This window comes from Xenopus laevis, chromosome 8L (assembly GCF_017654675.1).
Source record: "Xenopus laevis strain J_2021 chromosome 8L, Xenopus_laevis_v10.1, whole genome shotgun sequence".
Lineage (NCBI taxonomy): Eukaryota > Metazoa > Chordata > Amphibia > Anura > Pipidae > Xenopus > Xenopus laevis.
Window position 1 is genome coordinate 119,573,800 of NC_054385.1, and position 72,089 is coordinate 119,645,888.

The 72,089-nt window shown below is 40.2% G+C and overlaps 1 protein-coding gene across 2 annotated transcripts; it reads right to left on the bottom strand.

Moving 5' to 3' along the window:
- Nucleotides 1-1,419: 1,419 nt before the first annotated feature.
- On the bottom strand, nucleotides 1,420-36,840 carry hjv.L (hemojuvelin BMP co-receptor L homeolog). 2 transcript variants are annotated; one of them, XM_018231387.2, is made up of 4 exons: nucleotides 36,370-36,840; nucleotides 5,762-5,895; nucleotides 4,435-4,943; nucleotides 1,420-3,408 (listed from the first exon to the last, which is right to left on the bottom strand). In XM_018231387.2, the coding sequence occupies exons 2-4, from the start codon at nucleotides 5,838-5,840 to the stop codon at nucleotides 2,788-2,790; spliced, it is 1,209 nt and encodes a 402-aa protein (XP_018086876.1). In that variant the 5' UTR covers nucleotides 5,841-5,895; nucleotides 36,370-36,840; the 3' UTR covers nucleotides 1,420-2,787. The 2 variants fall into 2 exon arrangements, with proteins under 2 accessions (XP_018086876.1, XP_041429434.1); XM_041573500.1 differs by lacking the exon at nucleotides 36,370-36,840 and adding an exon at nucleotides 21,581-22,444.
- Nucleotides 36,841-72,089: the final 35,249 nt, after the last annotated feature.

Here is a 72,089-nt window from a genome sequence, read left to right on the forward strand (position 1 = left end):
GTTCCATAGATTCTATTTTAACCAAATGCTCCAAATTTTTACAGCTGTTTGTATTGGGTTTATTGCAAGGTTATCACAATTTTTTTTAGTAGACTTAAGATATGAAGATCCAAATTATGGAAAGATTCATTATCTGTAAAACCCCAGGTCCCGAGCATTCTGCATAACAAGTCCCATACCTGTTCCTCTTTTCCTGCATGGGGTAATATTTCTAACTCATCTTCACAATGGAAGAGCCCCCCCCTGTTGACATATACAAACACATCTCACAAAAAAATTAAACACATTTTTTTTTTAATAAAACATTCTACTTCAATATATTAAATATTTCTGTCCAGGCAACCAATACTTATCTACAGTGGTTTAACCCCATTCAAACACATCAGAAATCTGCTACAATTGTCAGTCGTTTGTGTCTAATAACTGTCGCCACCTGGTGGTGAGAGTGCAGTCTTACTGGACCACAATATGTGGGATTTAAGGGTTCTCTCTCGTGCTGAATTTTGGGATTCTTTGAATTCAGATAAGTGCAATGGGCTGCAGAATGGGCAGGTGGGAAGAATATGCTCTTCAGTGTTTAAAGGGAAAGTATTCTATTTATTTATGACAGCAAATGACTAATTATATTCTGCATGTATTATTATACATTTGGTTTGTGTGAGCTTTGACTGCCATAGTGCTTGCCTCAGTTTAAAGGACATGTTAACTGGTGAAACAAATAATTGCTGTTGTTACTGAAAATAATGCTGCAAAGTTGGAGTCCAGAATAAATTTTTCCCCCTCCGCGGCTTCAGATGGAGTTTCTTTTGCCTTCTTCTGGATGAACTAGCAGTTCTGGCAGGTTTAATTTAAACATAAAAGGTTGAACTTGATAGACGTGTCTTTTTTCCAACCCTTGTTACTATGTTAATATGTTACTATGTGATGTGGCATTGCTATGAATGCTCGTCTGCACATTTTTACCAGGTAAATAATTTTTTTTATCCCAGTTTTACAAGATATTAGCAGTTTGTATGCTGCTGATGAATTTGAAATGACAGCTCCACCTGCTGTTCCTTTCGTCTGACTGCCTACACTCCGTAGAAACTTAAGTCAATAAGGAAAGTCTTGTTCTTAAAGGAACAGTAACACAAAAAATGTAAGTGTTTTACAGCAATGAAAATATCATGTACTGTTGCCCTGCACTGGTAAAACTGATGTGTTTGCTTCAGAAACACTACTATAGTTCATATAAACAAGCTGCTGTGGAGCAATGGCGGAAATTGAAAAACGGCTATATGGCACAGGTTAACTAATGGATAACAGATAACACCATTAGACAGACAGAGCTTATCTGCTGTGTAACCTGAGCTTTTTTCTCCTTTGAATGGCTGCCCCCATTGCTACACAGCAGCTTATTTATATAAACAATAGTAGTGTTTCTGAAGCAAACACACCAGTTTTACCAGTGCAGGGCAGCACTGCATTATATTTTCATTACTTTAAAACACTTTTATTTTTTGACGTTACTGTTCCTTTAAAGCAGACCAGAGATACATCAGATGACTCTTTTCTACTCATTAAATTCATTTTTTGTTCAGAGCAACATCACAAGACTTTCCTTTTTTCACTAACTTAATTTTCTGTCCAGACAGCTGATATGAACAATAGGTGGCGCTGTTGTATCAGATTCATTATAACAGCAGTGAAAAACTGCCAACATATTGAAAGCTAGAAAATGATTAATGTAAATGTTATGGGAGTTTACATTTAATTTAACCATACCAAACAGACAGCAACAAGTATCTGCGTAATGTTGATATGCAGCTCCTTGAAATCTATAGAGACTGACCCACCAACGTCAAGGTTAGTGGTCTAGATACTCAGGGGGCAAAGGGCACCATGGTAATACCCTTTGTGCCTTAGTTATATGGGACTTGTTTCCATGCTACAAAAAACTCCCTATAGTTGTCCCTGAAATGGATAATTCCATTTACAGCTCTCTGGGTGGTGGCCACTCCTTCAATGATGTCACTACAGGCCTCTATTCCACACCCCTTTCTTGCTTCTTGGTAGAGCCTTATAGAACAATGGGAGGGCTGTGGGAGGTGATAAAGAAAGTTGTTGCCAGACAATGGCTGCTTAGGCAAAACAAAAACAGCAGGCCACGCCGCTAACATCATAATAGAAGCCTGAGAAATCAAAACAAAATATTAATATTCATAAACCCACTTCTTAATATCTCAATTTGGCAAATACAAAGAGGCAATTGAAAATTATGTTGTGGTTCCTCTTAAATTTAGAAAATGGTTGAACTTAAACTGTCCTTATATGCTACATTTTCCTGCTAAGCAAACATTCTAAATATAAAATATAAATATATATATATATACTTTCAAATTTAAGAAGGTGCATTCTAAAATAGTTTTTCAAGAGAGGGGAGTATAGTCTGTGCCTTTTACTCCCCCTACTGGTAAACGTAATATATACATAGGTGTGTGTTTGTATGTGATACAGTTCGCTAATGGATTCTGCCACTGTGATTTGGCTCAAGGGCATAGAATATTCACATGATTATCCAGTGAAGATCAAGAGATATTATCATTAAACGTTTGGGATTTGCTGGCAGAGGCCTGATATTTGACTCCTGTACCATGAGAAGTATAATTTTATGTACAATAGGTTTGTTTCAAACCAGAACTTGCACCAAAACTGTTGTTAAAATGATGAAGCTTCTGCTGAACATTGGGTCCACTATCTTCACATATGTGTCTTGGCCTTTGTTTGCCCCATCCAACGCCCAAATAGCTACAGGTTTCCCACCGTGGCAGCCAGAGAAAGCAGAATTAATAAGGCAACTGGTACATGCAGACTCGTTGCTGCTGCTGTGGAAAATATATGCAATGTTCCTGGTTCAGGGAGAAAGTCTTTTGCGTCCTCCAAGGCATAGTAGGCTGCATTTGTCATGTTAGTATCTCCAGATATGGCCACATCAAAAACACAAGACTGGAAATAAGCATCTTCAACTGGGAGTTTCCCTCTGCACAAGGATTTGGCCTTGTCCCTGCTGATAGAACTTGTCCTACCAAGATCCTTAGTCCTAGATATGAACTGGCTTGCTGGGCATCCTCCCAGGCATAGCTGCAAATCCTGCTCCTCTTGGAAGGCCAATGAGATGTCCTCAGGCATGCGCAGGGAGAATGAGAGCTGCTTGGCCAGCTGGCGAACCCGTATGGTTGTGCCAATATAAGGGGCCTCAATCTCTATTAAGCTCCCAGGCTCCCTGTCGTAGATTTTAAGGTTGCTTCCTCCCCCTCGTCTACCTCCGTTTACAGAACCATCATCAAAGGCTGCTGGGAGGTTATCCACTTCAGCCTGGTAAACCTTCTGATCGATGCACTGCTTCATATTTTTGAAGATGATGGTGATCTACAAAAACAAAACAATAATGGAAAAATTGAGCAAACAACAATAGCATAGTAAAAACCAGGTTTGTGTGTAAAAAGGCTTGTCCTGCTTGTAAAGGGTGGACTTTTGGTTTCTGATGGTGGCTTCACTCAGGAGGTCCAGCTGTAAAACTCCTGTTGACAAGGAGATAGAGCCAAGCTGCTGGAAGGGAATATAGGTTAACTGACTGGGTAGACCACACAATCCTCTAGAAAAGGGGTCCCCAACCTTTTTTACCAAGCATTAAACAAGTTCCTGGGGTGCTACATGAGGGTTGTGATTGGCTATTTGGTAGTCCCTATGTGGACAGGCAGCCTACTTGAGGTTTTGTTTGGTAGGACAACTGTTTTTTATTGAGCCAAAACTTGCCTCCAAATCAGGAATTCAAAAATAAGCATTGAGGCCATTGGGAGCAACATTCAAGAGGTTGGGGAGAAACATGTTGCCCATGAGCCACTGCTTTAGGATTTCTCTTGTTGGGTCCATTATCAATCTGAATACATCAATGGGTAGTGCCCAAAAGAGCTTTTGGTGGCCATTTAGGGAATGTAAAAATATTAATCCTGTTATAAGGACAATAATATGACAACTAAAAAGATCTGATATGGTGCCCATGTTCCATCATGGTTATACCTCTGACAATTGGATTGGTTACAGAAAATCCTTGCTTGGTTGTGAGAGTATTTGTCTATATATTTGTTTTTAATATTTATCAGGCATTTCCACCCTTCTATAGATCTCTGTCATTTGCTCTCCTGTCACTCATTTTTGTGATTCAATCGATTCAATTTGAGATGCAATTCATTTCAGAAAAACTTATCTCACTGTTTATCACATATTTATATCATAAAACTCTATGGGAAAACACTGGAACTGACTTTTGAGAAAAGTTTTTTCCTCCTTGAATTGAATCTATTCCATGAGTTTTCCTGTGATAAACCATAAGATAACTTTTTCTCACTGAATTGAATCTGGCCCATTGTTGGAAAAATTTGCATTGTCTTTTACCTTAGTGGTAACTGTGGCGTTGGACATGGTGGAGAGTGGTGAACTGGTGGCTTGGACAAACAGATATTCATTGTCCAACAGAGGCCATGACCCATTGACTCGACACGTCTGAAAGTCACCGCTAAAAGTGCGTACATGAGGGTCTCCAAACACACCACAGTGGAGATACTTTGGAATCTTGCCATTCTTCTCACGGAAAGTTCTCTCATAATCACAGGCCTCCTGTTTCCTTGGCCCTTCGGGGAGCGGCTGTGGGGGTTGAGGTCTGGGGGATGCCGTAGGTCCCTCTTTGGAACAGTTGTGCTGAATCATGAGATCTTCAATGATGTGCACTGCCGAGTGGTAGATCAGGTCTCCGCGGCAGGTTCGAGCGGTTTTGCGGGTACATTGGGAATAGGCACGCAGGGCACTGCATTTCTGGATCTCTGCATTTCTGCCAGAACCCCTCAAGTTCAACGTGGCAGACACATACTCTGAATTGCATTTGACGATCTTACACTGGGCATTTACTACAAGGAAAGACAAAGGCATTATTATGTTTAAAAATGTAGGTACAGTGGGAACAATTCACACACACACACATTTGCTTTGAAGAACGGCAGAAAACGGCAGAAAACGCAAGCAAGTTAAAGAAAGGTAAAAAATATTCCCTTTAGTGTAAAGCTGGCTATACACAAGCAGATATTGGCTGCTGGCTTATCTTGTTGGCTAGTGATGATCAAATTTATTCGCCAGCCATGGATTTGCGTCACAAATTCTGAATTTAGGACAAAAAAGTTGCCATAATAAAAAACACCCATTGACTTTAAAGCATTTGGAAAAAAAAATGCCTAGTGAGTTTATGCATTAGGACAAAAAAAGTTGTCATAAGAAAAAAGCCCATTGACCTGTAAGAACAATTGTTGCTCGCGTAAAAAAAGTCACACATAAAAACGCCTGTTGACTTCAATGCGCTTCGCAAATTTTTCGCTGTTTCGAAAATTTTTTCAAAGTTTTACGAATTTTTCAGTGAAGCGAAATGGGATAGATTTGCTCATCACCATTGTTGTCCCATGTATGGGGCAAACATAATAATCCCAACTGATATTTGGCTGGAAAAGACCTTTGGACAAGAACCATATTGGAACATTGTGTGTGGCTCTCTCCCAACAAGTCTGCATAGGCACCCCATGTGATCTGATTATTAACCCAGGGCGAAAGATCAGATCCCTATTATCTGGCCCATCTTCTGGGTCCCCAAACGCAAACCAGTGGATACTAAATAGTGTGCATGGTTAGCTTAAAAGTTGTGTATATTGTGTTTGTTGACATAGTTGGTCCTCATTACCTTGCTCGCAGAAGATAAGCAGAAGAACCGTCTTGAGAAGGACGCTGTCTGAACATTTTGGAAGATGGAGTTTACCCATTCCAATCTATCACAATCCCACTTTGCTTTCACCTTCTCATCGACTCATTCTCTGCCTGTGAAATGAACAGTAAATCTGTAAGGAATTGGCTTTATATAAAAACAGGAGATACAGCATCTTCTTCTGTATTTGATATGGATATTAGAATTCAAGTGAGAGTTTTGAAATCATACTAGGTAGCTTGATGATTAGCTTTCTTTTTCTAGTTCAGTGGTCAGTCCTTCAGCTTGAAGACATCAACATTCCTATCCCAGATTAGCACCCCACTGCTAATGTCTTAAGGTTGGTACCTAGTGTTGGCTAGATTGCCAATCATGGTCCTATCTGATGTGGCATGCTCTGGGTAGGAGTCCACAGGATTGGGCTGACCTGCCGGGACACCGGGAAGAAATCCTGTGCCCTGCCTCCTACTCCCAGCCACCATCTCTCCCCACTCTGCTGGCATGGCCATCTTTCATTTTTAAGAGTGAGGTAAGTATCAGAGGTAGTGGGATCAGTTTTGGCTGGGAGTTGAGCAGGAGTAGTGAGTACTGGTTGCTGGGTGGTGGACCCTTGAGTCGGGTATCCGGTGGGCCCCAGGTACCCAGGTCAGTATACATTGGGAGTACATTAGTGTCCATCTCTTTACTAGGAGCACTGCAACTGTATGAGAGAACCTCCCAGACAAGAACAATTCCCATCAGCCCATTTTTATTTAAACTACAGGTCTATATGCTATCTTTTACATTCAGTCTTATTGAGCTGAAGTTGGCCCTCAATGTCAGCTTCTCTGGTGGGCCTTAAAATGACTAGTCCAACACGACCTCGGGATGACAATATATTTGTTCAAAAGGTATCAAAAGAATTATTTTTGGGGTATGAGTCATTCTGAAAGCCAATTGCTGGCCATTTGCCTCTATAGGTAGGAAGCAACCTGACTATCAACATTATTATATTGTGAATTGTGCAAATAAGTTAAAAGATGTACTGCCAAAAATCCTTCAACCCCTAAAAAGTGTAATTCCCAGGAAAGCATCTCCTACTTTTGTGCAATGTCAGTACCCCATTAAATTACAAGGGATGATAAAAATGAAGGGTTCATGCAGTAAAATGATCTTGGCGCTTTCTGCATGGATCAAATTTTGAGCAAAAGTACTAGATGTAATTACAGATTTAGGAGCTCGCTGAATTATGGAAATGACACATTCTTACTTGGCCGGCCTGAGCCATCGCTTCTTGAGTCTCAAGTGGTATTTAAATGAGTGGGCAGTTGTCCAGCATTTGGTGAGTCATCCTGTGCCTGTGCCAGCAGTTATAATCCTGCAGCTGGCAGGCCTGCTAAGTGCCGCTTATGAGAATTCCCACAGTCCTGAGAAAGTGTTGAATCTGGCACTGGGAAGGGGGTAAGTTGAGACGGTAGCGCCAGGTGAGGTCACTGCGCTTTCCCAAAAAAATAACTGCAAATTATCACCCCCATGTCCCCAGATTCTATTATCCAGTGGCAGCACTGTTTGAAGGAGGAGGAAAGTCTTCTTGCACTTGGGGGTGCCAAATGTTAGGCACCCCAAGTGAATGTATTAATTTATAAAAATTGTAGAAAAGTATCTCCAAATTTGCACTCGGTATTGAGTCTATAATTGGTCAAATATTACTTTAATTAAAAAAAGTCCAGCAAAAACCGAAAAAAAGTCCAGCAAAATGTTTTTTTGTTTTTTTTCTTGGGACATTTACTAACCAACTCAATCAAGCAATTAACATGTTCAAACTACTCATTTACAATCTATGAAATTCACATGAATTGATTATGAATTCCTAATACTGATTAACAGTCTTAACATCTCAACCTAACATGAACTAATGCACTTTATTAACATTGACCAATTTTTAAGTTTAATAGTTGTATTTTTTCATTAATATTTGTGTTTTTGCATATGTGTGAATTAAAGATGATCAATTTGTATTGTTGTATGTGGTTTTAATCTTGAATCAGGTGCCTTGAGAATAATTAGAGTAATACTTGACCAATTATAGACTCAATACCGAGTGCAAATTTGGAGATACTTTTCTACAATTTTTATAGCTTTAAACTTTTATCTCTTGCACCACCTCAATATTTGAGGTTGAGTAAGTCTAATTAATGAATTAGAGAGTGCGGTACCAAACATTATATTTATCATGAATGTATTTATTTACCTGAAACCCCAGGCTGGTGCTCCTATGAGCAGAAAACTGCACTGACATGGGATTATACCAGTGAGCACCACAGATCGATCCTCTTCCATCTTCCTCTTTCTTAACGCAGCTGCACATGTGCCAGTAGAGTGAAAAGCCGAACTTTAACTAAAAAAATCGACTATTTTGTTCTACTGCGCATGCGTCTGCCCCGGGAAATATGAAGAAAGAGGAAGCTGGAAGAGGATCGCTCCGTGGTGCTCATTGGTATAATCCTGTGCCGGTGCAGTTTTCTGATGATAGGAGCACTGGCCCAAGGAAAGTACAATCACTTGGGGGTACCTAATATTTGGCACCACCAATTGCAAGACGACTTTCCTTCTCCTTTAAGGAGGCCCACATTTTTGTGTTTTTTAAATTATTTGCTTCTGTAGCTCATGGGAGTTTACTTCTATATGTTTGCTAGGGCCTAGTAAACAGACAGTTTGTAGGGTGGGGCAGGGGCATATTTACCATACAGACACTCCAGGGTCTGTGCCTAGGACGGCAGCTTTAAGGGCAGGGCCGGGCCAAGGTATTTTGGCACCCTAGGCGCGGGCTTCAATCAGTGCCCCCCTCCCTGACTAGGGTTGCCAGCTGACCTGGCTGGTAAAAACGATGCTTGAGCCCAACGTTATTAATATGTAAAAAGATAAAATAAAAAGGAAGTATTTTTTTCCAGAAAAGGTGGCAACCCTATCCCTAACCCATATCTCACAGGGGCTCTGTTTAATTTCATGTGGCATGGCTGCAAAATCTCAGTGGGACAATAATAAGAAGACATGCGTAAAGTAAAAGAAATATTTAAAATAATTGCTCTCACCCAGTTGCCTGCCTCTTGTCTGCATGTTTTCCCATTGCTGTTTATTGTTTATATTGATGCTGTATCGGGTGTTAGCCCTGCCCGCAAGTGTGATGTCATACCCTCAGCAGCAATGGAAGAAGGTATCATGGAGTTGAACACGGGTTGCTTAGAATTAGCCATTCTACAACTTTCTAAACATTAACTTAAAGGGATCCTGTCATCGGAAAACATGTTTTTTTCAAAACACATCAGTTAATAGTGCTGCTCCAGCAGAATTCTGCACTGAAATCCATTTCTCAAAAGAGCAAACAGAGTTTTTTATATTCAATTTTGAAATCTGACATGGGGCTAGACATTTTGTCAATTTCCCAGCTGCCCCTGGTCATGTGACTTGTGCCTGCACTTTAGGAGAGAAATGCTTTCTGGCAGGCTGCTGTTTTTCCTTCTCAATGTAACTGAATGTGTCTCAGTGGGACATGGGTTTTTACTATTGAGTGCTGTTCTTAGATCTACCAGGCAGCTGTTATCTTGTGTTAGAGAGCTGCTATCTGGTTACCTTCCCATTGTTTTTTGTTTGGCTGCTGGGGGGGGGAAGGGAGGGGGGGTGATATCACTCTAACTTGCAGTACAGCAGTAAAGAGTGATTGAAGTTTATCAGAGCACAAGTCACATGACTTGGGGCAGCTGGGAAATTGACAATATGTCTAGCCCCATGTCAGATTTCAAAATTGAATATAAAAAAAATCTGTTTGCTCTTTTGAGAAATGGATTTCAGCGCAGAATTCTGCTGGAGTAGCACTATTAACTGATGTGTTTTGAAAAAAACATGTTTTCCGATGACAGGATCCCTTTAAGTTTCTTTTGAGAAATGGATTTCAGTGCAGAATTCTGCTGGATCAGCACTATTGACTGATTAATTTTCATCCCTTTAAAGGTGAACAATCCCTTTTAGAATCTTTAGTAGTGATGGGCGAATCTGACCCGTTTCGCTCTGCATCGAAGTCCATGGGCGACATTTTTTTTGATGCGCGACAATTTTTTTGGCCCATTGGAGTCTATAGCCGTAATTTTCACGGTGAAAATTGGCGAAAAACGTCACTCATCACTAATTCTTTAGGTGTAGTGTAATGTATCATTGTTTCCATGTCAACTCTATAGCAAGGCAGGGACATGTGTGAATGTTTGTGTTCAGAATTAAATTTAAAATAGGCCCTGGCATTTCCTGTACTCTGAGGTCCAAACAGCCCCTTAGAGGCCCAATAATTAGTGACTGTCTATGGCATATTACATGTTACCCCTCTGATATTTGCCAGAATTTACCAATTGCCAGTTCAGACCTGTGAATGACTAACCTTGCTCCATAATATGCTCCTGTAATATATATATATATATATATGTTCCAAAGGTTTAAAAGCACTCCAACGCAGAGATGTATCAGACCCAGGTGCTATTCCTTGGCATTTGTACAAAGGTACTCGAGAGTAGAAATATCCCAGTGTGCATTTCTGCTCTCGAGTATATAGTATCTAAATAAATATATATATATATATCCATATCATAAAAGTCACAAAGTTTGCACCAGGTCTAGTAACCCATAGCAACTCATCACATTTGCTTTTTAAATAGACTAGCGTAGAATGCTACCTGTTGATTGGTTGCCATAGGATACTAGACCTGGTGCAAACTTTGTGACTTTTATGACATTCCATCCCCCAAGAGAGTAAAAGCACGGTGGCTCAGTTACAGTGTGTCGTGCTATCACTGCGTGTTGCTTTCCCTGTAGAATAAATGCTCTGCGGTTGAATTACACGGCGCTGCAAGTCCCATGTGCCAGTTTCCGTGTATATTAAAAGTTGTATCAGTTTCCCTGTAGCCGGCCTGCTCCGTGCTTCGGTTACTGAGTGAAATGCAAGCTCTGTGTGTCAGTTTAGCTGCTTATTAAACACCCTGTATCGGTTTCCCTGACGATGAAATGCTGCGGGAGTCAGGTTCTGTGCTATTCAATCTGTAAATCACATTTCCTGTAAGGGAAGAGACCTTGTAGTCCCAAAGTGGGGCAACTTCACGCTGTGTCGGAGTGTTTTACTATCTCTGTAGCATGAGATGTCCTCGCCTCGTGGGCTCCTTGCACACATTAAGCGGGTTATTTATCAAAATCTGAATTATTCCGATTTTTTAAATAATTTTTTTTGACCAAACTAGAATCCATGATTTGACTTTATTTAGTATTAAAAAAGCTTAATTTAATTGGTTTGGGTAAAAACTTGGTAAAACCGAATGAAAACCTGAATCGCTCAATTTTTCTGTCTTTTTCCCAAAAAAGCCAGAATTTTTTGGATTTCTGCCCAAAAAGATTGGATTTTTGAGCTAATTCCAGCGCAGAAACTTCAAAATAGGATAGAATACTCTGCCATTGATTTATACACAATCTCGGCTTTTCGTATTTCGAGCTGTTTGCTGCATTGGGTTTTAAGAATTCAAGTTTTATAAAATTTAGTTTTGCCCCAAAAAGCCAGACAGAAGTTTAGTGTTTAAAGGGCACCTCGTAATTTCTTTTTTTGACATGGGGAGCTTTGCTGTTTCCCAATGCCAGCCAGGGTCGGATTTACCTAGTGAGTGCCCCTAGGCCCACTGCTGTTCGTCGCCCCTCTCCCCGGGCCTAGGTGGCCTTTCCACAAATTCGCCCTGATGCCAGCAGCCATAAACCATAACATACAGGGCTCTCCATCCCCCATGTAATCTCTTATATGGCATAGGTTGTTGGCCATGGGAAGGGACTCAGCAACCCTATGCTAGAATCCTAAAGAAGGTTGGGTCACCGCAGGTATAATCTGTATATAATACATAAGGGCCATGAATGTCCTGTAAATTATATCCTTATAATACACAAAAGCCGTGAATATCTTGTATTCTTATATCTTATATCCTTATAAACGGTGAGTTCTGATGTCATCAGTTATAAACGGTGAGTTCTGATGTCATTTCTGTCACATGACTCACTGAAACTTGTGTATTATAATAAATACAGTACCCCCAGTTGCAAAATTTGAGGATATTATAAGTTACCTCGGAGTTCCATGACCTGTATAAAAACATTCGGCCTTCGGCCTCGTGTTTTTATATGGTCATGAATCTCCTCGGTAACTTATAATATCCTTATAATTTACAAGAGGGGGTATGTGTATTATTAGAGGGAGGCAAGTCACCTCGGAGTTTCATGAGTTTGGCCTTGTGTTTTATATGGTCATGGAACTCCTTGGCAACTTATAATATCCTTATATTTTACAAGCGGGGGTACTTTGTTCACTATATATATATATATATTGGGTTGAGGGCAGGTCTAAATATATGAAGAACCTCCCAGCCCCATTTCTTTCCAAGGATGGTCAAATGAGGATCAAGGAATTGTTGACCCATGTAGTTGCATCAGTATCATGTAGTTGGGGTCATGTCTGGTCAGGTCTACGTATCTCAAATGAGTTTCCTCACCAAGTTTGCAGGGTAAAACTGTTCAGGCCAATGGTTGTGTGATGAGGGTAGACAGGTAGACGTGGGGTGTGGGTTCTTCTACACTGAGATATACAGTACAAAGCACAACTGTACATCTCCTATGATTTGCAAGTCTTCCGGCCATCTGCCTGCCACCCTCTAGGTTCGGAGCTTTAGCAGCAGTACAGTTTGGCTTGTTATGTTGAGGAATGCGTTGCTAATGCTACTCAGCTGTTAGAGCTGCCTGGAGCACATGCTTCATATACCCCCCCCGGGCACAAAAAGTGGAGCACTACTAGTAGCCTGTGTTACTGTATCCATTGCCTTATAGGTGTCCTTTACATTAACTTTCAGTATGTTATGGAATAACTTATTCTAAGCAACTATTCAATAGACCTTAGTCTTTTGTTAATTTTTATACTTATTTTGAATTATTGGCCTTCTCATTCTCTTTCCAGCTCATAAATGGGGGTCACTGACCCCATTTAAGAACAAATGCTCTGTAAGACTGCAAATGCAGTGTTATGGCTATTTTTTTTATTATTCATGTTTGTATTCAGGCCTCTCCTATTCATATTTTGGTTTTTTCAATTCAGTGCATGGTTGCTAGGGTAGATTGGACCCTAGCAACCAGATTGCTGAAATTGCAAACTGGAGAGCTGCTGAATAAAATAATAATAACTCAAAAAAAAAAGTCAAAAAACACATATAATAAAAAATGAAAACCAATTGCAAATTTTCTCAGAATATCACTCTCTACATCATACTGAAAGTTAATTTAAAGAGGAACGACCTCTTTAAAGGAAGCCAGAAGGGGGTGTAGCTGACCAATCAAGAGGCAATGATGTCAATGATGGCTAGCCAATAAACATCGCTATCCATGGTAAATATCTCCCAACTTCTACAAAAACGTTGTTATCATAGACATTCCCTGTACTAAGCACAAATAAGTTGTTGCATCCTCCGTCACTCAATACACTAACATTATGATAATATTTGAGATAAATTTTGCATCCAGACCAACCTTTTACCTGATTCACTGAGTAATAGTCACCGGTACAGATCACAACTGAAAGTGGGGGACTGTAAAGGGCCTTACAATAGGGTGAAAAAAGAGTATAGTAGAGCAAGAGGGCAATAATAGGACAAAATGGGAACAACAAAATATTTCCCAATAAAACAGCCTGTCCCCTATAACCTGATTCATCAACAAAACTGGGTGGACTGTAATGGGCCTCACAACAGGCACATATAAGTAGTAGTACAGATATGGGACCAGTTATCCAGAATGCTCGGGACTGGGGGTTTTCCCGATAACAGATCTTTCCGTAATTTGGATCTTCATACCTTAAATCTACTAGAAAATCATATAAACATTAAATAAACCCAATAGGATGATTTTGCTTCCAATAAGGATTAATTATATCTTAGTTGGGATCAAGTACAAGATACTGTTTTATTATTACAGAGAAAAAGGAAATCATTTTTAAAAAAGAAGATCATTTGGATAAAATGGAGTCTACGGGAGACAGCTTTTCCATAATTCGGAGATTTCTGAATAACGGGTTTCCGGATAACGGATCCTCTACCTGTAGCTGTAAATGGGAAGATTGGGCTAAAAGGAGGTAGAGGAGACTATATAGGGACAACAATATCTTCCCCAACACTATCACATAATAGAGCTGTATAAATTAAAAATAACCCATTAGTCAGGGGATAATGAGGACCCTAACTGAAGGTAAACAATATAAAACCTTAGTTTCAGGCTCCACCCCATGTTTTTCCTACATGGTAACTCCCATTAAAATCTAAATATATATATAATGGTAGAAACCTAAATGTATGCGCCGAAGAGAAGAAGGGATGCCTCAAGTACCCAATAAGCTAATCCAATGGAAACTCAGAAGGTAATTACTACTATGGTAGGGTATATTTCTCCTTTATTTCCAATGGCTCTAAGCGCGGCCTGGGTGCATCTGTTAACGTCCCAGCTGACAAAAGCTTGCGGTGACATCACAGCACCCGAGTTTATTGGGAAATTGTATAATAAGCAGTTCCCACACGTAGCCCTTCTGCTGGGCATGCTTTGGGGCCCCGGCCTCCTATGCATATTTCCGCTGAGCCAACCATAAAATTGTTTGAATGTTTTCCACTGCCATTGCCATGTCCATCTCTCGGAGAAAAAAGCTGGGAGATTTATGTGGGGATGCAGATGTTTTATCACAAGCAGAGGCGGCCGCCAAATTGCGCGGCGTGTTCTTCCCCAGAAAAACATCTGCGTTTTGCACAGTTCCCCCTCAAAAAAAAATAACCCATATATCTTTTTTCACCTGCACTGGGGACGAGGATGTTAAACCGGCGCTTTTACTGAGTTGTGTTGACCCTGAGCTTATATAAACCATTTGTCTCCGTAATTTTCCATACATCAAAGAACAATTGGAAAAGCACACTTGGGAAAGGTTCGTGTACTCAACGTCCAAGCAATGGGGGCACCCCTCTCCTTCCACCTGCTGTATTCAGAGAGATCCTGCAGCTGTGCTTGGGAGTGCCTTGGACGGCCAAACTACTAGCAGTCAGGCTAATTGCTCTCCAAAGGGATGGGAAGAATTTCCTCCCAGATGTTGGTGGGGAGACAATTCTACAGATGCATTTAATGGAGAGAAGCACAGTCCCCCCTTTATGCTGGGGCTGCTGATACAAAGACCTTGCATTGCTTTACAAACACAAGATATTAACCCTGGAGTGAAATGATGCAGCGCCCTAAGGACCCTTTTCCGCCCCTACGTGCAGTCGGAGGGCTCGAGAGAATGAACATTAGAAGGAACGGCTTATCCCAAACAATAACATCAGGGTTATTTATGACTCTAGGAGTACACTCAGTAAAGGAGTGGTAATGTTTTCTAATCATCTTATTGCAACTGCCTAGAGCAAGTATTTTCTAAGTCCTGTTAGTGCAGGGGCCCCAATTTGAAAGGGGGGAAGCTATGTTTATGTATATATCTATATATATCTATATATATATATATATATATATATATATATATATATATATATATACTGTATATATACTGTATATATATATATATTTTATACCAATCAAGGAGATTAGGTGATAAGCACCCATAGTATTGTGACTTGTGCACCTATGCCTTTTATACAATTAATATTCTTCAACTGCATGTGGATCACAAAAAAAAAAAAATGAAGCCCATGTTATTCTATGGTGCTGTATACACATGAGACTCTAGTGGTGTATAGGGATGACTGCCCTGCTGCCCTATGACTTGCCTGCGTTGGCAATATATTATTGGAACATGGATACCCTTAAGTTTATTTACGTTCTGCTGTTGACTATTTTCGTTGCACCAAGAGGGTGTTGTGTTTCTTCTCTAAGATGTTCTTCCTCGCTGTTTTAATAATTGGGAAAACATTTTTGCTCTCACAGACTCCCTCTCCAATGTGAAAAACATGCAGCCGTATTTACATTTAGGCCTATTCTCAGTTGTCTGGGGACTAAACAGAGAAGGAGAGAGCGTGGGTAAAAGCACATCCTGACACATGATGGAAAACTGCATTTATATAAATATCTATACAACTTCTTTCATGTATATGTGTCATTTATAGATGATACCACACAATTTCCTCCCATAATTCCGCTAGGAATTGCCAGCACCTATTCTGTTTGCACGCTATGACAACATTTAGTATACTGTAAGTAACATGGATGGATTGGTCTGTGTCTCTGCCTTGAGTCAATTAATTATAGGGAATAACATATCTCCGATTTTAAAATATATTAGAAGTCCCTGAGGATTTCCATTGCCATATAAAGGCTGCAGGGAACTCTGAGTATCACTCATTTATTATAAGAGGTAATGTACCCCCTACTGTAAATAATAAGGATATTAGAAGTCACTGAGTGGTTCTGTGACCATATAAAGGCACAAGGCTGCAGGCTGAGTTATACAGGGAACTCTGAGTATCACTCATGTATTATAAGGGATAATGTACCCTCTACTGTAAATTATAAGGATATTAGAAAGCAATGAGGAGTTCTGTGACCATATAAAGGCACAAGGCTGCAGGCTGAGTTATAAAGGAAGCTCTAAATATCATTCATGTATTATAAGGGATTAGGTAACCCCTACTATAAAATATAAGGATATCAGAAGTCACTGAGGCGTTCTGTGACCATATAAAGGCACAAGGCTGCAGGCTGAGTTATACAGGGAACTCTAAATTATGAATCATGTCTAATAAGGGATAATGTACCCCCTACTTTAAATGACAAGGATATTAAAAGTCACTGAGGGGTTCTGTAACCATATTAAGGCACAAGGCTGCAGTTTGAGTTATACAGGGAACTCTGAGTATCACTCATGTATTATAAGGGATAATGTACCCCCCTACTGTACAGGGCCGCCATCAGAAACCACAGGGCCCCATACGAAAAAATTTCCTGGGCCCCCTGGGCTGTGCCAACCACAAGCCCCACCTACAGGTCCGCCCTCCCCACCCCACAGGTCCACCCCCCACGACACACTAAAAAAAAAAATTGGTGTCTATGGTTCCCACATTGAAAAAAACATTTGTGGTCAGGTCCCCTCATTAAAAAAAAACATTTGTGGTCAGGGCCCCCCATTAAAAAATATTGGTGGCTAGGACCCCACATGGTGAAAAAAATTGGTGGCCAGGACCCCCCAGAAGTTTAAAAAAAATTTGGTGCCCAGGGCCCCACCACACAACAGGGACCACAAAGGGTTACCTTTAGGGGGGCCCTGCCATGTTGCACATACTTCATTAGTGTGGCCCACCTGCTGTCAGTGAGCTGCCAAATACAGAAGGGAGGAGGGGAGCAAAGGTGGCTGCATCTTCTTCCAGTGACAGCATTTTCTTCCCTTATTGGTCACAGAATTTCAAGTCCTGGTAAAGCTGCATGGGGATTGGATGAGCTGGAGGAGAAGTTCAAACCTCAACTATCCAATCCCTGAGCAGTTCAACCGGGACTTAAACTCATTGACCAATAAGGGGAAGTAATGGACAGAAGATACCTCCCCTTGTGCTCCCGCCCTGCCTTCCTGAAGTCAGCAGCTCTCAGAAAGCAGGGGGGGCCCGGCTAATCAAGAAAGTGCGGCGTGGCCGGGGCCCCCTTACCCTCGGGGCCCCCTACAACTCTCCCCCCGTACCCCCCTGATGGCTGCCCTGCTCATGTATTATAAGGGATAATGTACCCCCTACTCTAAATGATAAGGATATTAGAAATCACTGAGGGGTTCTGTGACCATATATTCCTTTTGATATTCCCACTGACAGTCACCCCTGCTGTCACCACTACTGCCATACCACAGTCGCACCTCTGTACACAAACGTATAATGTGTCACCTGTTGTAAATTAAGTCAACTTCCAAAAACACCAAACAGTCAAGGTAGTGTTCATGATCCCTTATTCATATAGTGCTGATCAATTTATATTGGACTACAGCTGGAGAGTGCAGCACTGAGTGCATAAGGCAAAGAAAGGTTGATGATAATGGAGAGTGTAATCTCTTTGCACGTGTCAGTGCTGACAGACTATAACCAGCTCAGCAATTTCGGAGATACCAAAGTAGCAGCATATGTTTATACACTGGAAATGAAATGACTTCAATAAACACCTGCATGATTACAACTGGAGTTTAACTATAGGTTTTCCTTATGTTTTCCAAAATAGTAACTTGTGCATTGTAAAGGATTCTGTAGCACTGAATCAAATGAGGATATTAGAAAACACATTGGAGTTCCGTTCCCTGTATAAAAGCACTTGGCCTGCTGTCTTGTGCCTTTATATGGTCACGGAAGTCCTTGGTGACCGCTAATATCCTTATATTTTACAGTTGGGGGTTACATACATGAAATATATATCTTTGTGCTGCAGCAGGGCTCAGCGGGACACACATAAATGTTCCAGAAATGAAGCAACATGCTGAGCTGTCAGAGACAAACAACTGGATCTCCAGGTGCACGCAGGCAACATAATGAATGTGTTCATTAACCTTCCAGTCACTGTTTAGCTGGGAAATGTTTCGAGTTTGTATGTAACATACTGAACTATGTAACAGATACATTATAAGGAAACACAATTATCTATAGCAACAGTATGTTTCAAATCTTTTTCTAGGACGTTCAACTCATATATACTGTATGTGTATTATATATATATATATATATATATATATATATATATATATATATATATATATATATGTATATATGGTCACAGAACAACCCCTCAGTGACTTCTAATATCCTTATAATTTACAGTATGTTATTAACTATATGTTTTGTAAATTATAAATGTATAATTTGTTAGAAATTACATAAATCTAAATAATCTGTTGTATTATTAAATGATGGCTGAATGCAACTGACATACAGTACATCCATTATTCTATATATGGTTTTTTTTTCTTGTATATTTTTAAAATGAAAAAGGGAATTTAAAAAGGGTAATTTACATAATACATTTAAACATTTGGCCATAATTATAAGTAACAAACAAATGTGATTAATGGTCCAAATGATTTTTCAATATGCTTGATTGGAGAGCGTCACATAGAAAATAATGAAATATTCTCTTTTTCGGCAGGTATGAAGCAATCCCTTTGCCCTGGTTGATCTTGATATCAATGACCCAGACTCTCACGCAGGTTTAGATTGGCTAATTTCTATCATTAATAATCTCCTCTCTTCAATATCAGTTCTAATGGAAGAACATAAATAAAACCAATAAATCATCATTCTCATCACCAACACTAGCTTGGCATTAATAAATCTGATTATCCACTGAGCGCACTAACTCATCCTGTTTAAGATCTGCCTGATCAAAGCAATTCACTGCTGTGATGTCACAGTTTTACAATGCAAGTGGGTAAGCCTTGATGACATCATCATGATAAAGATGGCAGTGATGGCAGCCAGGTTAGGTGTCCCTCTGAGCGAACCACTGCAATTATTTTCTTCAACCCAGGACCAGGACAAGAGTGTGGCAGAGAGAGCATTTAAAGGGGGCCCCTTAAAGGGGAACTATTGTGAAAATGAAATTTTAATATAAGCTCATTCATACTGAAATAAGAACCTTCAATTACAAACAATTAAAAATTCTGCATTGTTTCAGAAATAATCAAGTTTATCTTCACTATTCCTCTCTCAGCATCTGTTTCTCTTCATTCACTCTTCGTGCAGCAGTTGGGTGTCAGATAGTCAGTGACAGTTAGATCCAATATACAGGCATATGATAAAACAAAAAAGATAACAGTGGTATGTCTTTCATTTCCCAGGAACTGGGGTGTTTTCTGAACAAAGATTTTTAGGGAATCAGTATTCAGGTGTATGAAATGAAATCAAATATGAAAAACTGGCTGTGCAAAAATGTGGGTACCCTTGTAATTTTGCTAATTTGAATGCATGTAACTGCCTTGAACTTCACAGTCAGGTGTGTCCAATCATGAGAAAAGGTATTTAAGGTGGCCGATTGCAAGTTGTGCTTTTGTTTGACTCTCCTCTGAAGAGCGACAGCATGGGATCCACAAAGCAACTCTCAAAAGATTTGAAAACAAAGATTGTTCAGTATCATGGTTTAGGGGAAGGCTACAAACAGTTATCTCAGAGGTTTAAACTGTCAGTTTCAACTGTAAGGAATGTAATCAGGAAATGGAAGGCCACAGGCACAGTTGCTGTAAAACCCAGGTCTGGCAGGCCAAGAAAAATACAGGAGCGGCATATGTGGAGGATTGTGGGAATGGTTACAGACAACCCAAAGATCATCTCCAAAGACCTACAAGAACATCTTGCTGCAGATGGTGTATCTGTACATCGTTCTACAATTCAGCGTAATTTGCACAAAGAACGTCTGTATGGCAGGGTGATGAGAAAGAAGCCCTTTCTGCACTCATGCCACAGAGTCACTTGTTGTATGCAAAAGCTCATTTAGACAAACCACAGTCATTTTGGAACAAAGTGCTTTGGGCTGATGAGACAAAAATGTATTTATTTGGTCATAACAAAAAGCACTTTGCATGGCAGAAGAAGAATACAGCATTCCATGAAAAACACCTGCTACCTACTGTCACATTTGGTTTGTGGAGGTTTCATCATGCTGTGGGGCTGTGTGGTTAGTTCAGGGACTGGGGCCCTTATTAAAGTCGAGGGTCGGATGAATTCAACCAAATATCAACAAATTCTTCAGGATAATGTTCAAGCATCAGTCACAAAGTTGAAGTTACGCAACAAGACAATGACCCTAAACACATTTGGAAATCTACAACGTTATTTATGCAGAGGGAGAAGTACAATATTCTGGAATGGCCGTCACAGTCCCCCAAATTGAATATCATGGAAAATCTATGGGATGATTTGAAGCAGACTGTCCATGCTCAGCAGCCATCACATTTAACTGAACTGGAGAGATTTTGTATGGACGAATGGTCAAAAATACCCACATCCACAATCCAGACACTCATCAAAGGCTATAGGAGGCGTCTAGAGGCTGTTACATTTGCAAAAGGAGACTCAACTAAGTATTGATGTAATATCACTGTTGGGGTGCCCACATTTATGCACCTGTCTAATTTTGTCATGATGCATATTGCATATTTTCTGTTAATCCAATAAACTTTATGTCACTGCTGAAATACTACTGTTTCCATAAGGCATGTTATATATTAAAAGGAAGTTGCTACTTTGAAAGCTCAGCTAATGATAAAAAAATACTCTAAAGAAACTTTTTCATATGACTGTATCTTATAGAGGGGCTCCCTTTCCTAGCAGATGAATTAGAGCTCACTCATATAACTGATTCCATTACAAACAAAATAACTGCCTTTTGCACAAATTCTGCATGTAAGAGACAGGATCTCTGGTGATTGTTATAGCGTGAGCTCTAATACATCTTCTAGGCAAGTGGTTTGATTGTATTTAGAAAGTTTCTTATTTCAGTATGATGAAGCTTATATTAATTTTCTATAGCTCCCCTTTAACGACAGAGTTGAGAAAGATGCAGTAACAACTGTGAAATGGTTTCCATAAGGCATGTCAGCTGTTGTTGGTCTACAACTCCCTGTACTCACTGGCAGCTTTAACTCAACAAGTGGCATTGCAGGTTGGACATCCCTGATAACATAATATTTTACCCATCAGACTTGGGACCTTAAATTTCCTGGCCCCCACTCTATCCAAGGTGCATCAGAGGTAACCTTCTTGTTTTTGGAACCAAACTTACTGTTGACGTTCCTTGACACCCTTGATGTTGGGGACGTTTAATCCCTGCAAGGACAACCATCAATATCGGATTCCGTCAAGCAGCTTGTATGGAGGATATTGCATTATAAATACCATCCAGTTCAGTTTTGGGGGCGTAATGACGCTCCAGTGGTAGTTTGGGAAAGGTGTATATGAGCAATAAGTAGAGGTCCCCCGTTTGCTCCTGCTCCATGCGAGCTTTGTTCCAGGCGTTTCAGAGGCAGCTGTCTACAGGATATAAGGATAGCAGCTGCTCCAATAGCTGTCAGTTTAGAGAGCCCTTTTAAGACTGATCCGTACCCTTCATTAAGGAGATCTAATGACAGCAACAGGTTTGGGATTTATTCTCCTTGCCAGTTCTGGAGCTTCGTGTATTGAAAAGATAAAAGAGAGGGTCACTTATCTCCAAAAATAAATTCAAACTGAACTGAAGTCATAAAAACGAATCGTTTATCCAAACAGAACGGCAAAGGCCAGAAGAACTATAGAATTATCCATGGTCTCGGATAGTCTTTCCTCGTTGTCTTAAAGGAAAACTCCGTGCGCATTAAGTGGAATATGGGCAATACTCGTCGAGTTGATCTCTAATACAAACACACTGACCAGAAGCCCTTGTCCCCTTCCAAAAAACACTAAGGTAATGATTAACGTATTCTCGGAAGGGACAGCGAAATTAGGGCACAGGAGGAACTAACGGTAATCAGAATAAAAAATATAAAGGCAAAGGAATCAACATTACAAGTAATATATACATGTATTCAAGTCATAGAGGACTTTCCATTAATAAATGCAGTGCAGATGTTGCTCTCATGCCTAGTGCCTTGACCCCTAGAATATTAATGCTTCTGCTTGGGGGGATTTCAATTATTAATGTTCCCCCCCCCATGTTTGGAGCCTAGATTTTAACCCTGTCTAAACCAAACTCTGTTAATAAGAAAATTTACGCATTTTTTGTTATGTATTTTTTTGTATTTATTTTTTTGTATGTAAGTATAGCTCATTTATAGACAGAAGGTGTACCCTTAGTGCATAATAATTATATAGGGATTAATGTAAGGATATTAGAAGTCATTGAGGGGTTCGGTGACCATAAGGCTGCAGGCTGCAGGCTGAGTTATACAGGGAACAATATCACTCATGTATTATAAGGGATAATGTACCCCCTACTGTACATTATAAGGATATTAGAAGTTACTGAGGGGTTCTGTGACCATATAAAGGCACAAGGCTGCAGGCTGAGTTATACAGAGAACTCTGAGTATCACTCGTGTATTATAAGGGATAATTTACCACCTACTGTAAATGATAAGGATATTAGAAGTCACTGAGGGGTTGTTCTGTGACCATATAAAGGCACAAGGCTGCAGGCTGAGTTATACAGGGAACTCTGAGTATCACTCATGTATTATAAGGGATAATGTACCCCCTACTGTAAATGATAAGGATATTAGAAGTCACTGAGGGGTTGTTCTGTGACCATATAAAGGCACAAGGCTGCAGGCTGAGTTATACAGGAACTCTGAGTATCACTCATGTATTATAAGGGATAATGTACCCCCAACTGTAAATGATAAGGATATTAGAAGTCACTGAGGGGTTCTGTGACCATATAAAGGCACAAGGCTGCCGGCTGAGTTATACAGGGAACTCAGAGTATCACTCATGTATTATAAGGGATAATGTACCCCCTACTGTAAATGATAAGGTTATTAGAAGTCACTGAGGGGTTCTGTGACCATATAAAGGCACAAGGCTGCCGGCTGAGTTATACAGGGAACTCTAAGTATCACTCGTGTATTATAAGGGATAATGTACCCCCTACTGTAAATGATAAGGATATTAGAAGTCACTGAGGGGTTCTGTGACCATATAAAAGCACAAAATGCTGCTGGCTTTGTTTTATTATTTTTTAATTATAAGGATAGTAGTATTTCTGAGCAATGAAGAACTGATTAATATTAAACTGAAAATGAGATCAAGTTTACTACTCTGTATTCATATGGTCAACTAAATCATACGGAATCTGTGGTAGATTTTATTCTATATAAATTAAGCACATTAATCAAATACTAGTTTAGTAAAGAAAGTTCACAGGCTTCAGTCAAAGCATCTCGGTTTCTGTGCAAGGTTTCAGGTGGGCGAGATGTCTCTGGATTTTCCATTACATGGTAGAGATTTCAGCACAAAAGGGAATTTCTATTTACTAAAATGTGTGTTTCAGCTTTGGGAAGGAAAAAATGGAAAAAGTGTGCATTTTCTATTAGCAAAACGCACCCTGGCATATTCCAGCAAGGCCATGGAAAATAAAGGTTTTACGAGAGGAGGCATTTCTTGTGTCTTCTGTCTTTTCTGTATTTGCCTTAAATCTCGTGCAGTTTATTTTATACATTCAGCTAATTGTGACCCGCAAAAGAATGTCATTGAAAGGAGTAGTCGGATATTCATTTCAAGTAAGACACAGAGGAATCTGTCATAATTGTTGAATTTTTGCACCAATTGCAGTCGCTTTTTTTCATCCTATGTATATTCTGAAATATCTAAGTCGAATATATGGTCGAATCTTCTGATTCCAGGGTCCCAAAGATAAAGCAATACCCTAAAATCTGCTCTGATTTCTAGTGCTGGGCCTGCGACGTATCTGAAATTGGCAGTGTTTAAGGTTGCCGACTTTTTTTGTCGAAAACGGGCAGGGGGACGTAGGGGGGCAGGCCAGTGACATCGGGGACGGGCTGGTGACATTGGAGGGTGGGTGAAGTCAGGGGCGGGACTGATGACGTGGCGATCAGCGATTGGCTTATCGCCATGGCATTCACATCAATGCCCTGTCCAGTTTTCCTAATTTGGAAATCTTTGGGAACTTTTCACTCGGAGGCCCTTCCAAAAAATGGGCTGTCCGTGTGAAATTCAGACAGGTGCCAACCATAGCAGTAAACTTGTGCATTATTATTAAAATCAACATTTGTTTGTTTGCCAACAGGTGGCACTTTACCAGGGGTAGTTACTTAAATGCCATTGTGCTTTTTGCACTAGATAAGCTGAATTTCGCGATAAATTCTGTCAACTCATTTAGTGCAGGGAGCACTACTACAGGTGGCATTAGGTTGGTCACATCAGATGGCAAGTGATTTTGTGTTGGAGACCTACTAAGTCTAATTGGGTGGAGCCTACACCTAAACCCAACCCTAACTTGCAATCTGATTTTTAGCTGTTCAGAAAAGAAACTTTTACACCTTTATCCTAAAACCATATGCCACCCTCCACCTCGAAACAAAGGAGTATGGATTCCAAAGAAGGACCATGGGTGGAAGGAGAGGCAGAGAAATAGGACATTTTATTACATTCACTTAGCACCAGATTTACAACCGGCTCTGTCCTAGGAACTCCTTTACTTGCCTTCCCTCTATGCATGGGTATAGACTACTGTGCATGCGATGATCAGATCAGAAAGGGCTACCTTCAGCTCCGCCACTGGATTTGGCTGCTAACATCCCATTGTGGGGCTGCAGGGTTTAAAAAACAACATTTTTTCCCTAGGCATAGGCCCTTGGTTGCCTATATAGAAAATATGTCCCTGGTAGGCACTGTGTATTGGTGTAGATTATAAATACATTTTAGTATTTTTCCCAGAGATAGATGGAGTTGCTTCAACCTTTGCCTGGGGACATAAAAAAGTGACACTGTTGGGCCTGCTAAGTCTTGCCGAGGGGTTTAGATTGCTTAAAGTCAGAATTATATTCCTCATCATGGAACAAAGACTTTACCGTCTGGACAGGAGCGAATTTTATTGGTGGGGCTCCACTTTGGGTCCGGCTGCTTTGAACATTAGACTTCTGATGCCTCAAATGGGCACAGCCCAGACAGATTTGGTGTCTCCTTTGCTCCACGCTCGGGGGAATTCCCTGCACTCAATATTCAGTATTTAATTACTGTCACTTTATAACATTTTCTTGGCTTTCATGAAAAGATATCCTGATCCTGATCACTTACATATAGCCAGACACATATATAATTATATCATTTATCCCTCTCATTCACCATGAACAGCAGTAACTGCGGCTCAGTAGGTTCTGTGGAGAAGTTATAACTGTTCTTCAGATATGGCAAGCAGTATGGCAGCTCCTTCTCATAGTATTAAACTCAAGTATCAATAGAGTAATGGTTTGGTGATCCCCAATAAAGCCATGCCTTCCTGTACTACTTAAATAATTTTGAAATACGATATATATTTTCAAAACTTTGGTTTTCTTCATACAGATCTTCCATGAAAAGCCTTATGCTTCTACCTGGGATTTTAATGAAACCAAGAAGAGAGAGAGATTAATGCCACATGGACCACTAGATGGCGATCAATACCTCAGGCTACAGTTAAAGGGGAAGTAATGAAGAGAATTCACGGCTATTAATGTAATAGTTTGAGTGATATTGGGAGGTCTACTTACTTTAAGTCATTTTAAATATTATAGTGGGTCAGGTACAAGACACAGTACGTGTGAGATTTCGGTATGCAGCATTGTGCACTATTTCTATACTGATATGTGTGTTTATTATATTTACTGCATGTGATTCCATGCTGTGTGGTTGTGTGTCTGGTCTATAGAAACTTGTGACTGGATGTTTGCTGGCAGCTGAGAACATCCAAGTACTATTTCTCCCTAGCCAATCACATTGTATGTCATTGTTGTTTATGTAAGTAGCACACCTATTTGATAGTTTGCTCACATGTTAGTGTTTATGTCCCTTTGCTCTGTTGCACAATTAGATTGCACGGGCACACTACTCCTATTCATTCCTACACAATCACATCTAACAACACACTAAGCATCAACACTGTGCAGCGAATATTAAAGGGGCGGTTCACCTAACTTTTAGTATGTGATAGAATGTCCAGTTGCTAGCAACTTTGCAATTGGTCTTTATTATTTATATTTTATCGTTATTTAATCATTTTTCTTGCACTTTTGCCTCTTTATAGCTTTCAAATGGGGGTCACTGGCCTCATCTAAAAACAAAACAAATGCTCTGTAAGGCTACAAATGTATTGCTGTTGTTACTTTTTATCACTCATTTTTCTATTCAGGCCTCTCTTATTCACATTCCAGTCTCTTATTCAAATCGATGCATGGTTGCTAGGGAAATGTGGACCTTAGCAACCAGATTGCTGAATAGAAAGCTAAATAACTCGGAAACCGTAAATAATAAAAAATGAAAACGAAATGCAAATTGTCTCAGAATATCACTCTCTACATCATACTGATGGTTTTCTGTCCTATCTAAAACCATTGTAGCTTCAAAGGTTAAAACTAAGTAAGCCTTATCAGAAAGGTCTGCATAAATACACCAGAGAACCCTCAAAGTAATGCTCCTCTGTCAAAAGAAACACCACATTTCTTTCCTTCTATTGTGTACTCATGGGCTTCTGTATTAGACTTGAGCTTAAACCTCCTTGCCCCGGGGTGTGAGCATGCTCAGTTTGCTCCTCTTCCCCTCCCTCCTCACCCTTCCCTGCTGTGATCTGAGCTCAGAGCTATTAGTGAGGGAGAGGCTCAGGCAGGAAGTGATGTCACACCAAGCTAATATGGCAGCTTCTATCCTAAACAAACAGAGAGCTTCTAGAGCTTTTTACTCCGGTATGGGAAAACATTCTACAGAATGAATATAGCATTGTAGCACTATTGCAGCTAATCTATTGGCGTAGCTTTCCTTCTCCTTTAATTCCCGTCCACACAAAAGCTCTAATGACACAGATGAACCACATTTACCACATTTGTTGAATTTGCCTCCATTTAAGAACCTTGTCCAATCTGTGTATCTCAGTGCCCACAATTATTTTTGCAAAGGGAGCTCACACCGCTGCTAATTTTAGCCCCAACCCTGAAGCAGAGCCAATTAAAAGGCGCACCTGCTAAGCAGTAATAGAAATAGCTGCTTGTGGGATGGGCAGGATGGGAATCCTTGAGCATGTGCTGCTCTATGATCTCTCTAGTCCTTTTTATCCCACTGCACCAAATCTGCCCATATGTCCTTCATGTTGCATTGTCCTGCACAATCTTTGATGTAGGAGCAAAAAGGGATTCTGGGTTATACTGTCAGTAACTTCAGTGGAGGTATAAATCAAGTCTGTCCTCCCAATATGTTAGTATATGTCATCACGTTCTGTAGGTTCTCTGCAATGTGTTTAATAATCCCTATGCATGTTCTATACATACATATAAGAGAGAAATTAGATCTATCCATTACAACAAATGCCAACATCTCTTTCACTTATGGGCTTACTCTTATTCATTTAGGCTCCACCTGACATTTCTCTCTATGCCAGTAGTGATGGGTGAATCTGTGCCGCTTCGCAGAAAAATTTGTGAATTAACAGCGAAATTCGCTAAACGGCAAAAAATTCGAGAATCGCATTGAAGTCAAAGGGTGTCAAAATAATTTTGAAGCCTGTTAATTTTGACACGAGCGAATTTGCAACAATTTTTTTTGACACAGATGCAGGGAGGCCCATGAGGTATAGGGGCCCTGTGAAACCCTAATTCATATATAAGTTTAATAAATATTGGTAAAACCTCTAGACATTTTGGGGGCCTGAAAAATAATTTGCTCTGGAGCCCATTAATATCTAATTATGCTTCAGCACTGTATTCACAAGAGATGGGCAAGGGAGTGGCACATTAGAAAGTGTTGACTTGCACCCAACAGAGCTGGATGTTGCACCCTTAGTGCTCTTGTAACCGGGGACTCAGTAAATGGAAAATTTGCTGCAACTTTGTGTCTGTTTAATTTATTCGCTTACCACTATATGCCAGTATTTGCTCCACTTTCATGTATGTTGCTTCTTTGATTTTTCCTCTCCCTGCTAATGTTCCATGCCTCTAAGAGATGGTGGGCAGTAGTCCCTTTACTTCTCCAGTCTTGTTTGTTAAGTTGGCCATACTGTACATGGACATATCCATATCTTTGTTGATGTCACCAAAATAGCTGATTTATTTTCCTCATTTGCCAGCTCATGCTGATCCTATTATTTGGCTCCTGGACCAACGATTGAATTATAATAGGGACCTAGGTAGACTTGTCAACATCCCCAGTCAGATATGAGTAAGAGGAGCCACTGTCTTGACCCCCATCAATCATCCCAAAGATAAGCTGCCTCTGGAGTAGCCCATTCAACAGCCAACATCATCTTGTGGTCCAGGATTCCTCATTAAGGGCAGAGACACACGCTCAGATTCGGGGAGATTTAGTCACCTGGCGGTAAATCGCCTCTTCTTCAGGGGCGACATATCTCCCCGAACTGCCTCCTGCGGGTTAGAATCTAATGGCACTCGGAGTGCTTCGTTTCACCCAAAAATATAGATAATAATTGGTGATGCCACCTAAACAGTTTACAAGACCTAACGACCTAACAACACTCAGTGAATATTAAACTTAGATCTTAAAATATACAATCATACAGCAAGGAATGAAAAGTAATTAGAAAACTAAATTTAGTGCACAAAGTGGTTCAACCACTACATGGTTACTGGGGAGCTGCTGAATAAAAAGTAAAATAACCACAAATAATAAAAAATGAAAACCAATTGCAAATTGTCTCAGAATATCACTCTCTACATCCTACTAAAAGTTAACTTAAAGGTGAACAACCCCTTTAAGAGGATGGCTGGACTGACAGGATCATACAGGATGGCTTTCTTTTAGAAGACATACAGATAATTATTGAAACCAGTAACAGAGACACTTTTTAAACATGCTAGAAAAAAAAGTAGGCTTCGTTCCTTTCCACTTATTGACTTAGGTTAAGTGGGTTAATCTTTCTGGTCTAAAATGTAACCACTCTTTCTGTAAATCCCATGATTTTTAAGAAATTTTTCTTTTCTAAGTACTACGTTATTTATGATTTATTTTACTATCTCCTGAGATGAGAAATAGACCTTATGGTCACGTTCTATGAAACCTGAAGTTGCCACGCATGGGGTCAGAAGGGAATCTAATGAAGAACTAATGTGACCCCGATGTGCTGGCTCGTACATATAGACATATATTATCATACAAGTGAGGTATCGGGGGAACAGGCTTTTGGATGGGTGATGGATTTAACGACGCTCCCAGGAACATGTGCACACAAGATGCAGAATAGGAGGCCTCTCCGGTGTAGTGATGTTGACCAGGTGTCCTGCAGAACAGGAGACCCACCATATTGTATATGTCAATGGGAGCTCTGGGGAGCAAACAGAAAAATGCATCACTAATCTCTCTGTATCATGGCTGCAGACAGCTGTGGAGCAGGTTCCGATTCATGGTCTAAATCCCCATCTAGTATTGTGCAGTCTCACTTAGCAACGTGTCTCAAACTTCTTTGGTTGTTTTTTTAATTTAACAAAACCTCCAAACCTTAGGTACAGATGATTTTATAATTATGGAATCCACAACATACACCACTGCAAATATGATGCTCTTTGCCCCAAATGCGCACAAAAAGTGGATAAAATGCCAGGATGTCCTTTGTGCATTTAGTGCATATAATGCAGTTGGATAAGTTGGCCCCAGCGGTGAGAGTTTCTAGGGCAGGGATCCCCAACCTTTAGAACCCATGAGCAACATTCAGAAGTAAAGAAGTTGGGGAGTAACACTAGCATGAAAAATGTTCCTGGGGTGCCAAATAAGGGCTTTGATTGGCCATTTAGTAGCCCCTATGTGGATTGTCCACCTACATTGAGGCTCTGTTTGGCAGTACACCTGGTTTTTATGCAACCAGAACTTGCCTCCAAGCCTGGAATTCAAAAATAAGCTCCTGCTTTGAGGCCACTGGGAGAAGCATCAAAGGGGTTGGAGAGTAACATGTTGCTCACAAGCTACTGGTTGGGGATCACTGTTCTAGGGGCACAACACTATAAGATGCCTATGGCTTGGGATTTGGCTCTTCTTTAAGTGGATAGTAAGGTATTTCTCAGGGTCCACTAAAAAAACTTTAGAACACATATTTATTCTCTCTTTCTCTGTCCTTCCTCCTTCCTTCACTTACCTCACTCATTCACTTTAGACTCCCTCCATGCCTCATATATTTTTCTTATGCAGAAATGGCATATGACCAATGTATAGGTAAACTAAGCCACAGGGGTATGTCAGCAGGAGGGCTCACTGACGATGTACTGATGCCATTGAGATTTACTTTCATTATTTTGTTTACATCCGTTTTAAGATACCTACAGGGCAGGGGCAAAGTGCAAAAAAGAAATGTGTGCAATCCCCAATGGTTTTGCACTTTGCACCCTGCCCAGCAGGTAGAAGAATTTCTACAGGTCTTTGCACAGGAAACATTTGTCCCTCCCAGGGGCGTAACTACAGAGGAAGCAGACCCTGCAGGGGGGCCCAGGAGGTACAGGGGCCCCGTGAGACCCTAATTCATATATAAGTTCAATAAATATTGGTAAAACGGGTCAACCTCTAGCCTTTTTAATATCTAGTTATGCCCCTGCTCCCTCCCCCTTGCATACAGTGCTGCCTGCATCAGCACTGTATTCACAAGAGATGGGCAAGGGAGTGGCACATTAGAAAGTGCTGACTTGCACCCAACAGAGCTGGACGTTGCACCCTTAGTGCTCTTGTATCCGGGGTCTCAGTTAATGAGCCCCCTAGAGTTTCCAGACCATCTTCATGTCCCTGGCACTGCAGTGCCTTTCAACGAGGGTTAATAAATACAAAGACAGGTTACTAAATATATACTATTAGTCCTGCCTTTGGTTTCTATATGGATCCATTACTGACTCTTACAGTATATGGCCATGTGCACTGCAATCATGATGTGAGACTACTGGATCACTGTCAGACAATCGGTATCATTTCAGTATCTGTTCAGACAGCAGTGAGGGCGTTTAGCAATCACCAATAATGGAAGAACATGTCCAGAGGCCAGTAAAATCCAGTGTGGCTTGTGGAGTAGCCAAATATCTGAGGCCTAAACCAGAATAGGTGACTGTTTTACTGATCTTACAATTACTCATGAAATGCATTTGATACTCATTAGGCTGGTGTGGTGCTTGAAACCATTTCCCTTTGCTCCCTCCACTTCCTGCTCTCTCTCTCTCTCTCTCTCTCTCTCTCTCTCTCTCTCTCTCTCTCTCTCCGTTTGAAGGACAGGAAGAAAGCCAAACTGTTCTGTATAAATAACATATGGAAATCGCGTGTCTCGCTTTCTGATTCAGTGACGAGAACAATATGCACTTACAAGCAGAGCAAATTGAAATTATTGGAGTTCCTTTCAGTGGAAACGAGCTGTGACTACTGGCTGTTTGATGTGTCTGCCATAATGCGTGTCAGACATCGCTACTGTGCATCTTCTGCCTCAGAGCAACGTCCTGCTGTTTTCATCAGTACCGATTAGTTGAAAAAGTTATTTTGCCCTTCATTTGGTTTTTCAACCGAAAAACACGTCAACCTTCCAAAGACTATTTGTGGGTGGCTATGACCATGCCTGTGGCTTTATGAATTTATGAAAATAAATGCCTGGAACATTGCTCTTTTTTTGTTTACTCATGTTCCTAAACACTTTGGAGTCCATTCTGTTACTGGGTGTTGTGGAGTAACCCATTCCAACCAATCAGCAGTTAGCTTTGATCAGCCTGCAGTAAACAGGATAATGATTGGTTGCTGTGACTTCCTGCATGAAGCAAATCTGCCCTTCATTACACAATGAGGCCCAATGCTGTGTGTGTGTTTGTAATATTCTCTATAGAGATAAAATGCCTAAAATTGGTACAACTGCCAGTGTATGCTTCCCACAGGTGCTGCTAACTGTGAATGAACAACAGCTGGGCAGCAGGGTGACAGTTAATAGCATGACTGTGTGTGAGCAGGTTCGGCCATTTTGCTTGTGTGTGGTCCACTTGTGCTGCACAACAGAGGCAGAGCGTTCACACCCCACCATCCATTCCGGGAATACTCGTCCTTCAGGAAGAGAGTATTTACAACCTGAGGGAACAGCTGATCTGGCACACTCTGGGCACTGGGACAATTATAGTATTCCTTGAGAGGTAGCAAACATGGACGGAAAACTGAACGACCCCAACCCTGTGTCAGGCCAAATATAAGAAGCAGGGTGGTCCTTTGTACTGTCACCCAACATGAAAATCGATATACTTATGACCTTCAGCTCGGGACAGGGTGGGTGCTAGGAGTTGCACTTCAACAACCGAAGGGCTGCAAGTAACCCTGATATCAAAGCTTCATTTAGTAACATCTGAATAGAGAGAGTGATTCTTTTTTAAAAAAAACAAATTTTTGTGGGATCTGATAACCACCAATATTTTGTCAACCCCAAATGTTACTTGAGGCCTGTTGGAAGCAAAAAAACTTGCTAAAATTCCTAAACGATTTCAGAGACTTGTCTAAGTAATTCTTTAATACTAGGGATGCACTATTTTGGATTCGGCCGAATCCTTCGCGAACGATTCGGTCGAATACTGAACCGAATTCGAATCCTAATTTGCACATCCTTGTTTTGTGACAAAAAGTCACACGATTTCCCTCCCTGTGCCTAATTTGCATAGGCAAATTAGGATGCGGATTCGGTTAGGCCAGGCAGAAGGATTCAGCCGAATCCTGCTGAAAAAGGTCGAATCCCAAACCGAATCCTGGATTTGGTGCATCCCTATTTAATACAATGCTGTAAAAATGGAAACCATTGCTTTAATAATATATAGTGAATCTAAAGTACCCCTTATTGTAAAATATAAGAATATTATAAGTCACCGAGGAGTTCCATGACCACATTAAAGCCGAAAGCCGAGTGCTTTTATACATGTTATGGAACTCCGAGGTTACTTTTAATATCCTCATATTTTTCAACAAGGGGTACTTTATTTATTATAATACACAAGTTTTAGTGAGTCATGTGACAAAAATGAGCCATTTATAAGGATATAATTCACAGGATATTCATAGCTTTTGTGTATTATAATACTGTTATTCTCTGAATCAACTAGGCAGGTTATAAACAGCCTCAAAAGACTTAAAGGACGTATGTCTTTTTTAAACCTAACTTACTATGTTACTAAAGATTATAACATTTAATAGTTAACATCAGCTTCCCAAGGCACTCCTTGGCACTAAAAATCCTATTCAGGAAAACAGACAATAAGATAAAAATGGAAGAAAATGAAGGAAAAAATGTTATGTAAGTTTATATTCTTTTAACTAGCAAAAACAATTTACAAAATGTGTAAAAAGTGTATTATTTTTGGCTTGAATTATTACAGCGAGTAGGTCCTTAATTGTTATTGCCCTGCTGGTGCCATGTTGCCTTCTTGCCACCATCTTGCGCTAGTATTCTTGCTATTAAATACTCTTCCTACCTTCATCTACTGCCCTTCATGCAGAGACTGTCGTATGTGTGGTGCCCATTGCAGTCCCCTATTTACTCCCCTCAAAAGAAAGCTCTGATGGGCTAGGGTTTCGCTCTCAAGCTGGACACTGTATGCGCTGACATTATCACAGCTGTTTGGGGAAACGCTGACTTGTGACATCCTGTAATCTCTTGCACAAATAGGGAAAGCCTCAATAAAGAGGCCATTGGCATGCGAATGGGCTTTGGCTGTGGATTCAGGAGCAGCAGCTGCGGCCACATTAAAACCAGTGGGGTCAGCAACGCAAATAGAAAGGATATTTATTATAGGAGCAATGCTGGCATAAAGGGGGTCACTTCATTAGATAGGAAATACAAACTGGATAAAAAAATAAATATTATAGTTTTAAATCTACAGTGTTGCTTTATGAATCGTATGCTGTATAAAGAGAGGAACACACTGGGGCAATTATCCTGGGACAGCAATGTTGTGTATAAGTGTGGTCACAGGCTGTTAGGGGGTCATATAAGTTGAAGTTCAACAACAGCTGAATGGTCCAAATTTGTACTATTTTATATTAAAAAATGCCCCCACAATGACTAGTTAGATGATCCGGCTGGGCAAAACAACCCTTTTTTATCACTGACTTCTGTCCCGTGTGCAGATGAATAATAAACTGCCCTAGAAAGTGCGTTGCTAGCTTCCATCAGCGCATTCTGGGTATTAAGTTCTGCTCTTATTTTAGCTCTGCCTTTTAGCGAAGACCAGAAAAAGCTGAACACATGACTTGTAAATTTAATTCCTACACTCATTTCAGGCATTGCTGTGCATAGAATTTGCCTTTATAGGAGTCTGGTGCGCACTCTTGTGCCATACATAATAAATAGTGCAAATATAAGGAGGAGCAGAGTGGACTCTACTACTTTGTTTCAAGAGTCAGAAACAGCAATGCAGAAGGGACAGACAAATATTGCTCTTAGCTACGGATACATTTACAATTTAAAAAGTATAGGAAATTGATTAGAATTAAGTTTTCTTTTATTAAGTACATTTGATTTTGGTTTTCAATCCCCCTTATTATATTTTTTTATTTACCAATAGTGATGGGCGAATTTATTCGGCAGGCGCGAATTTGTGGCGAATTTGCGGGATTCGCCGCCGGAGAATAAATTTGCGAAACGGGCATGAAAATTTTCTGGCGAAAATTCGCGGGCGTCAAAAAAAAAATTGTCCCTGGCGTCTGTCAAAAAATTCGTCCATCACTATTTACCAATAAAAGAAAAATTCGCACAACTCCATAGCAATCAATTGGCAATCCGGTTTGATCAGACTACTGCAGTTAGTATAACAAGGTCAAAGCCCCACTGACCGAATCAAAATTAAATTTGTAGTGTCAAATTTGACTTTATTTGTGAACAACAGAATCAACAGCCATTTATGTCACATGAATTGGAATTTATGGTTAGTAGAGCCCAAGACCTGTCAGTTGTCCATCACAAAGTCACATGACATTGGGGGTTTCTCATTTCATTTGGCTGAATACTAAAACTTTGCCCAAATTTAAATCTTGCAAAACAATCCAAATCTTAAATAAAATCTTTTATTGGTTGGTTAAAATCATATTTATAGGTTCCAATGTTATGAGTGTTCACATGAGGTTCTCTGTGTACCAATAATAACCACCAATAGTTACTTACTCAAAATCCTTAACAGAATGGAAACATTTGCAACATTAAAATATATATCATGTTATGCAGTGTATTGTTGCTTGTTAGACATTTGAATTGTGAATAGGAAAAGTATTGTAAGACTTTCAAGTAGGAGGCTTTTTGCTGCAAGAACAGGTATGGGATCTGTTATCCAGAATGCTTGGGACCTGGGGGTTTCTGGATAACGGATCTTTCCATAAATTGGATCTTCATGTCTTAAGTCTACTAAAAAATCATGTAAACATTTAATAAACCCAAAAGGCTGGTTTTGCTTCCAATAAGGATTAATTATATCTTAGTTGGGGTCAAGTACAAGCTGCTGTTTTATTATTACAGAGAAATAGGAAATCATTTTTTGGATTGTTGGATTATAATGGAGTCTATGGGAGACAGCCTTTCCGTAATGCGGAGCTTTCTGGATAATGGGTTTCATTTTTTTTTTGGTGCATGATGAATCAGACAACACATATTGCATTTTTCACAACTTAAATGAAGAAGTAAAAATATTTTTTATTCCATTACTGACTTTTAGCACCTTCGTTAATTTTGTTGCAGTTAGTCATATTTTTGCCTGTGATTACAGTTGCATCGGTGCAGTTGAGGCCTTTCCTAAATTACAAATATGAATCCTTTAAATGCAATGTGAAACCTTTAAAGAATGTTTTAATCTAGGATCATTTGTCTTGTTTCTGGGCTGTGCAAAAAACTTGTTGCCGGAGTCTTACCTTGGCTTGTGTACGGTGACTGTTCCTCACTTGTCCAAATCACTTGTCCAAATCACTTGTCCAAATCACTTGTCCAAATCACTTGTCCATATCACTTGTCCATATCACTTGTCCATATTGCCCTCTGCAGAGGGTGCATGTCCCAGGAGGAGGCAGGCCCTATGCTCTATCTCATCATGTTTCTCTCAAGCAGGATTCCAGCCAGTTCCAAAACCGTTCAGATTTTCAGCAGAATGGGATAAAAATCAGTCCCTCCGGCTGTACCCAGGCTGTGTGCCCTGAGCTCTGAACTAACACCACCTTTTTTTAGAGAGTGGGTGCAGTTTTTCTCAGAGGGGCTCTGCAGATACCACAGGGGAGATAAATCAATAGACATTGGCACCTGCTTCCTACTCAACAACTGTGTATGGCAGCTCTCTCCTGGCCTCTCCGCACAGCTCTTGTACATATGTTCCTGGCTGGATGGGAGAAGTGCAGGGTGTGGGAGAGGGAAGGGGAGAAAGGAAAGGAAGGGAGGGAGAAAGAGGGGTCTAAAAAAAGATCGAAACAGATGTAGCGAGAGCCAGCATGCTCAATATGTCAAATCTTCCTACAGCCGGGACGCAAGCGCCGCACATGACATTTGGGAACAGCAGTGTTAAAAAGGGAATCAGATATGGTCTTGCAACTCCGGGAAATGGTGTGGGATCCATGGGGAAAAGCAGTTATGATAAAATCTACCTTAATCACCTTGAGGGGGGCATTTATTGTTACCCAATTCTAATTATCCTTTTTTAACTTCCCCTTTAGGCTTACTGGCACTTACAGGGTTAAACCACTTATATTACATTTTTATTTCATTAATCGCATAGAATCATTAATATGGTAATACAGGTATGGGATCTGTTATACAGAATGTAGAGTCCTGCAGTGGGTAGGGTACCCGCAAAGAAAAGTGGGCACCCTGTGGAATGAGGGGAGGATTTTTAGGTGCGGGTATAGCCCCGGGTCTGCGGGTCACATTTCGGGCTGTGGGTCTCATCTAAATTTCTTTCTTATCTTATGTAACATTGTCTATAGTTCACTCCTTTTAAAGTTTTACAAAACTTTTGATGACACCACTTCCGGTTTGCAGCACCATCACTTCCTGTTTGATGGTGGTCGGCGGGTTGCGGGTCGGGTTGCAGATAAGGCAGTTGTGGGTCCGGGTCGGGTAGCGGATCATAGTGGGTAAATATGCAGGTTGAGGTTCAGGTCAGGTCCGGGTCTTAGACATTGGTTCTGCTGAGGACTCTGCCTGAATGCTCAGGACCTGGGGTTTTCCAGATAACAGATATTTCTGTCATTTGGATCTTCATACCTAAGTCTACTAGAAAATCGTGTAAACCCAATAGTCTGGGTTTCCTGCAATAAGGATTAATTATATCTTAGTTTGGATCAAGTACAAACTACTGTACAAGAAAAGTACAAGAAAAAGGATTATTTGTTAGGATTATATTAAAAAGGATTATATTATAAAATTTGGATTATTTGATTATAATGGAGTCTATGGGAGACGGCCTTTCAGTAATTCGGAGCTTTCTGGATAATGGGTTTCCGGATAACGGACACCATACCTGTATCTACGAAGTTATTTAAACTCAAAGGCATTTTTACTATAACAGATACAATATCATTAAGCAATACAAGATCCCATGGGCTATGGTTTGTGGTCAGGGCTGGATTCACTATGAGACTATGAGACAGTGCATGGTTGCTAGGGTAATGTGGACCATAGCAACCAGAGTGCTAATATTGCAGACCAGAGAGCTGCTGAATGAAAATCTAAATAACTGAAATACCACAAATAATAAAAAATGAAAACCAATTGCAAATTGTCTTAGAATATCCCTCTCTACATCATACTAAAAGTTAACTCAAAGGTGAACAACCCCTTTAACCCAGCTCAGTATAAAACTAGTTGTAGTTATAGTGTGCTTCCCTACATATCTCTGTAATACAGGATCTATCCCTGGTAGCAGTAGTGCAAATAGCACCTCTGAGTCAGCTCTAACAAGTGTTACAGGTCAAAGATTCTGCAGCTGAATGATAACTTGTTGTCAGTCCTTTGCCCCCTAGCTGAATGTACAGGGCACTGCAATTGACCCCTCTCTAATTAAAGGACTAGTAACATAAAAAAAAATGTTTAAAAATTCGTTCGTGCACAACGAAAAATAAACACCAAGACAAATGAAACTTTTAAAAAGCAAAGCCTTTATTAAGAAATAACTTACAGAAAATCCACTAATCCAATAATTAATTGAGCTACTTTTTTGCATCCCTTCTTTACATGGACATTGTTGGGGTAATTTATTAGTTTCAGGGTAAGGTGCAAGCGCAAAAGCATGGGCGGTCTGTGGGAGGCATTTAAGCATACCTCCTCCCACCTTATACCAGTCCCCTACTTATGTCATTCAAAAGTGCAAATTATGGAGCACCATATGGCAGGTACAAGGCACCTTAAAGGAGAACTAAAGCTTAACTAAAGAATTAGCTAGAAATGTTGTACATGATGTTTTGAGCTTCTGTACCAGCCCAAGGCAACCACAGCCCTTTAGCAGTAAAGATCTGTGTCTACAAAGATGCCCCAGTAGCTCCCCATCTTCTTTTCTGCTGATTCACTGCAAATGCTCTGTGCTGCCGTCACTTACTGAGCTTAGGGACCCACTCACAATATACAGTACACATAGAATAGAAATGTCACAATATAAGGCTGATTAGTAATTAATACAGATAATTACTACATGGCAGCACAGAAACCAGTGCAATTAGCATCAGAATTTAATAATCAGCAAACCTGTAGCATCAGCTTATATTACAGGGGAAGCTCATTTTCTGCTGGATAATTAGTGACGAGCCCTAAGCTTAGCTTCTTAGCTGCTCAGAGCCCACTGAGCATGTGAGTGTCACAGACACTTTCCAAGATGGTGACCCCCAGTGACCAGTCCTGGATCATTGCTGCTATTGACAAGTTTAAACTTTAGGCTGGTGCAATGTGTACAGTATATAAAAGATGGCATTTTTAGCAATACTCATTTTTAGGGTTTAAGGCTACCTTGAAATATCTGGTGCAGGGATCTACTCCCTGCAGTAGATTTTTCTTATCCAGTGCAAACTGCAGCCAGATCCAAGGCGGAAGTGCTCCTTGAATGCAAGGGAAATTGCGTGCTTTTGTAACCCTTAGTAAATGGAAACAAAACATTCTCCTACTATCCCTTACAGATAATGGGAATAATGAAAAGATGAATGCTAACAGTACCGCTGTGCTATTGCTCCCTGTGTGTCTATAAAATGATAATAACTGCTGCTTCTATCTTATATATTTCCATTATCTCTGTAATTTCCTCCTAAATTCTTCAAGGGGGCCTGATAACAGCTTTATTATAAGCCACCAGGGTGTATGGTCTAATGGGAGTGGCAGGGTGGGCAAGAAAAAGTGGCTAATTATGTATATGACCAAGGAAAGCAGTAGTCACAACATCCCTCTAGGTCCCTCCTATAGGATACAAAGAGTCCATTGTAGGATTATAAGGTGCCTAAAATGTGTTCTGTACAGAATAGATTTGTGCTTGGAGTCTCCCCTTCCTCCGGTGCCTGCTGGGAAAGCATCGGTGGGGCACACTGATCCCTGATCTGAATACCCCAAACCTGCACCATGAACTGAGAGCTGCAGTGGTGTGACATGACTCCGACCCTCAACACGTTGACCCATGAGCATGCGCTTGTTTGTAGCGCGGGACAGCACTGATAGTTATATGGTAGTTACACCAATGACAAGCTGTTTCTAAATCCCAGGGCAGTCCGTTGTTTTTGACCAGTAACCAAGAGAATTTATTTACCAATGTGTCCAAATTTAAACACAAAAATGGTGCCCAAAGAAGTTAAAGGGATGGTTCACCTTTAAATGTTAGAGAATAGTATAGTAAGATATATCTCTCAGTGATCAGTTCACCTTTAAGTTATGTTATAGAATGCCGAATCCTAAGTAACTTTTCAACTGGTCTTCATTATTATTTTTTTTTATATATTGTACTTTTTTAATGACCAGAGAGCTAGATCTTCCCGTGTAATTATCTTCATATAATACCAACTGCTCCCTTCCATAAAAAGTACAGGTATAGGATCCCTTATCCGGAAACCCGATATCCAGAAAGCTCCGAATTACGGAATGCCTGTCTCCCATAGACTCCATTTTATCCAAATAATCCAAATTTTTAAAATCGATTTCCTTTTTCTCTGTAATAATAAAACCGTAGCTTGTACTTGATCCCAACTAAGATATAATTAATCCTTATTGGATGCACAACCAGACTATTGGGTTTATTTAATGTTTAAATTAATTTCTAGTAGACATAAGGCATGAAGACCCAAATTATGGAAAGATCCGTTATCCGGAAAACCCCAGGTCCCGAGCATTCTGGATAACAGGTCCCATACCTGTACTGAACTATTCCAATTCCTGGTTTAATAGCGGCTACTAGCCACTAGGTGGCGGTGTGCTGCCTCAACAGACTAAAGAAAAGAACAAACGAAAGGCATTTATAGCAAGCTTTATATTAATATGATCTTAATTAATTGGGATAAAAATATTCAGTTTCATTCTGGGTGGGTTCTCCTTATCAACACTAATTTGAACACAGATTATAAGGGTGGGAACAAGCAGGGCTGCACAGGACTGAGAGGCCAATGAGAGACACCCTGAAGGGTGACAATATATGATATTAATTGGGCACAATTATATGTGATAGCTTGCTCTTGCCACTACAGGGGAGATGGTTGTGACTGCCCCAGTGAAGCTTAGAATTTAGTGGGCTAATGTAATGAAAGGCAAAGTTAACTTAAAGGAGAAATAAACCCTAAAAATGAATATGACTCAAAATACCATATTTTATATAATGAAAGTGTCTGTGACACTCACATGCTCAGTGGGCTCTGAGCAGCTGTTGAGAAGCTAAGCTTAGGGCTCGTCACTAATTATCCAGCAGAAAATGAGCTTCCCCTGTAATATAAGCTGATGCTACAGGTTTGCTGATTATTAAATTCTGATGCTAATTGCACTGGTTTCTGTGCTGCCATGTAGTAATTATGTGTATTAATTACTAATCAGCCTTATATTGTGACATTTCTATTCTATGTGTACTGTATATTGTGAGTGGCTCCCTAAGCTCAGTAAGGGACAGCAGCACAGAGCATGTGCAGTGAATCAGCAGAAAAGATGGGGAGCTACTGGGGCATCTTTGGAGACACACATCTTTACTGCTAAAGGGCTGTGGTTGCCTTGGGCTGGTACAGAAGCACAAAACATAATGTACAACATTTTTCATACTTCTTTAGTTAAGCTTTAGTTCTCCTTTAAGTGGTGTCAGGGCAGTTCTGACCCAGACAGCTGGTTTTCAGAAGGGCTGCTGGGGTCAAAACTGCCTACCTGGTTTTCCGAGTTAGTAAAACCAATCAGGATTCTCCTACATTGACAGCACAATAAATAACAGATTGCCATGTCACAGCCCCGTGATGTCATCGGTCTGCCCCCATGCATACCTCCCAACTGTCTCGTTTTTAGAGGGACAGTCCCTCTTTTGACAGCTCAACCCTCAGTCCCTTGTTTGTACTGGAAAGTCCCTTTTTTTCTCTGCACTGAACAGCCGACAAAGTTTCTAACTTAATTTTAGCAGAGAGCCCAGAACAGCCACAGCTGCAGATAAGATACTTTTGTAACAATTTCGAGATAAGCAAATAAGTAATTGTAACAATATAAGATACCAGGTCCCTTGGGAAAAGTTAGACTCAGCTTAAAGGGCAATTTACCTTCATTAGCAAAACTGTAATAACTGGAAAAAAAACACAGAAATGTGTTCAAACTTTCGTAACTTGCCAATTTTTTTTAAAACGAACATGGTAATTAGGGGGTGTGGCCACAAAATGGGCATGGCCCAAAATTTCACCGCGCTACGTGCACCAACTTTTTTGTCCCTCTTTTTATTTCCAAAATGTTGGGAGGTATGCCCCATGATGTCACTGGCACGCTCCCCTGTGCCCCGACTGCAGGGACCCAAAATGTGACAACCCTACTCATTATGTGCAATAGAAAATGCCGCTCTCCAGCTGTTTTTCACCTTCAATGTCCTCTGCAGTTACAGCCCATTCCGCTGATACCACCTATCCTTACTATACACAATATTCAATGGTAACAGTAGCCCCTTACTAGTACAGATATTCCTGTGTGGGGTACAATGGAGTTCCATTACTTTCCTTTTCATGCAGCTTCTTCTTTGCAGAGGTATCTACACATTGCAGGGCCTGGTAAGCCTGTCCTAGTCTGCACTCCCCTATAGTCACACATACACACCTATAGTCAGCTCTTATCAGTGTTGGACTGGAGTGGTTCAGAGCTGCTAAATAAGGGGCCTCCATGGAAGCCCAAGTGGCTGTAATGATCAGGTCTGGGCTGATGGTAGCCAACTGGGTTTTTTCTGGCCCAGTCCAATCCTGGCTCTGATAGAAACTCACCTGGGGGAACTGAATGCTCTCTGATTGGTCCAGTATGTCTCCATCAGTCCTCCACCAATGATCTCACGTCAATTACAGTATGGGGCTGAGTGCAGGACATACATTGGGTGTTTCTCTTTATGAAGGACAGACAGGACTTACCTAGTGCCATTCACCTTTGGGCAGTTACACAGGTCTAGTATTTGGGTCTGCACATCTCCTGTGTGTTCATATGTCATGATATGTCAGAATGCCACGTCTTGCTATTTATAATGTGCCATTGGATTAACAGGGCAAGGGACCAGCAGGTCTCAGTGAGACATATAGTAAAATTGTTATATAAATATATAATACACAAAAGCCATGAATATCTTGTAAATGATATCCTTATAAACAGTTAGTAATGATGTAATCAGTTATAAACGGTCAGTAGTGATGTCATTTGTGTCACATAACTCACTAAAACTTGTGTTTTATAATTAATAAAGTACCCCTTGTTGGAAAATTGTATTCACTATATATTCACATTGGGCAGATAGTGCTGGAGTGGCTCCTTATGGAGGGGCTTTAACTGAAAGTATAAGGATAGTCTACCTCCCAACATTTTGGAAATAAAAAGAGGGACAAAAAGATTTGCAGCTGCAAATTTTTGGACCACACCAATTTCTGTGTCCACACCCCCTAACTACAATGATTTTACACTATTTGTCAGGTTGTGAAAGTTTGAACACAATTCTGTGGTTATTACAGTTTTGCCAATGAAGGTGAATTGCCCTTTAAGCTGCAAGTCACAGCTTCCCCAAGAGACCTGCTTATCTTAAATTGTTACCATTGTTTCTTTGTTTATCTTAAATTGTTACAAAAGCATCTAAGTGCAGCTGCCACGTATTTTGGCTCTGCCAAAAGCCAATTATGTTTTAGAAACTTTGCATCTTTTCGTGGCTGTTCAGGGCAGGAGATCAAAGAGAAAGTCGGGACATTTCAGTAACAATCTGGGACTGCAGGCTAAGCTGACAAAGTCGGGACTGTCCTGTGAAAAGATATGAGATATGTTTAAGGGTTCTGTACAAACCTCCAGGCGAGCAATGCCTTCAAGAGCTTTATTTTACAGACATATATAAATGAGTCCATCTAAATAAATGTTATGTTCATCTGATAGTACAGAGAGATGCCAAAACGTTATAGCAGCATAGATATTCCTCTGTGCAAAGCACAATTCAGCAGGTACAGCCTTATAGGTTTGTTTATTGCTAGTGATGGGTGAATCTGTGGAGTTTGGCGAAAAATTTCTCGAAACGTCTCAGGCGTCTCATTTTTGACTCTGGCGAAAATGCACCGGTGTCCAAAAAAATGGACACTGGCGTCCATTTTTTTGGACGCTGTCACATTTTTGCTGTGGTTTCGCAAATTTATTGGCCGGCGGCGAATTGCAGGTATTCGCCACAAATTTGTGCCTGGCTTTTTGGCAGAGAGCCCAGAACACTCAGCAGCTGCACTTAGATTTTTTGTAACAATTTTAGGATAAGCAAATTTGTACCTATTTAAGATAAGCAGGTCTCTTGGGGGAACTGAGAGACTTGCAGCTTAAGGAAAGCAAACTTTCCTTCTTTTGTAACAGATTTACTTTGTGCAGCACAGAGAGTTGGGATCCTGGTGTATTTAATACACTGATGTTATATCCTCAATGAACAGTAGATGTCAGTGTTGTCCAAGAATACATTTGATATAGAAGCTCAGCAGCTTTTAAAGGACACTGGGACACCCTGCACCCCCTTTAAGAAAAGTGCCAACCGTATGTAACTGCTCCTCCTTTGAATTATGTTTCCTGTTTCTTGTCTGCACAAAACAGAGAGACCCACATGGAGTGTGAATTACCTGCTCCTTATAGTGATGCCCTTCATGTTTCTCCTACTTAAGTCTCTTTAGGCCTCTCCATCCAGCAGGGATGAAAGACTGTGCTTTTACTTAAAGGGCCACTTTAGATCTTTTCATAAATGTAAATCATGGGACACTTGAAGCTCTCAGGTAAAGGCTAAAAGCTCTTGAGGAGACGGCTTTTATCCCCAAAGCAAAACTGGACAAGACTGTCATTTAACATAGAGCCTGCTTTCCTTTCAGTGGATGCCCTAAGGACCTGCTGGTGACTAGTGATGGGCGAATTTTCCTGTTTTGCTTCTCTGAAAAAACACGAATTTCCCTCGCACAATGGTAAAAATTTTGCGAAACACATTGAAGTCAATGGGCGTCAAAATTATTATGACGCGTGTCAATTTCGACGCTCGCGACAATTGTTATACACTCGTCTATTTTTGCCAAATGCATTAAAGTCAACGGGCATCCGAATAATTTTGATGCACGACAATGTTTATGCGCACAATTATTCTGACATGCGCCCAAATTTTTTCGATGCGCCAGATTTTTTGCCTGCAAATTTTCACACCAGTTTCGCGAACGTATTCACCACTGGACTATATACAGGCAAGTAGCACTATATACAGGCAAGTAGCTTCATTGTTCTGACTTTCCTGCAAGAGATCTTTGGGGGGCCCAGGATGAGCCTAAAAGTTCCTTTTACCTGGTGCAGGTCCAGATAGATGATGTCACAAAGAGAGATGGATGATGTCAGGGGCGGAGTCATGAAATCAAGGTTGGAGTTAGGGTTGCCACCTGTTCGTTTTTGACCTGAACAGTTCAGTTTTTCTAAGGCCTGTTTAGGTCTCAACTTTCTGTTCGGTTTTCAGCATTGTGAAACCCGAACAATAATTCGGCCAATAAATAAAAACATCTAAATACTAAGATACTCGCCTTAACATGGCTTTGTTATTATCAAGTACAGTTAATCTCTTATTATTACAGAAACAAAACAAAAAAGCAAATCATAGTAACATAGTTAAGTTGGGTTGAAAAAAGACCAATGGCCAATCGATCAAAAATAAGAAATAGTTTTTCTAAATGAGCATATCTGTATTTCAGAGTTTTCTTGATAACGATTTCTGTATAATAGATCCCATACCTGTAATTAAAGGTTGGGGCTTATTCATCAGGCAGAATATACTGTAGATAAAGATAGAGTTGCCACCCTGTGGTTTTGAACGGTTTAAAACATTGAACAGAAATCAGAAAGTGATGCACCAACCCCACTCTGACATCATTGTGCTTTCCGCTGATGTCATCATGCCCACCCCCAACATCACTACCCCATACCCAATGCTATTTGCCCCGCCCCCTTTGTTCGGGTTTAGCCGCTGGCAAAGGTGGCAACCCTAGTTGGAGGCAATGACATGACAAGGATTGGCAAAACTCCTGGATCCCAGCGGAACAGTTTTGTCTGGGTTTCAGAACTCTATATGCTACTCACTAACTAACCCTCACTATTTTTTGGTCTACACTTTAGTGATGTGTTGGCCTTGTCAAACCCCACGGGACCTGCGGGTTCAGACTGACTTCCGCATAAGTTTGCCAGGTCGCAGGCTCAAATTGAGCTCTTCTTTCCGCTCTCCCCACCCGCAACCTATATTGACTTCTGATGGCAGCAGGCCCTAGTGGGTTAGGCGCGGGTCTATAAATAGAGCTGCCGTGTTTTCATTTTTATTATTTGTGGTTTTTTGGTTATTTCGCTTTTTTTTATTCAGCAGTTTCAGCAATTTGGTTGCAAGGGTCCAAATTCCCCTAGCAGCCATGCATTGACTTGAATTAGATGCACAAAATGTCGCTGTCTTAAATATATTGATAATGGGTTGAGTGCAGAGGACTCTTGTATTTGTCTATATGTATTTTGTGGTCACACCCTCATTGCACCCCCGCCTAATGATTTTAAAAACTAGTGGTGAGCACAACTTTCCCCTGTTTGTTATAGTTATACAGGAGCAGTGACCAGCTCCATGTTGTAGCTCCTACCCCCTCCAACTATAGTCAGGTGATCCCACTGGTGTCTAATAAAAGGGCAGCCAAGTTTGGGAGTTTTACTTTGAAAGCAGCTAGTAAGTTGCAGGTAAAACGTATTCGTCCCTTTTATAAAATGTATAATTAAACCATAGAATTCTTAATGAATCAGATGAAAATTGAGCATAGGACTGGCCAGATATGGGATGACTTTGACGTAGTTGGCCAGCTTAAATATATTGCAATATATGGACAAACAATCCCTGTTTTGTTTAAAGGGTAAGGCATTTTTCAGTAGCAGTATGTACAAAATGTCTCTGTCTTAAATATATTGATAATGGGTTGAGTGCAGAGGACTCTTGTATTTGACTATATGTATTTTGTGGTCACACCCTCATTGCACCCCCGCCTAATGATTTTAAAAACTAGTGGTGAGCACAACTTTCCCCTGTTTGTTATATATATATATATATATATATATATATATATATATATATATTCATTATAACATCTAAAGTAATTGCAGATTAAAGCAGTGTTCGTTTATCCATTTCCGTTCTCTGTCGGGGGACAGGGCTCCGCCAGGTCTCCAGGTTGAATCAGCTGACTTGCTTCAGTAGTCAGAACCAGCAGTGCATACAATGTAAACAGCCTAAGGGCTCTTACACACGGCCGTTCCGACCTGCACTCCCCTGCGCTCCGTTTTTTGGCGTTCAGCCGCAGGGGAGCGCAGGAATAGACGCAAGTCATTATTTGAAATGGGGCTGTACTCACTCAGGCGCGTGTAGGCGCCGAACGCAGGAAAAATGCAGCATGTTGCGTCTGAACCTGCGTTCGGCGCCTACACGCGCCTGAGTGAGCACAGCCCCATTTCAAATAATGACTTGCGTCTATTCCTGCGCTCCCCTGCGGCTGAACGCCAAAAAACGGAACGCAGGGGAGCGCAGGTCGGAACGGCCGTGTGTAAGAGCCCTTAGCCTCAGCAGATGCCTTGGAATGTCTTGTAAGAAATGCATGTTGCAGGACTGCACTGATTACAGTTAATTTGCGGGCAGTGCAGCCCTTCTAGCTGGATATTCTTCTATCCTTAAGCCAGACAGTTACAGCTTTCAACAATATTTATAAATAATATTAAACCACTAAACGTGTATTTTCTTTCATTATGCAAAAAAATAGTTTCAGGTTTAGGGAACCTTTTCTGAAATAAAATGCCAATTGGGCCTGTGTCCAGTAGGTGTCAGTAGCGCTCTCTTCTGGAGGAAATTGAGACTCTATTTGGGTTCCCTTGTACTCCATCCCCATGGGGTATTATGAGCATCTGAGAGAACTGATTATAGCACCCCTGTAGGGCCTTAAGTTTTTCCTCCAAAATACATTGTTAGACTGGTGTGCTGGATTATGAAAATGCCCCGGGAAAATTACTTTTCTTGCATACCAAATCTAAATATTAAAATCCCCTGAAAATATGAATTATAATGTGTTGCTCATGTGATAATAGTCTGACAGAGAATGTCTAGGCAATATTATCTGTATAAGGCTCCAGTATATCCATGGGGGGTATTGGTAACAACAAAAAAAATAATCATATCAATAGGGAAAGTTGCACTGAACCATGAAGCTAACAATTTCACTGGTCGTTCTAATTGATATGGTTTATTTAATTTAAGCTGGTTAATGTATATTCTACAGATTTAGGGCAGAGACACACGTTCAGATTCGGGGAGATAAGTCACCCAGCTACAAATCTCCTCTTCTTATCTCACCAAACTGCCTCCCGCCAGCTAGAATGTAAATCACCAGCGGGATGGCAATTGGTGCAATTCGTTTTTTGAAGTCGCCCGAAGTTGCCTCACGTGGTGACTTCGGAAAACGCAGCACTCCAAGTGCCATCCCGCCGGCGATTCCAATTCTAGCCAGCGGGAGGCAGTTCGGGGAGATTAGTCGCCCCAAAGAAGAGGCGATTTATCGCCGGGCAACTAGATCTCCCCAAATCTGAGTGTATGTCTCTGCCCTTAAATGGATATCTGAGCATCTAAATAATAAGGCCTGAGGCTCAGAAATCATTCAATATACAGCTATGAGGCTTGTTATTCAGAATGCTCGGGAGGTTTCCAGATAAGGGGTCTTGCCATAGTTTGGATCACCATACCTTAAGTCTGCTAGCAGTCCTTTAAACAGTAACTCAACCCAATAGGATTGTTTTTCCACCAATAAAGATCAATGATCTCTTGGTTGGGATCAAGTACAATATACTGCCTTATTATTACACACAAAGATCATTTCTATAAATTTGAATAATTAAAATGGGCTTTATAGGAGATAGCCTTCCTGTAATTCAGAGCTTTCAGTATAAAGAATCCTCTATATATATATATATATATATATATATATATATATATATATATATATATATATTTATATCCGAAAATCTGCCACAAGTCAAAGGTAAAGGCACCTACCTTAATTGGACGTTTTCGCGGTCTGTGCTGGTTTTAGCCCGAAAATTCGACTTTTTTTGGGTTTTCTGGCAAAAACTCGAAAATTTAGAGCAATTTTAGAAAAAGCCTGAAAAATTCAAGCAATTTGGAAAAAAGCCAGAAAAATTTGAGCAATTCAGAACCGATTAAATCAAGTTTTTTTTATTCGTGGGAGTTTGGTCATGTTTTTTAATATATATATATATATGAAATAAATATGGATTTTCATATATAAAGCCTTTAATGTATTAATCAGAAAACCAAATAATTAATGACATGTGGTCCAGAAGTGTTTGATGGTGTGTGAAGTGTTATGAGCACTATGTAATAAAGTTGGGATCACCCCGTTTGCTGCATCATTCAGGTATCGGCTCTACTATTTCTGACAAACCAAATAATTAATACCATACTGACTAAGTATAAATTCTGTTCTTTAAATTGTGTGCCTCTTACTAGTTTCTTAATTGAGTTTCTTATTTCATTTTATTGAGTTTCAGTGTACCAGTAAATCGCTGCTGAATATGTTGGTGCTTTCTAAATATGTATTGTTATTAATAATAATAATAAAAATATAGAATGTAATGATTTATAAGAATTATTTACCCTTGAAATTATTTCTACATATTTTTTAACATTAAGGGGTTTATTTACTAAAATCCGAATTTATCTCAAAATGTTAATAAAAAAATAGTCAAAATTTCAGCTACATTTTACTAACCTGTAACTAAAAAATCTATAGAAAAACCTGAAACTAAAAATGTTTTCCATGTTACCTTAATAATGTGTTTATTATCACAGAAATTCACCAGCACAACTACATTAAGGGAATGTTGATTAACCATAATGATATCTGAGAAATATTAGATTTGCGATTAAAATATTTGTCAAATGTTTATTTTTAGCAAAACATTTTCACTAATAACTTTCCTTATGGGATCTTTTTTAGATCTCTGAAATACAATAATTCGAATTTTAAAACTCAAAATGAATAAAATGTTAGTAAGATGACAGAGTAACTCAAGTTGGATAATATATATATATATATATATAAAAAAACTTCTGTTTGGACTATTATAATTCAAAGTAAAATATAATAATTGGGAAAAGATTGCTGTGATATGTATATGTGTAATTATATTTATATTTCTATTGGGAACACTGAACATTTTTTGTAATGCATTAAGGGGCTGATTTACTAAAACTCTAATTAATCTCAGTTTTTTATAAAAACAAAGTCGACCAAACTGCCTTCCACGAATGATGTTTATCATCAAGGTCGGAAAGAAAAATCGTTGCGACAAAATCGAGCGGCAATTTGCAATTTGCAACTTGACTTTTTCGGATTTTCTGACAAAAACCCAGATTATCCATTGCAAATTACGATGTCAAGAAACAACTTCAGTGACATCTGCCATTGATTTCTACATGAAGTTATTAACTAAAATCTAAATTTATATCATATTTTATTAAAAAAAAGACTAAACTCCCATTCACGATTTTAGCCTATTTATTAGTATAAAGCGAGAGAAAACCCGAATCACTCCATTTTTTCTGGCTATTCCAGAATTGCTCAAATTTGTAATGCTTTTTCCTGGAAATGCTTTTTTTTTTAGGGGGTTATTTACTAAATTCTGAACTTTTAAAAAATCACAAATTTTTCGGAATTTATTAAACCCAGAGGATGAAACGGTCTGAATCAGAAAATCCGGCATCTCAGAGGTTGCATATTAGTCAATGGGAGAAGTCTCAATGATTTTTTGATGTGCGCTGGGTTTCCTGCAATACCCCGAAGTATTTAAAGTTTTCGTATAAGAAATCTGAGTTTTCGGGTGAAAAATCAGAAAAAATTTTGAAAACTGTTTTTTTTCCCAGCAAAGCTATTTTCGGAAAGATGTAATAATAAATTAGCGTAAAAAAACAGTGCGGATTTGATCAGAGTTTGTAGCAGACAATTTTGAGCTAAAATCAGACGAAAACTTCCAATTGAGATAGGTGCCTCTCCCATTGACTTATACAGGACCCTGGCAGGTCTGAAATGGCAGATTTTCGGATTCTGGCTTTTCGCAGCATCAGGGTATAATAAATCTCAAAAATTTGAATTTTATTCCTCTAAAATTATGAGTCTAGTGACAAAAATTCTAATTTTTTTTAGATTTTAACATTCAGATTTTAATCAATAACCCCCTAAATACACACACATATATATATATATATATATATATATATATATATATATATATATATATATATATATATACACATATATTTGTTACAACTAATAACTGCCCCGTTTAAGAGACAAACGAGGAAGGAAATGTATAAATGATTTATCAGTTTATAAATTCATACAACTAGAATTCTTTTATTTTGGGTTTTATTTACTACCATAGGCAAAGCAGTAATATCTATAAGACCTGTATAGTAATTTGATTATGCACGATCCACTTCAATGACCCCAATTATTTCAATGTAATTATTATTTCAATTTTTACATTTCGAGTTATAATATAAATCTGTATGAAAATAAAAATACTGCCATTAGTGCATTATATAAGAAAGGTCTGCCTACATCTCCCATAATCCTTGGCCAGACATTCCTTTCTAACCTCATAATAATAAGCAATTCCCTTAGAATAGACGAGAGATGAGTAACGGATTTTTACTTCTTATATACAGGTATGGGATCCATTATCCGGAAACCTGTTATCCACAAAGTTCCGAATTATGGAAAGGCTGTCTCCTATAGACTCCATTTTATCCAAATAATCCAAATTTAAAAAAATGTTTTCCTTTTTCTCTGTAATAATAAAACAGTACCTTGTACTTGATCCCAACTAAGATATAATTAATCCTTATTGGAAGCAAAACCAGCCTATTGGGTTTATTTAATGTTTACATGATTTTCTAGTAGACTTAAGACATGAAGATCCAATTTATGGAAAGATCCATTATCCGGAAACCCCCAGGTCCCGAGCATTCTGGATAACAGATCCCATACCTGTACCTTAAGCTATGAAGATCCAAATTATAGAAAGACCCGTTATCCAGAAAGCCCCAGGTCCCGAGCATCCTGGATAATAGGTCCTGTATTTATTATTCCCCTGTGTTAACCATAATATCTAAGGTTTGTTATTATACTTAGGGCCCCATTTATTAAACCTTGAATTTTTCTGGTTTAGTTTTTTAAGAGTAAAATTAAAATTTTTTATGGAATTTTTTTTTTTAGAGATTTATTATACCCCAAAGCTGCTAGAATTCTGAATCCAAAATTACTCCATCTCAAAGATGTCCGTGAAGTTGTTTCATGACGTTGTGTGATGCACTAGATAATTCCATAGAGTCAGGGGTTTTTCTGCGATAAGCCAAAAAAGTCGGGTGTTTGCAACGGAAATTCGATAAAGTTACGTTTTGGTTAGCGTCGGTCATACACTACGAATTGACGTTTGATTTTGTCGCGATTTTTTGTTGCTCCGACTTTTTCGAGAAAAACTATTGATAAATGAGTTCAATTGGCGGACGGGAGTTTTGGTCGACATTGTCTTAATACAAAAATGAAATAAACTCGAGTTTTAGTAAATATGGCTCGTATAGTGTTATTATCATCCTTTTATAGAATTGGAAGCGATTTCCCGGCGTGGTTGAATAAGGGAGACTGACATAGACAAGTACTATTAACACGTGTATGGAATCCATTCAGCAGCTTTGTGTCAAGAGAATGAAAATGATGTGAATTATATAATGTTAGTCTTTTCTAACCTCCCCCCCCACCATTAAGCATCATTAATAACAACTGCTATTGTAACTTGACAGTCTCCTTTTATTCATATCTGCCCTATACGCTTCATATATTAACCCCTGCTGCACACTCTTTTAATTCTCTGCTTCCAACCCAAGAAATACCCCATTCGTTTCAATATACAGAATTACAATAATCATGGGGAAATGAGGTGCAACTCGGGGTATTAACTTAAAGGGGTGGTTCACCTTTACGCTAACTTTTAGTATGTTATAGAATGGCTAATTCTAAACAACTTTTCAATTGGTCTTCTTTTTTCTGTTTTTTAATTATTTGCCTTCTTCTGACTGTTTCCAGATTTCAATTGGGGAGGGGGTCACTGACCCCATTTAAAAACAAATGCTCTGTAAAGCTTCAAATGTATTGTTATTGCTACTTTCTATAACTCATCTTTCTTATCGGGCCTCTCCTATTCATATCCCTGTCTCGTATTTAAATCAATGCATGGTTACTAGGGTAATTTGGACCCTAGCAACCAGATTGCTGAAATTGCAAACTAGAGAGCTGGTAAAAAAAACTAAATAAAAAAAAAAACACAAATAATAAAAAAATGAAAACAAAATATCATTCTCTACATCATACTAAGGGGCAAATTCCCTAAGCGGCGAAAATTCGCCAGCGACGGCTTCGCAGCCATCGCAACACTTCGACAGGCGTAAATTCGCTAGGACAACGCCAATTCCCTAAAGTACGAAGTTGTGTCCAGGGCGCTGAACGCTGGTGATTTTACTTTGCCAATCAAAGCGAAGATGCGCTAGCGTTGCCTAATTTGTAAACGAAATACGAAATGAAATGATAAAGTTGAATGGACGTATATGTTTCAGCAAATACATTGTATTACACAAGCCCAGGGAACCTTAATAAATAAAATAGAGTTGTTATATTGCCCTACACATGAGTCCACTGTATAGTTTATGTTCCATATGTTAGGAAATGTATGGGGGAACCCGGTTACCCGAAAATTCGCCTGCCATTAGAGTACGAAGCAACGCCAGAGTCTATCTCCTTCGCTAGTTCATAGTTACGAAATTATGTCACGCTGGCGAATTTTCGCTAGCGTTAGTCACTTCGCCCTTTAGGGAATCTGCCCCTAAAAGTTAACTCAAAGGTGAACAACCTCTTTAAACTCGGATTTATCAATTTTTTTGAATTAAAACAAAATCAACCTAACTCCCACCCACGAATTTAACTAATTTATCAAATAATCAGCTTGAAAAAGTGCGTGAAAAGTCTCAACAAAATCGAACAAAACCTTGAATCATGCAACTTTTTGGATTTCATACCCAAATCACTTGATTTTTTTGAGTTGTCATCTGAAAACCCGACTTTATCGGATTATCGTATGAAACCCATCCCAGATAACAGATCTCTCCGCGATTTGGGTCTTCATACCTGAAGCCTACTAGAAAATCATGTAAACATTTAGGGGGTTATTTACTAAAACTTGAATTCATCTCATATTTTTTTTAAACCAAGCTCGACCAAACTCCCCTCCACGATTTTTTATCTTATTTATCAATAAAATAACTCAAAAACGCCAGGTTGGATAAAATCGAGCAAAAACAAGAATCATACTTATTTTTTATATATATGAGAGCCAAATCGCTCGATTTTTTTCAGGTTATCGCCCGAAACCCCACCTCTACAGGTTTGAGATGGCGGATTTTCGGATTCAGACTTTTTGCAGTTTCGGGGTATAATACAGTAAATCTCTTTTTTTTTCCTCTAAAATATTTTTGTTAGTTTTTGCCCAAATTATTCTCAACTAAATATCGAGTTTAGTAAATAACCCCCTAAATAAACCCAATAGGCTGGTTTTGCCTCCAGTAAGGATTAATTATAACTCAGTTTGGAACAAGTACAAGCTACTGTTTTATTATTATAGCGAAAAAGGAAATCATGTGGATCCCATACCTATTACTCTAAAATGTTTTTCGGTGAGATGATTGTATGCCAATAATCAATCAATGAATCAATCAATCATTATTCTTATGGCCTGGCTGTGATGTTCTCCTCGTTCAGTACTTGAGATCTCTTGACTCCAGGTTCGAATCCCTAAGTCGCCTACTTGTGCCCTTGAACTCATTGCTTTAACTCCTGAAATGCCAGGTTGCTTCCAGTGATGGGAAGCACTCTATAACTGACATATTCATGCTATCTCTAGCTGTCATTTAGTCACAACTGGCGTATTGCCCTTAGCTGTCATGCGGCGGCCCACCCTCCCAATTACCGCCACGCAAGCAGCCTGGGTTCCTGATTGACACGACCATATTTTGCGCGGCACATGCCCCCAAGAAGCTTACTCTCCTGTAAACAAAGCTAATTGTCTGCTGTTGTGCGCAGAATGGGGACAAAGGGAACTCACGGCAGCCAGAGATAAAGAAGGGCTTCTGATGGAGAGGAGAAGGGGGGGGAAGAAAGGCACAGAGAAATACAAGCACAAGGCTACAACACATAACTTCAGCGGAAAAATATTTCAAATGTGTAACAAGGGATATTAACGGAAGATATTCATGTTTAGAATCCTACAGAAGCATGGAATACAAGCAGATCTTTTAAAGCTTTGCCTTTCTAGTCTGCCTGTCTGGTCTCTAGGGACAGTGACCCCTGGCAACTTGAAAGCAGATAGACTGTGACGCTAGATATCTTTTGTTATTCGTTTTCTAAACCATGTATAAAATATCTCAACATCTCCCGGTCAATATAACATCTGGGGGCACATTTACCTAGGGTCGAATATCGAGGGTTAATTAACCCTCGAAATTCGACGTCGAAGTAAAATCCTTCGACTTCGAATATCGAAGTCGAAGGATTTACCGCTATTCCTACGATCGAACGATCGAAGGAATAATCGTTAAATCCTTCAAATCGAACGATTCAAAAGGATTTTAATCCATCGATTGAAGGATATTCCTTCGATCAGGAAATTGTTAGGAAGCCTATGGGGACCTTTTTAGTTTGAATCGTTCGATTCGAAGTCGAAGGTCGTAGTCGAAGGTCAAAGTAGCCCATTCGATGGTCAAAGTAGCCATATTCGACCATTCGAAATTCGAACTTTTTTTCCTTCACTTAAACTAAGTAAATGGGCCCCCTAAGGGATTATTTGCTAAAATCTGAATTTATCTCAAATGTTATTAAAAAAAACCATGACTAAACTCCCATGCCAGATTTTAGCTTATTTATTAATTAAAAAACTCGATTTAATTCGGATCGAGCAAAAAACTCGATAAACGCAAGCGAAATCTCAAATCGCTAACATTTTTGGGCTTTTTCCCAAATTGCTTGATTTTGTTGGGCCTTTTTCGCTCAATTGCTCAAATTTTTTTATTTTTTTTTTGCACAAAAACAAAGTAGAATTTATGGGTTAGACCCACAAAAACTTCAATAGGTGCCTCTCCCATTGACTTATACAGGACCTCGAGATGTACTTGAATTTTTTGAGATTTTAAAATTCGTATTTTAATCAATAACCCCTTAATCTACTAAAAGATAATCAAACCATTAAATAAACCCAATAGGATTGTTTTGCCTCCAATATAGATTCATTATATCCTTTCTGGTATCAAGAACAAGGTACAGGTATGGGACCTGTTATCCAGAATGCTCGGGACCTGGGGTTTTTCGAATAACGGATCTTTCCGTAATTTGGGTCTTCATGCCTTAAGTCTACTAGAAATTAATTTAAACATTAAATAAACCCAATAGGCTGGTTCTGCTTCCAATAAGGATTAATTATATCTTAGTTGGGATCAAGTACAAGTTACTGTTTTATTATTACACAGAAAAGGGAAATAATTTTAAAAAAATTGGATTATTTGGATAAAAAGGAGTCTATCGGAGCCATTCCGTAATTTGGAGCTTTCTGGATATCGGGTTTCCGGATAAGGGATCCTACACCTATACTTGTTATTATTCCAGATGAGAAGGAAATCATTTACACATTGTTAATTGATTATAATGGAGTCTATGGGAGATGGCCTTCCCATAATTCAGAGATCCATTTCAGGTTTGTTATCCAGAGTGCTGGAGACCTGGGATTTTCCAGATAAGAGATCTTTCCAATTATTTTTTAAATTGATTAAATTTGAATCCTTGGTCTACTAAAAAATAATTTAAACATTAAATAAACCCAATAGGCTTGTTGTTTCTTCAATAAGGATTAATTATATCTTAGTTTGGATTAAGTGCAAGGTACTTTTTTGAGAAAAAGTTTGAAATATGTTTTAAAATTTTGATTAATTTAATTGCAGGTAAAGTTGCTGCACCGTGTTAGCCAGTAAAAATGTGACAGGGCAACCCTTTTGAAATAATAAAATAACAAAAGTGGTATAAATAAACTAATATAATCATAGCAAGCTTTCAGAACATTTTAGTTCCTTTTTCAAGCTGGTTGATTCATTTAATTAAAATAGAGTCTATGGGAGACGACCTTCTGAAGCTTTCTGGATAAAAGGTTTCTGGATAATGCATTCCATACCTGTTTTCGAGAGAAAATTCATTATTTGATTATAATGGAGTCAATGGGATATACTTTCCTATAACTAAGAGCTTTCTGAATAATGGATCCTATACAGGAACCTGTTATCCAGAGTGCTCACAACCTGGGCTTTTCCGGATAAGAGATCTTTCCATTGTTTTTTTTTAATTGATTTTATTTGAATATTCATACCTTAAGTCTAAAAACAGAATCAAGATGGTGCATGACGGTACAGTTATGGGACCTGTTATCCAGAATTCTCGGGACCTGGGGTTTTCCGGATAATGGATCTTTTTGTAATTTGGAGCTTCGTACCTTAAGTCTACTAGAAAATCAGGTAAAACATTAAATAAACCCAACAGGCTTGTTTTGCCTCCAATAAGGATTAATTATATCTTAGTTGGGTTCAAGTACAAGATACTGTTTTATTATTACAGAGAGAAAGGAAATCATTTTTAAATATTTGAATTATTTGGATACAATGGAGTCTATGGGAAGTACTTTACTGAGCCGCTGAGCTACAGGTGACACCCGCCTGGATCAACGTGCATTGTGAGCTGGTTCTTCCAAACATTTATCACTGTGCCCAGAAATACACACTGAAGCCCATCAATTGGCCCTAATACCTGGTATCAGAGGTGTGTGTGGCCCAGTAGTGCCCCGGTACCTCCCCCAGAACACAGTGACCCAACAGAACACTAGCGTTGCTATAGCCCCCCCTGTAGAAAAACAATTCACCAGTGTCCCTGTTAGTTCATCTCATAGACCCCAGTAGCCCAGTGAAGTACCAGGAGGCCCAAAACCACATCACCTAGCCAACATTGTACAAATGAACAATGATTAAAGCATCCTGATCACAAGGGCTTACAATCTAAATTGTTCCACACTTGTAATAGGATATAGACAAAGATACTGTAGGATGACTTGTATTCGGTTCTTATTTTGGGTGGGATCTCAGCAGCTCTCTAGTTTAGGAATTTATTTCAGCAGCTATCTGGATACTGGGGTCCAATTACCCGAGAAACCAGGCAGTGGTCTGAATGACAGACTGAAAGATGAACAGCCGAGGTACTTAAACCTTTACATTAACTTTTAGTATGATTTAGAGAGTGATATTCTGAGACAATTTGCAATTGGTTTTTAATTTTTTATTATTAGTGGTTTTTGAGTTATTTAGCTTTTTATTCAGCAGCTCTCCAGTTTGCAGTTTCAGAAATATGGTTGCTAGGGTCCAAATGACTCCAGCAACCATGCATTGATTTGAATAAGAGTAGTGATAGGCGAATTTGCGCCATTTCGCTTCGCCGGAAAAATATCTAATTTCCCGTGAAATTCGCGAAACGGCGAAAAATTTGCAAAACAGCACCGGCATCTCGTTTTTGACGCTGGCGTCCGTGCATATTAGGTGCATATTCGCCGGCGTCCATTTTTTTGATGCCGAATTTTCTTGCCCGTTTCGCAAATTTATTCACCGGCAGCGAATAGCGCAAATTCGCGCCTGGCGAATAAATTGGTCCATCACTAAATAAGAGACTGTAATGTGAATAGGAGAGGCCTGAATAGAAAGATGAGTAGTAAAAAGTAGCAATAACTATGCAGTTGTAGCTTTACAGAGCATTTGTTTTGTTTAGATGCATTTGAAAGCTGGAAAGAGTCAGAAGAAGAAGGCAAATAATTCAAAAACTATAAAAAATAAATAATGAAGACGAATTGTAAAGTAGCTTAGAATAAGCCATTCTATAACATACTAAAGGTGAACCTCCCCTTTAAAGAATCTCCTAATTTTCAGTTGGACTTATATCATTATACATCATTCCCATCAGTCCCTGCCCCAGCGGAGCTTACAGTCTATGGACCATGTTATATTCACACACAATAGGACCATGTGATAGGGACACGGGGACCATAAACCCTGTTGCAAAGTGAAGTTACATTTTCATTGTTGTCTCTAATGGTCTTTTTTTTTTTTTTAGAGCGGAGGTTCCCCTGTACGATAACTTTTAAGTATGTTATAGAATGGCTAATTCCAAGCTACTTTACAAAATACTATTTATTTTTTATCGTTTTTGAATTATTTGCCTTCTTCTTCTGACTCTTTCCAGCTTTCAAAAGAGGGTCACTGACCCCATCTAAAAAAAACATTTTACTACTCATCTTTCTATGCAGGCCTCTCCTATTCATATTCCAGTCTCTTATTGAAATCAGTGCACGGTTGCTAGGGGAATTTGGACCCTAGAAACCCGATTGCTGAAACTGCAAACTGGAGGGCTGCTGAATAAAAAGCTAAAACCACAAAAAATAAAAAATGAGAACCAATTGCAAATTGTCTCAGAATATCGCTCTCTACATACTTAGGGCAGACTTATCAAGGTTCGAAGTGAAAATTCAAATTTTCAAATTCTAATTTTTGGAGTTTTTTAACTCAAAGGTATCCAAACCCTGTAAAGCGTGTTGTAGTTGGTTTCTTTGCCCTTAAGGAGAGATTAATCTTCTTTATTGGGCTTTATCTCCGGCAATTTTAAACTCATCTTTGGATGCTGCCTTGTCAGTCTTGAATGAATTCCATCAGTTAAAACATCTACAGCTTTATTGGGTTTTTTATGTTGTCACTGCAAAATTCCTTTTAACATTGAATACATTTTTTTTCCCCCTTCTGATTCTCCTGTTATAAAATACTCTGTTCAGTTAATAAGTTGAAATGGTTGCAACATGGTAATATACAAGAATATAGGAATTTATGTGATTAGTGATTTATTTAAAGGGGATATCAGGGATCAGTGTATCATATTTAAACATTATTTACCGTATATTATTTATTAATATTTTCTTTAATCGCCACTGATTCCCTCCCCCCCAAACCCGTTGGATTGCCACATTTCAATATATAAACTCCCACTCATTTACCTTAATTAAGTTTCCCATGCAAAATGGGAGCAATTAGAGGCGAAATCAATGGTGTTAATGGGCAAAAGATGCGCTGTGTGTTTTGTGTCCCCAGAGCCGCGTGCTGTAAATGTTCTTTCATCTAATCACTTACTGTAGAGAGAGACGGGGAAATTGTTAAGCTGACAATCCAGCTGTCTGACAAATGGGGCTGCTTACAAAGTAGGGGAGATGCAAACGGATCAGCATGGAGGTGCCTGGCTACATGGCATTTCTCTTGTTGACAGATGTAGTGTGAAATCCCATTCCTTAATTAACACACATCAAAGTAATGAACAGGAGACAGAGATGGGGGGGTTCAGAAATGTTTTTTTCTATTTTTACATATGAATCAAGATTTCTTTAGCTGGTTTTAGTGTATCCCTGGTATAGTGGGGTGAGATGGCTTCTTAAGGCATGATAGGGAGCCAGAGACACAGGAGGGCAAGAGGGAGACAGTAACGCTCCACTATAACAGTTCCAGTATAACAGCTCCACTATAACAGCTCCACTATAACAGCTCCACTATAACAGCTCCACTATAACAGTTCCACTATAACAGTTCCACTATAACAGTTCCACTATAACAGCTCCACTATAACAGATCCACTATAACAGTTCCACTATAACAGTTCCACTATAACAGCTCCACTATAACAGCTCCACTATAACAGTTCCACTATAACAGCTCCACTATAACAGCTCCACTATAACAGTTCCACTATAACAGCTCCACTATAACAGTTCCACTATAACAGCTCCACTATAACAGCTCCACTATAACAGATCCACTATAACAGCTCCACTATAACAGCTCCACTATAACAGCTCCACTATAACAGCTCCACTATAACAGCTCCACTATAACAGCTCCACTATAACAGTTCCACTATAACAGCTCCACTAGGACAGCTCCACTAGGACAGCTCCACTATGACAGCTCCACTAGGACAGCTCCAGTATAACAGCTCCAGTATAACAGCTCCAGTATAACAGCTCCGCTATAACAGCTCCTCTATAACAGCTCCACTATAACAGCTCCACTATGACAGATCCACTTGTTTATATAAAATACTAATCACCATGTTGACCAACAGCCAAAAGAGTTGTATAGCTCCATGTACCATAATGATTAGCACATTGATAGAATCATTTGCCGAGATTTAGCGGGTAACCCAGTGATGCCAAACTGGATCTGAAGTGGAGCATTATGGGGCAAATTCGCTAACCTCCAGGTTAAAATTCGCCAGGACAACACTAATTCACTAAAATGCGAAGTTGCGTCCAGGGCGCCGAACGATGGCGAAGTTAGCGTTAATTCGACAAGCAAAGCAAAGTTGCGTTGGCTAATTTGCATACGGCGGGAAGTTAAATTTAAATGGACGTATATGTTGCAGCAAATACATTACACTACACAAGCCCAGGGAACCTTAATAAAATAAAATAAAGTTGTTATATTGCCCTACACATGAGCCCAGTGTATAGTTTATGTGCCATATGTTAGGAAATGTCGGGGGGAAGCCGGGTACCCTGAAAAACTGAAAAGGCGCGAGTGTTTTTTGGGACTTAAAAAAATTTTCTACTTTTTTGTTGAGGAACTCCTATCTACTCTATTGCACTTCGCCTGGTGGGAGGTGGCGAAAGCAAGTCTGGCGCAAGAGATACAATAGTCGAAAGATGGAGCACCAGAGAGACCAAAGATCATTTAAAAAGTGAAGTTTATTCCATCATTGAAGATAAAAATATACTGCATGTCCCATGGGCTACACGCTCGACACGTTTCGGGGCCACCTGCCACTTCCTCAGAAGCAAGAGGTAACGTTCAGAAAATCCGCATCTTAGTGAATTTGCGTAGTTACGTCCATTCGCCAGAGCGAAAATTCGCCTGGTGTTAGAGTGCGAAGTAGCGCTAGAGTCTATCTCCTTCGCTAGCGAATTTTCGTCAGCTTAAGTCACTTCGCCCTTTAGTGAATTTGCCCCTATGTCTGTGCATGTTCTGTCCCCCTGCCATGTTCCCTTTAGCTTCGGGGGAAATCTTTGGGCGACATTGAGGTCTTTGGGCGACATTTCTATGCATTTCAATGGAGTGGGTAATTTATGCATGCAGGTGAGATTGAATGTGTGCACTGACGACCAGTAGGTGCACAATGGGGCATAAAATATGAAGCAAGCAGAGAGGGGCCAAAGCCCAGAACACCGGTAGGCAGCTAAAAAGGTGTGTGCCTCTTCTGCCTACCCCTAGGACCCCCTCAGTCGCAAAAAGGTAAGCGCACAGGGGAGTGGGGGCTTTTTTTCATTTTAGCCGGCACAGAGTGAGGGAAGGCGTTTGGGGAGACTGGTTGCCGCAAAGACATAGACGATTAGTCGCCCGGCGACCAAATCTCCCCAAAACGCCCAGTGTGGCCTTACCCTTAAAGTTGAACCACCCCGTTAAAGAGGTAACAGCTACTGACTGCAGTCAACAAACAAAGCTTTTTTTGCATGACCAGTTTCAATTCAGTGTTGCCAAAGCATGTTAGAGTAAGGCCTGGGACATGCTGTGCAGTTGATATTCTAAATTATAACAAAGGCTTTGAGGGGATTATCAGTATTTTCTACATTATTATGGAGTTTTTATAGGATGGAGGAGTTTGGGGGTTGTAAAAAGTCCATTAGTTTTCTCTTCTGGACCACTTGTTACTTTTTCCTTCCTGTGGAGAAAACCCATGTAGATAGGGGGAGAACATAAGAACTTCACGTAGTCTGTTAAGTCCTGGTAAGGTTTAAATTTAGGAATCCAGCTTTGAAAAGTGGTGCTAAGAGCTGCATCAATGTGTAGCCTTTCAAATAACAATTTATGGGTATAACTCAAATAAGAATACAACTGATAATAAAAGTAATCCATTTAGTCGTCATCAGCGCCCTAGGCAACCCGGCCAAGTACTTCGCCCCTGCAGCTCGCGCATGGGCAGAAGTGCGTGATCGGCAAGGAAGCGCGAGTGCGCATGCGCAGAAAATGTGAGCGTGCGCATGCGCAGAAGACCATACACTATGTAGAACTTCAGCCACAGCTTCTGAACATAGCGGTCAGAGCTAGGGGAAGGCGCCAGAAGAGGTACGTGCCTGGCTGGCGCCCCTGTGCCTTTGCGCCCTAGACAAGTGCCTCTTCTGCCTACCCCTAGTTCCGGCCCTGGTCGTCATGCAGAAGCTCAGTAGGGGGCATTTTACCATGTGATACAAGGAAGAGAACAGCAGCCTAAGGGTAAGGCAACACTGGGCGTTTTGGGGAGATTTGGTCGCCCGGTGACTAATTGCCTCGTCTTTGCGGCGACCAATCTCCTCAAACGCCTTCCCTCACTCTGCGCTGGCTTAAAATGAAAAATTGCCTCACGAGGCAACTTCGGGTGACTTCGGAAAACCAATCGTTGCATGTGATTAGCGCTGGCGATTTTTCATTTTAAGCCAGAGCAGAATGAGGGAAGATTGGGGAGATTGGTCGCCGCAAAGACGAGGCGATTAGTCACTAGGCGACCAAATCTCCCCCAAACGCCCAGTCTGGCCTTACCCTAAACTGTGGTACGACAGGTGAGTTAATGAGATATTGTGGAGGTCGTTTGACAAATCCCGGCACAGTGCTCATCACCTCCATTTCTGCCTCCTTTATGCCACTTATAGTTGATTTCCCAGAACTGAGGGGAGTAGAGGGTACAGATCTTGTAATTGCTGTTAGGAAAGGTAGTAGGTCATGGTGATGCCCCCCAGCGTCAGACTGTGAGGTCCACCCTCCTGATGTCACCTCCCTGTCCCCTGCACTGCTTAGTGAACCTTTTACCACCTTCCTCCTGCAGCTGCGAACAGACGAGAGGTGGCGGCTCCAGACTGGGGAACGTATGCAGGGACTTAGGTGAGTGGCCGGCGGGGCTCATGAGGACCTGGGCCCACCGGATTTTTTTTCCATAGTCCCCCAGGCCCAGTCCAACCTTGATGCCACCAATGATAACTGTAATAAATTTACCAACAAGTGAACAATCTCCTCTGACCACCCCCTGCTGAAATTGCTTTGAGAATGAGTACCAAGTTTTGAAAACCCCCTTACCACTGTACATGCCTCTTTCCTGGAATTATAAATGAATGGGCTATAATTTTCACCATATTATTATCCTGAATATCTGGATTCGGCTGAAACTTTCTGCCCGTCCGAACCGAATCCGAATCCTGCATATGCAAATTTGGGACGGAGAGGGAAATCGCATGACTTTTTGCCACAAAACAAGGAAGTAAAAAATGTTTTGCCTATGCAAATTAGGATTCGATTCGGTTAGGCATTCGGCCGAATCTTTCGCGAAGGATTCGGGGGTTTCGGCCGAATCCAAAATAGTGGATTTGTGCATCCCTAATATATACCCTGCTAAAGTAAATATATTTCACAGTCAATACCAAAAGTAATAATGGTTTGGCAACGACTGGCTACAGACAATTTTAAGATTTGTCTTCACCAGTACAAGTCATATGGTTTCTGCATGCATCCATCAAATGTTAGTATATGTATAAAGATTATATTTATATAGATATGTGTGTGTTTTTTCCCTTTAGGTAGGAAATGGAAATAATGACATAAAGGCGCAGGCACATATTTAGGGTGCTAAACAATTTCCATGTCACTTCTCCAGCAGTTCCTGGCTAGAATGCAAATTACAAAGCAGAAAATGGCATTATGAAGACTGATAAGCATAAAATGCATTCCCTGTGGATTGCTACTTACAATCCACTCGCAAGCCAATACTCTCCTGGGAATTGTACTTGTTTGAGAATGTATTAGTGCATCATGTCTCGGCTGGCCACTCTGTGAAATACTGTGTGTTATGGGTGATATATTGATACCTTTAATCTATTAATTAATACATTATTTTTGATCTAACTCACCCAGTCTTTCTTTTTTCTTTTAGTTTGTGCCTTCCTTCCATTTGTGTGATAATAGGGTCTGCTTTTGTTGTGCTGGGGCCCAATGATAAATTCTGAAGGGCCACATTATCTACATACAGGGGCGTAACTACAGAGAAAGCAGACCCTGCGGCTGCATCAGGACACAGGAGTTTAGAGGGCCCAGCGAGCCCTAATTAATGAGCAATTTCAATACAGGTATAGGATCTAGGGATGCACCGAATCCAGGATTTGTTTTCAGATTCGGCCAGGATTCTGCCCGGCCGAACTGGATCCAAATCCTAGTTTGCATATGCATATTAGGGGCAGGAGGGAAATTGCGTGACTTTTTGTCAGAAAACAAGGAAGTAAGAAATGCTTTTCCTTTCCAACCCTTAATTTGAATATGCAAATTAGGATTCGGTTCGGGATTCGGCCAAATGAAGGATTCGGTGAATCCAAAACAGTGGATTCGGTGCATCCCTAATAGGATTTGTTATCCGTAAACCCATTATTCAGAACTACGATAAGGCCATCTGCTATGGACTCCATTTTAATGAAATAGTTCAAATAAATGTTTCAATGATTTCCTTTTTCTCTGTAATAATAAAACAGAAGCTTGTACTTAAACCCAACTAAGATATAATTAATCCTTATTGGAAGCAAAACCAGCCGATTGGGTTTATTTCATGTTTATATGATTTGTTGATAGATTTAAGGCATGGAGATCAAAATCAAGGAAAGACCCCCTTATCCGGAAAACCCCAAGTCCCGAGCATTATGAATAACATATCATAGAAGAAAAAGTTAATATTTTGGGGCCCTAAATTGAATTTGCTTTGGGGCCCAGTAACATCTACTAACCCCACCAGGGTCAGACTGGGGGCCCGGGGCCCACCAGGACTGCAGTCAAGGGCCCCCCTACAAGCCCCCGGTCCCCCTACTGTGACGCGCCGTACACATGCACCCCATCGGCGTGCATGTGTACACACCGCTCCCCTGTGCGTTGCCAAAAATCCTTTTTTTTTAAAAAAAAAAAAACGAGCATCGGGAGAGGGCGTAGGGATGGGTGAATTTGGCCCATTTCGTTTCGCATCGCTGACGCCCATTAAAGTCTATGGGCGTCAAAAAATTTTTGACGTCTTTTTATTTTGACGCACGACGCCATACAAGTCTATGGGTGTCATTTTTTTGGCGAAACAAGGTGTACAATTCGCCCATCTCTAGAGAGGGGGTCTGGTCCGGCGGGGGCCCATGAGGGTCAGGGCCCACATAGGTTTTTTTCCGGTGTTCCCCTGGGCCAGTCCGACACTGTACCCCACTGTTGACATAGAAATAGTATTGTCCAACTTTTGCCTCTGTAGATGTTGAAACTAACAACACCAACGGATCAGGCAACACTGATAGATATTGTTACTGCCACTTGTCCGACATTCCTCTAACTGCCACCCAGTCGTGTCAGGGCATCGGCCCTTATTTGCACCCCCTTAAACGCACCTCTGGTATTTTTTTTAGGCATGAAGCCTGACTATGCATGAGTTAATGAGCAGATTGGTGACAAACTCATGGAGCCAGCATCCCCAAATTGAAGGGTGATTGCCGTAGTGACTAACCGGTGCTTACCGTGCCCCTGCCCTGTCCATCTTCTGTGGATGTGAAAGGCACATTCTGTATGCCAGGGCGAGGGTAGGATGAGCTTGCCGAGGGAGATCTTCATTACTATTGAACCTGTGAAGAGCCTCCCAGCATGACACCTCTTTTAATTACCCAGCTTGGCAATTCACGCAGAATGGGCCCCATGCAGACTTGCCCTCCCCTTTCAGAGAAACAGCCTTTTCTTTGCCCCTTGTGAATGTACTAACATTGCTTTCAATACATAGGCTGTGTGAATGAGCTGGCTCCTCCCCCCCGTCCCTCTGCCGTTCAGAGTAAGTTAGGCATGTTCTAATCCCGTCTAATAATGAGGTGTAATTAGCTCGGACACCTTTTAACTTCCATTCGCTGTTCAATTGAGCTAAGGCAATCATTAAAAAAAAAAAAAGGAAAGTTTGTATAGAGGGACCCTCTTTTGCATCCAAGCCGGGGCCACCAGTCTCGCAAGGTCTGATCAGCTCTGGGTATTTTTTTTTTTTTTTTTAAAGCAGCTGCTCCTGGGTTTTACTTTTGGCATAAATTACCTCTATTGATTTCCTTTCTTCCTCCAGCGCATGCCAGCAGTTCCAAAGCGCGATGTTTTAGATCCATTTTCCCTCATTATAATATAAGCGATATGGCGCTTTCTGGCCCCCAGGAGAGAAAAATCTTTATGCTTTATTATTCCTATAAAAAAAGACAGTTGTTAAGCTATTGAATGCTCCAACTCCCAGCATCTTTGGAGAGCTGTAATCAAATGCTGGGAGTTCTGCTTCTACTAAATCATCGTTTTTACCTGAAATAGAGGGGCTCATTTCTGAATGGAGGGCTGTATGTGTCCAAACTTGGGAACCCTGGACCTACCTCCACGCTGGAACTGGTTGTAACTGCAGAGTTCCCGCAGCTACTCAATAGGTGCACCAGACTTGTGCCCAGTGAATCAGATACAAATGTTGTTTTTAATGGGTGATCCGGACGTGACACAGCTCCCACTCTCAAAAATCAAGTGCAATTGTAAGTGTTTTGATGCATCGGATACAACCACACAAGACGCAACTCGGAGCAAAGCTGCAACTATGGGCAAATACGTGGCCATTTGCGTCAATTTTTCTCCTTGCATATTTTGTGTTATTCGCTGGCCTCTTTCCACTTATGTAATTCCAATTCAGTCTCACCCAACAAAGAGTCAGTGGTCTGAAATCACTCTGCTGCATTAAATCACAACCTGATGATTTGCTTACCTGGGAACATTGATGATATTCTTAGAATAATGAACCCCCTATTGCAAGCACATTATGAGTATCTGTCACCCAAACTAACTAACTATGTAACTGTTAAATAGCACTAAAAATCCACAGTTTTATAAAAACCCTTACTTTCACTAATCATTTTAATGAATAAATCCTCTATACATCAACTTATCTGCCATCCCTTTATAATCCTTTCTTTTCCTATTTTTGTGTCCCCCCATTCCTTACCAAACACTTTCAGCTTCCAGCCATCTTCAGTCCATGTTTCATTTTTAACCAATCCTAGCCCCCAACATTTCCTTTATTACCTTACCCACCTTTTTTACCCACCTTACTCTTTCTTCCTTAATCAGTCATATCTTTTCCCCATCCATTCCTTTGTTTGAACTTCCACAAATCACAACACCCTGCTCTCTATAAAATCATCTGTACATTCATCTCTTCCTTCTTTGAAGCCCCAACCCATCTTGGCAACCATCCATCAATGGCTCACTTCCAACCAATTTCTGTCGTCCTATACAATCCTTCCTTGCCTTTCCTTCCTCCAACTTTAAGGCCAATTTTCTCTCCCTTATACCCAACCTCCATCCATCACTCTAACCATCCCCAATACATTATATCCTCACCCCAACAATCTGTCACTTCCATCCAGCATATTTTATATATCAATTCATAGTCCCCATTCATTTTTCCCTCCTTTCCAAAATCTATCCATGCCTTACTCTATCCATCCCTCACCCCATTCCACCTTTCAACATCTGTCCATCCCTCATCCAAGTTAGACATAAGCTGCTATAAAAAATCTACAGTTATTTCTGTGGGTGTATAGATCTGTGCCTATGCGATTCCTTCATGTTTCTTGATATTCTTTGTACCATTTACTCAACTTACCATCACTGTTCCTTTCTATTCCCTTCTACCTTTCCTGCTTTTTCTGGCTTATTCCCTTTACCCTGCACTCAATTGCCCTTCTCTTTTTTTTCCGCATTGCAAATAAATGCTTATATTTCTTATATCTAGTATCTACTCACACGTCCCCTTTCACCTAATGGAATTCATAGAGTGCTCTAAAGCTTTAGATGAATATATTTCTGCACAGTGTATGAGTATAGGCACATAATACTCAAAACACACACTTACCCCAGCAGCAGACCTATTTGCAGTGATAGGTATCGACAATCTGCCATAGCAGCCACCTGTTCCCTAATGTGACTTCTTTTCTGCCTCTCTCCCACTCACTGCCCTGTCTTGTCTTGCGACCAAAATAATATAAGTTGTTTTAAGAAATGTATGCCAGTTTTGACCTCTATCTATTTCTGCTTGACCCCTGATCTTTCTTCCCCATGACCCTGATCTTCAGCCTGACACAGTGATGGATGGCCCAGTCTCCATGATTTATGACATCCCTTAATATGTGGAGAACAGTATCAATCCCCATTCGCCAGAGATGGGAGAGAGAGAGGCAGCGGTGGGATGTTATCACAGAGCAAAGACTATATGTGAATTGCCAGTGGTTGCACAAGGGCACCGGGTGGCCTCTCTGTGTCCAAAGTGATTAATGTGCCTTGGCTAAGATTAAATTGGCCCAGGCTAATGATAACTAACTAGTCAGTGCTGACCTTTTGATGACGATATGATGAATAGGAGGCATATTTTCATTGTCTGGTTGTCTGGCCGATTAGAGGAGGGTACGATATTATTTGTTTATGGCTTGGCTCATTTTTCGGAATTCTTCAACTTGTGTTCCATCAAAGATCCATCATGTACAGTCAGAAATTGACAGGATGGGAGTTTAAACGAATATCAAAGTTTCATACCTGTTTGATACCTGGTTGTTATCTGTGAGACCTGGGCATGCTCCAAGCTGCCTTCCTGCAGGTATCACTCTTGTATAAAACTAAGAGACACCCCCCATGAGCGATACTAATTATACTGTTTCCAGGCTGCAGGTGGTGGAAAACAAGGAAACCCCCATTGGCCAAAATACATTTCATTGTTTGCCATAAAAGAGAAAAAAAAACTATATAAGTATAATCCAACATACAGGGCAAGAATAATATTGGTATATATGATTATCTTCCATTTACTTTGTGCCTTTATGTTTATGTAGTACGTAACAGGGATTATACTGTTCCCCCCCGAAACGTTGATGTTTGGTGGCTGAATAAAAGGGGATATTCCCCGACTGCATTAATCGGTGTGTGTGCGGATCCGTTTCTTTTACACATTGAATACAGGGGGGACATCGGATATCATGGGGCCCCATAGTACTTGGTTACAAGGGGCCTCCCCCAAGGTGGTTTGGGGTATTATCCCACTAAGCAAAGTGACCTGCCAGCTAAGCAGAATGGCACCCCAATAAAATAAACTACTTATTTATTTAGTACACTTGACCACTGATTTCCCAGTCTCCACCACTTTTTTGGGCTGAGTATCATTTGTTTCCTGCCACAGGCCCCTGACAAGGATTGTACCTTCTCCCCCCAATGGCTAACTGATAATAATAATAATAATAATAATAATACTAGTGGGAACAAATGTGAGATGGTTTTAGGAATGACAGAGAGGGCATGTGCCCTTTTCCCCTTGCATCCCAGAGGCTCTATGGGGGACACAATCACTTATAGCACATTCTATTACAATTTTTTGTTCTATAAAAATTATTGTCATGAAAATGTGAATTCTTTTCACCAACATTTGGAGTTGAAAAACAAAATAATTGGAAATATTAGCTTTGCACAGGGACTATTGGAAGTGGCTATTGCCATGAACAGAAATGTGCTGATTGTTCCATACTGTAATTTATCCTTCTTGTCTGCAGCCCACAGCTAATGATGTGTAACAGAGCGTGGACAAGTTAATGACTTCTATCTTTAATCTGTCAATATGTGCACAGCTTAATCTCCAGCCCCATGAAAGCCACCTCTTGTAAATAGTTTTTCATCTGTGTTTAATTTGTATATCATCCAGGAGCATCTAAGGTTGTGGGACGTTTCTGTGGTTCAAGGTGACTCAAGCGGAGGCCTTTTAAAACCAGTGGAACACATGATACCTTAGGGCTGAATCATTCAGAAGAACGCTGGACATTTCTACAGATAAAATGGCCTGTAACAGCATCAAATCCCTTTGGATTATGAACTGAACACTTTTCTACTTTATATGTGCCCCTGAACAACCTTGAGAATAGTCAGGACTTTAAACAATAGAGGCTTAATGACCTAAATTATACGATGTCTTAATATCAGGCGGCAAAACAAATATAGGGAGCACTTGGTTTACTGACTACGTCTGTCCTCTTACTCCATAAACAAGTCCATGTACGTGTAACGACCGAGGTACTTGAATGTAGTTGATCATTTATTGTTGTGTAAGTATCAGTTGGAACCTGAAACAACCAACCTGAATAAATAAATAATAATTAGAATAATCGCCGGTTTTGTGCTATAGACGTTTTTCTTTCACTTTTTTGGACTAATTCATCCCCTCTTCCAACATTTGTTCAGACCCTTTTAGTTGATAATTAGCTGGTCCTTGTTCATGGGGTTCCTGCATTCCCTACTGCTCTAAAGGTGGCCATACACTATAATATCTGCTCATTTGGCACGAGCGAGCGGATCTTGACCCGATATGCCCACTAATGGCTGGGCTGTATCAGATGAATCCAAATGTTTGGCCCTGGGGCCAAATGATCGGATTAAGATACTACGAATGGGCTCCAACGGGTCGCAGGAGCGCAACAACTAGCCGATGTGGTCCTGGATCGTACAAAAAAAAATCGAACTTGACCGATCGATGTCTGCCTGATTTTTGGCCTGATATTGATCGGTTGGACCCGTTGGGAGCCCCACACATGGGCAGATAAGCTGCCGAATCTGTCTAAA

Coding starts and splice junctions, on each gene's coding strand:
- hjv.L (XM_018231387.2), bottom strand. CDS start 5,840: ATGGGTAAACTCCATCTTCCAAAATGTTCAGACAGCGTCCTTCTCAAG. Junction 4,944..5,761: donor GCTTATCTTCTGCGAGCAAG/GTAATGAGGACC, acceptor CTTTCCTTGTAG/TAAATGCCCAGTGTAAGATC. Junction 3,409..4,434: donor ACGCCACAGTTACCACTAAG/GTAAAAGACAAT, acceptor TTGTTTTTGTAG/ATCACCATCATCTTCAAAAA.